This window comes from Lissotriton helveticus, chromosome 2_2, assembly GCF_964261635.1.
Source record: "Lissotriton helveticus chromosome 2_2, aLisHel1.1, whole genome shotgun sequence".
In the NCBI taxonomy this organism is placed as follows: Eukaryota; Metazoa; Chordata; class Amphibia; order Caudata; family Salamandridae; genus Lissotriton; species Lissotriton helveticus.
Window position 1 is genome coordinate 409315784 of NC_136060.1, and position 72089 is coordinate 409387872.

Below are 72089 nucleotides of genomic sequence, written 5' to 3' on the forward strand. Positions count from 1 at the left end.
AGGTCTCTTAGATGTCCTGAGATGTGGCTGCGTCAGGGGATGTCGAGGATCAGTCTGGCTGAGGCGTTCTGGATCCGCTGGAGTCTCTTCTGGAGCTTGGCGGTGGTTCCGGCGTAGAGGGCGTTGCCGTAGTCCAGTCGGCTGGTGACGAGGGCCTGGGTGACCGTCTTCCTGGTCTCGGTGGGGATCCACCGGAAAATCTTCCGTAGCATGCGCAGGATGTTAAAGCAGGATGCGGAGACGGCGTTGACTTGTCTGGTCATGGAGAGGGAGGAGTCCAGGATGAAGCCCAGGTTGCGTGCGTGGTCTGTCGGTTTGGGTGCGGTGCCCAGGGCGGGGGGCCACCAGGAGTCGTCCCAGGCGGAGGGCGGAGCCGAGGATGAGGACTTCCGTCTTGTCTGAGTTCAGTTTCAGGCGGCTGGTCGTCATCCACTCGGCTACTTCTTTCATCCCTTCGTGCAGGTTGGCTCTGGCGGCGGCGGGGTCGTTGGTCAGGGAGAGGATCAGCTGGGTGTCGTCGGCGTAGGAGATGATGTTGAGGTTGTGTTGGCGTGCGATGGCCGCGAGGGGGCTCATGTAGACGTTGAAGAGGGTGGGGCTCAGCGAGGATCCTTGAGGGACGCCGCAGATGACTTCGGTGGCCTCTGACTTGTACGGTGGTAGACGGACTCTCTGTGTTCTTCCGTCGAGGAAGGAGATGATCCATTCCAGTGCCTTCTCCTGGATTCCGACGTTGCTGAGGCGCTGCACTAGGGTGCGGTGGCAGACAGTGTCGAATGCCGCAGAGAGGTCTAGGAGGATGAGGGCCGCTGTTTCTCCGTTGTCCATCAGGGTTCGGATGTCATCGGTGGCGGCGATGAGGGCGGTCTCGGTGCTGTGGTTGGCACGGAAGCCAGACTGTGAGGGGTCGAGGGATCCATTCGTCTCGAGGAAGGCGGCCAGCTGTTTGTTGACGGTCTTCTCGATGACTTTGGCTGGAAACGGGAGGAGCGAGATGGGGCGGTAATTCTTGAGTTCGGTGGGGTCCGCTGTAGGTTTCTTGAGTAGGGCACTGAGTTCGGCGTGCTTCCAGCTCTCCGGGAAGGTGGCGGTGTCGAAGGATGTGTTGATGATGTCCCGCAGGTGGGGTGCGATGACAGCGTCGGCCTTGTTGAAGACGTGGTGAGGGCAGGGGTCGGATGGGGATCCGGAGTGGATGGAGTTCATCATGCGCACGGTGTCTTCGGTGCAGATCGGAGTCCAGGCGCGGAGGGTGGTGGTGGGGGGCGGTGGTTCGGTCGTGGCGTGCGTCGGTTGAGTGCTGAAGCTGTTGTGTATGTCCGCGATCTTGTTGTGGAAGTAGGAGGCGAGGGAGTTGCAGAGGTCTTGCGACGGGGTGATGTCGTTGTTTCCGGCGTTGGGGCTGGAGAGCTCTTTCACGATGTTGAAGAGTTCCTTGCAGTTGTGTGCGTTGATGTCCAGCTGGTCCTTGAATGCAGTTTTCTTGGTGGGGCGGATCAGTTGGTGGTGCTTCCGGGTGGCAAGCTTGAGGGTGGTCATGTTGTCCGGTGTTGGTCCCCTTCTCCAGGCTTTCTCGAGGGCTCTGCAGTTCTTCTTGGAGCTCTTGAGTTTGTCGGTGAACCATGGGGCCTTCTTGCTGCCGGGTCTGCTGGGCGGGGTCCTCAGTGGGGCGAGTTCGTCTGCGCAGTTGGTGATCCACTTCGTGAGGTTGTCGGCGGCCTGGCTGGGGTTCGCTGAGCTTGCGGGAGGGTGCTGGCTCAGGGAAGCGGCAAGCTGGTCGGCTGTGATCTTGTTCCAGGTTCTTCGCGCAACCTGTTGCTGGTGGTGGTGGATCGTCGTTCTTTTGAAGGTGAAGTTGGCGCAGCTGTGGTCCGTCCAGTGGAGTCCGGTGGCGTGGTTGAAGGTGATGTCTTTGCTGGATGAGAAGACTCCACTCTATGCCATTCTACTCCATGACACTCCATAACACACTATGACCCTACACTCTACAACCCTCCACTCCACTCCACTCCACAACTCTCCACTCAATGACACTTCCCTCTGCAACACTCCACTTTACTCCACAGCACAACACTCCACTCTACGCCACAACACTCAACTCTAGGCCACAACACTTTACTCTAAGCCACAAGACTCCACTTTATGCCACTCCACTCTACAACACTCTACTCCACTCTATACCACTCCATGCCACTCTACTCCAATCTATAACACTGAACTCTACGACACTCTACTCCATTCAATGCCCCTCCACTCTACGACACTCTATGCAACTCCCACTGTCTCTCCATACCAATTTACTCCACTCTATGTAACTGCACTCTACTCCACTGCACTTTACTCTATGACACACTAATCCACTCTACTCCACTATTCCACTCTACATCAGTCCACTCTATGCCACCCCAGTCTATGACACTGTACTCCATTCTATGCTGCTCCACTCTTATGCCCCATTTATTTATTTATTTATTTATTTATGACACTTCTAGAGCGCACTGTTACACGGAGGTGTCCTGTTGCTGGCTGATCGCTAGTGGGGGAGAGCAGGGGCATTAGCGAGAGAAAAGCCACGTTTTGAGAGCCTTCCTGAACTTGAGTAGATCGGGGATCTGTCTTAGATTGGCCGGCAGCGCGTTCCAGGCCTTGGCGGCGCCATCCACTCTACGCCCCTCCATTCTATGCCCCTGCCATCTACACCAATCTACACCACTCCACTCCACTCTACTCTACACCACTCCACTCTACACCACTCCACTCAACACTACTCCACTCTAAACCACTTTACTACATGACATTCCACTCTACTCCATTCTTCACAACACTACTCTTCTTCGCAACAGTCCAGTCTCCTCCACAACACTCCATTCTACAACACTGCTTTACACTTCTCTCTACTCTATGCCACTCAACAACGTTCCACTCCATTCTACGCCATTCCATGGCACTCTATGCCACTCCACTCTACGACACTCCACTCTATTACACTCTACTCCACTCTCTTCTACACCACTAACTGTTAGCCATGCTGAACAGCAGCCAGGCTAGTTTACAACATGTCTAAAACAAATTGGCAAAGCCAATAGCCCTTGCATAGGCAAAACCTATTGGCTTTGCCAATGCTTGTTTCTATTAAGCAGTGCTAAATGGTCTGATCCCGACTCCTGGCAAGGGGCTATTATCAAACCCGTTTATTAAAAAGAGATTGAAATAACCCCTCCAAATATGGGTTGATTTCATTGTTAGACATGATTGAAAAGATCCTTATTCAAATGCTTCAAAAGATGAGCTAATCCTGAAGGGATTATCCTAAGAGAGCAAAGAAGCTTTTGAGAAAAACGATTCCACCTTATATCACTGTATAGTACTTTGGGAAATAGCCAGTGATCAATTGAAGTAACTGGAAAACTGTGTAGTAGCATTGGGACTTTAAAGATTTATGTTAGCAAATGGGTTGAAGCAATGGTGCATTTTAGCTTCTATCTTATTTATTATGTTTCTATTTGAATTTCCTAAGTTTATTTCTGAGACTCATTCCTTTCCCCCAATAATAGGTGATTCCATGGACCATGCCCTATGTATGCGGATGATCTTCCAATCATGGATTATACTCCTATCGAATTATAACATAAAATCATTGCTCTTTGTGTCTACTTTGACCTTCCTGGTCAGTGTCACTTCCTCTCCCCTGTGCAGCTCCACCGTTAAGGCTCTGCCCTTGAGCCTGAGCTCCTTGAATACATGAATGAATGAAGAATTTATAGAGCGCTGGACTCATCCCCGAAGTGGTATCTCCACTCTATAAACGGAGGTAAGGAGGCTGGAACAGGCGATCAGTTGTTAAAGAGTTCTGTTTTTAGGAGTTTCCTGAACGTAAGGAAATTCAGGCACTTGTGTAAGTGAACGGGGAGCGAGTTCCAGTATCGAAGGTCAAGTTAGGAAAAGGATTTGCTACCAGATCAGAGTTTGTTAAACTGAGAGGCAGCAAGTAGAGCCTTCTCCCCAGAACACAGAGATCTGCTAGGTGGGTAGTGAATGAGTTTTTCCGCAAAGCATATAGGACCCCTATAATTGATTGTTTTGTGCACCAAGCAGCAGATTTTAAATGTAATTCTTTTACGAATGGGGTTGCGGCATCTCAGCAATGAGAGAGATGCAGTTCTAGGAGGCATATTAAGGGCCAGACACGCTGCCGTGTTATGAACCACTTGTAACCGGTTCAGCACGGTGTCATTTGCTGCTGCCAAAAGGGAATTACAGTAGTTGAGGCGACTGACTACTCTGGTTTGAATCAGGGTCTTGCGTACTGATAAAGGGAGGAGGTGGAACTCTCTCCGTAAGAGCATCAACATATAGAAGCAGGTGTCTGAGGTAGTTACTATCTGATCTTTCATAGATAGGGTGTGGACCAGATAGACACTCAAGTTTTTTGCCTTGTTTTTTAGGGGTAGGGGAGGGCTTCACGAGTCAGGAGAACACAGTGTGCTTTGCCGAACAGTAGTATTTCCATTTTTTCAGCATTAAGCTGGAGAAAGTTATTAGTCATCCAATCTGAAATAGCTCGCATACCTTCAGCAAAAAGATGTTTTGTCGCTCCCAATCTATTATCAAATGAAAGGAGGAGTTGGGTATCGTACGCATACAAAAAGGGAACAAATCCATGATCTCTGATAATTTTTGCAAGGGGGGTCATGTACACGTTAAACAGTGTGGGACTGAGACACAAGCCCTGTGGCACCCCCTTCGAGAGAGGTTTAGCACAAGAACGAAAACGCCCCAGATTAACGGTCTATGTGCACAGCCCTAGAAAACTTGAAAGCCATTGAAGGACGGGCCACTCAATACCAATTTCAATGAGTCTTTGAAGTAGCTTATGGTGGGCTGTAGTATCGAAGGCTGCGGACAAGTCTTGCAGCACTAACGATACTGCCTTATTATTGTCTAAGGAAAGTTTCATGAAGTCTGTGACACCTATGAGAGTGTTTTGGTCTAAAGCCAGACTGTGAGGGGTCAAGAGATGCTTGGGATTTTATATGTTCCATAAGCTTCGAGTTAAGATATCCTTCCAGAAGTTTGCTGAAGAGTGGAAGTAGTGAAATGGGACGATAGTTTGCTAGCTCTGCTGAAGGTGCATTGGCCTTTTTACAAATTGGAAGCACTTGAGCTGCTTTCCATACATGGGGCAATTTTCCCTCTCTAAAAGATAGGTTTAATAAAGTGCAGACTGAAGGAGCAAGATCCTTAGCTAATAAGGCCAACACTCTAGTTGGCATAACGTCGATGGGAGAACCTGACTTGGCTGTTTTTAGCATCTCCTCCACCTGGCAAAACTGCAAGGATAGAAAATTTGCTGAGACAGCTTCATTCATTCTGGGAGCTGAGAAGAGTGCAGTAGAAGTGTCTGGCATGCCGGAGTCCCTCGAAAATTTGTCGTATAATTATTAATTTTTTCTTCAAAGAAATTGGAAATATTGTCACATAAGACTTGCGAGACAGGGATTAAATTATTGCAGGCAATCGGGGACGTAAAAGAGTTATGAATATTATAAAGTTCCTTGGTAGGATTGCCCTCTTGGCTTAGTTGTAAACGGATATATTTTTCTGAGCTCTGTTAATGTTTTTATGGTAGGAGGTTACAACCATTTTAGACGTTTCTTTCTCTGTCCACTGACAATTTTTTTCCAATCTGCAATCCTTCTAGGTAAGTGTTCGAGGCCCTCCTCCACCAAAAGGGTCATGCCTGCACCTCATCCCTGGTGATCTAGTGGAAGAGCAACCTGCTCTTCTGCTACTCCACTCTGTGTCCTCTGCTCTCTTTTGCCTCTTTTCTCTTTTCTTTGCCTCTTGTGCTTTTAAATTTTTTCCTGCCTCTTTTCTATTTAATTTGCCTCGATTCACTCTTCCTTGTCTCTTGTGTTTTGCCCTTTTTTCTTGCCTTTCTCTTTAATTTGCCTTTTTTAACTTTTCTCAGCCCTTTTCGCTCTCTTTTGCCTCGCCCCCTCTTCCTGCGCTCCCCGCCACTGCTGCCCCCGCGTCCCCATCCCCCAAGCATGTAGCTTCTGCCTCCCAATTGAACGCTCTCCCTTGACCCCTACTTAATGGTGGCAGCTGGGCAGATGCGCAGTGGGTGCGCGCAGCTTGCACCCCAAAGGCAAGCCCATCTGCTCCCGTCCGTGACCCAATCATGACCAACGCCAGGGACCCTAATCCCCCAGACCCCCACCGTTACGATCCCTGCACCCTCCAAGCTCTCAACCCAGGATGCAGCAACAACTACCAGCTCTCAACGCTGAGCAACACCCAAGGCCCGTTCTCCTGCAGTCACTGCCACCGCATCTTCACCCACACTCAAACCACTGATTTGCATCCTTCTCAATGTATTCTCCCTGCACAGACACGCCGTAGAAATCTGCAACCTCCTCAACATTCGCATGCCCAACGTCACCTTCCCCACTAAGACCTGGACCAACGCCAGCTCCACTCCTGACATTGCAATCCCCATCCCAGATGAATACAAGATATTGTGAACAGACCGCCCAACCAGGCCTGGAGGAGGCCTTGCCATCGTCCACAAAACTTCCCTCTGATTGACAACCACCTACTCGGAGGATGCCTCGCCCCCCATGGAACACATCCACTTCCAGAGCCAGACCAACCCCAGGACAACGTTCCGTGGGACATTTGCCTACAGACAACCTGGCACCAACTCACTGTGCATCAACGTCATCGCCGACCTCATTGCACCCCATAAACTTGCCTCATACTACTCGGAGACCTGAACTTCCACCTGGACAACTACAATGACTCCAACACCACCACCTTCCTTGAAAACCTCAGCAACATAGGACTGAAGCAACTTGTCTCTACCCTCATGCACACAATAGGACTCACACTTGACCCCATCTTCGCAGGAGGAAGCAGCATCTTTTTCAGCCACAACACGGAACTGCTCTGGATAGACCACAACTGCATCCAGTTCTCCTAAACCTACCACACACAAGCACACGCATCGCCTCCCTGTCAGAATCTGGAATAAAGCTATAATGAGAGGGTGGATTCGCACTCCTACGTTTTAATGTGAAGAATCAAATAGTTCTGCAAATATAAATGTTTAGCGTGCTTTCTAGTTGTAAGGGAGCGTGTCCTGCTCCTTAGTCATGTGAACTAACTAAATATGAGCCCGGGAAGAACCTGAGCTACTAGACGCACAGCTTCTGGGCCATAAGCCTGTCAAATGTTCTGAAAAAGATTTCCTTTAATATTATATGTGGTAATATGTCAAGATTTTTATTCTCTTAGTTTTAAATGATTGAGAAACGAAACAATATACTGTGCATTCTATGCGCTGCAATATATCACACAAAATTTCTGTGTCATAGAAAAACATGTAGAAAAAACATATAAATCATTCAGTAAATCGAACAATGCTATTTAGTACTTTTGTTATATAGCCACAAGATTCACAAACAGTATCCCAGAGTCCCAATGCATTTCGGGTTCATCTTGAACCCTTCATCAGGGGATAAACTGAATTAACAACTGTGTCTTGTGTTAACGGCGTCCTGTGATGATGTCTTTTCAGGATCTACAAAACAGCAACAGAGATATCTGTACGTCACACAATCAATCATTACATGTTTAATGGCCAAAAAAAAGCAAAAGTTAACTGAGGAGTGCCGCTGAGAAAGAACATATATGTGAAAAAAAGAAGAACATGTGCAATGTGAGGACCGAAATAACGTGCTTCTAATCAGAAGTATAAAGTCAACAAGTCGTGTACAAATTATGCAAAGGTAACACGTGAAATAGCAGTAGATTAAAGTGAAGAAAAGTCAGAAAATGCAACCCTCGTACATAAAAGAAGTGCAGACCAGAGGAAAGACCCTATTGGAATCCAGTGACAAAAAGAAACTAAACAAGATGTCTGGTCATTAAAGTTGTCTTACCAGACAATCATCCGCTTAGGGTGTGTATTCATGGACCTCTGAGCTACCATATGACGCCCATGTTTCCTCAGATCAAAAAACCTTAAAAAAATCAAGAACATTAGGTCCACTAAACTCACTTCGTGTATCAAGAGCAGACCGAGCTCACCCACTGTGCAGCTTACCGATGAAACTGAACAAGATACAAGTATTCGAATCACTTGATTCCAGGTATCTAAAAAAGAATATAAACAGTCCTCACAAGCAAATTCTTGTTGATAACCCGAAGCTAAATCAAAGCTAACTCAAACATGGGGACAAAGCCTCCAAGGTTTACCTCTCTCTTCGTCGCCGCCATACCAACAGTATTGCCAAACGCGAGTCCACCCTGCAGGTCACGTGGTGCGGAACTCGCGGTATAAGAGGAAAAGGTAATAAAACTAAAAGACGGACTGCCCATAATCGAAAAACCTTACCGTGGAAAGAAGACGTTCCAGGTCTAATTGTTTAAGGCGAAGGTAACAAAACTAAAAAACGGACTACCCATAATCGGAAAACCTCACCATGAAAAAAGTACGCTCCAGATCTAATTGTTATAAGAACCTACTCATCATATATGTTATAAGAGTCAAAAGTGGTAGAAAGATAAAAATGCAAATTGTGTTGCCGTAACCGATAATGATGCGTATCTGAATAGAAATAATAATACTGCAATGCTAAATGTCGTGTTCCTACTAGAGTGTCTCTGACTCTATAATCCGATAGCTATACCTGTAATGTGAAATGCGCAGCTCAGCAAAAGAGTGTAAAACAGAGATGTGAAAATGGAATGATATAAAGGATGTGAAAATGAAAACACAAATAAAAACGATATTCAGAAGGCGAAATAACACTCAAGTCTAGAAAACCGAAAAGTGAAGAGAAAAATCTCAGCATACTCTGTACAGTCCATTAAATGGAATCAGTTATTTATAAAAAACAGAGGAATTCATAATGGTCATTAAGACCCCCTGGACTAACGGTACCTAAAGTCTTTATCCAGTACGTTTCCCTCCTAGCTAGGAGTGTGTTGAAATCTATTCCTGGTACATGTTTAATACATTCTAAAACCGTGTATCTAATTTGGGGAATAGTATGTTTAGCTTCTACCCAGTGTCTGGCCAATGGTGAGTTTGTGTTATGGTTTCTGATGCGACTTTTATGTTCCGCAATACGTGTTTTGATCTTTCTGCTTGTTCTGCCCACGTATACTAATCCACACGGACATTTAATGGCATACACTACTCCTTCGGTGGTACAATCCGCATTGTGTCTGAGTTTAATACTTTGACCTGTGTGTGGATGCATGAACTGGTTTCCCATGATAACATTGCTGCATTGGCCACAGTTATAGCATTTCATCATGCCCTTCTCCCTGATTTTGATCAAGGTCTTAGACGGTTTCAAAAATTCACATAGGTTCTTTGCCCTAGTGTGTGCAAATAATGGAGTCCCATGAAACACCTGTGCAAAATCAGGTTCGTTCTCTATCAGTTCCCATCGATTTCTAATGATCGCTTTGATATGTGGTGCTTGAGCTGAATTCTTGATAACACATACTTAGCGTTTCATTAGGGTTTTTACTTTGGGTGTCAGAAGTTCTTCACGAGCTTTATGAGATATTACTTGCTCCGCTTCCCGTAGTATATCTTCAGGATAGCCATGTTCCTTGTACTCATGGATTTGTGCACAAATCAATTCTTGACATTGATCTGCATTCGATGTAATTCTTTTAATGCGCATCATCTGAGATATAGGAAGATGTCTTTTCAACTGTGTGGGTGTGCGCTGGTAAACAAAAGAGCGTTGTTAACATCCGTAGGTTTCCTATACACTGATGTTTCTAAGCCCATGGCTGTTTTTCTGATCTCAATGTCAAGAAAAGGAATTTTTTCTCCATCAATAGCATGGGTGAATTTAATCCTGGGGTTGCAGGTGTTCAATTGAGTGATGCTCTCTTCCAGTGACTCTCTGGTACCTGTCCAAATAACCAGGATATCATCGATGTATCGAATAAATAATGCTGCATGTGTCTGCCAGTTCGGGTTAGGTATTACAAACTGCTCCTCAAAATGGGACATAAAGGTATTCGCATAAGACGGAGCCCCTGGAAACCCCATCGAGGTTCCAGTGCGCTGAATGTAAAACTTGTCCTGCCAGGAAAAATAGCTGTGGTACAGAGAGAAGTGCAACAATGCTAAAAGAAAAGTGCCATTTTGATGATCAATATCTGAATGTAGTAGACTCCATTCCACGGCTTCCAGTCCTTCCGCATGTGCAATAGAGGTACAATGCTACCACGTCTATGGTGCAAAGCCAGATGTCTTCCAAAAAGAGGTGACGTACGGTTTCCAATTTTTTCAAACAATCGGTCGTGTCTTTAACGTAACCCATGTCTGCACTAAAGGTTGTAGATGAAAGTCCAGGTAATACCCCAATGGTTCGTGGATAGATCCGCACCCTGCTACAATTGGACGAAATGGTGGCGAGGTTCTGTGCTTATGTACCTTCGGTAACATATATATCGTGGGGACCTTGGGTGTGGGATTCAACAGAAATTTCTTGGTGTTATCATCAATGACTCCTGCCTCTGATGCTCTGTTTAATAAATCGCTCAATACTTCTATAATTTCCTTCGTTGGATCATGTTCCGTAGATATATATGTGTCTTGATCTTGTACATGTTGGTTTACACTATGGGTGTAGAAGTCAGTGTCAAGCACTACAAGAGTCCCTCCTTTGTCAGCTGGGTGAAATGTAATGGAAGAATCCTGTCGTAATTTCTTCATTATACGTCGTTCCTTGGTGGTAAGATTGGGATGGTGTATAGGGCCGTATCGTATGTTTTCTAGATCCTTCTTGACCAACATCTCGAAAGTATCTAATGTTTTGTGTGAAATAGGTGCAAGGAACTTGCTCTTGGGTCTGAATTTACGTTGTTCTGGTGACAATTTTTCAGTGCTGGGATTAATAGAGAAGAACCACCTTAGTCTCAATTTTCTCATAAACTTGAAGAGGGTCACCTCTGTCTCCAGTGCATTAGATGTATAAGTGGGGACAAATGATATGCCTTTATTAAGAATTTATTCCTCTTCCTTGCTCAATGCTCTTCTGGAGATGTTAATAACTAAAGAGTTCATTTCTTCACTGTTCTGTGTGGTCTGCCTTGTTCTTTTGTGACTTGGTTTTTCCACGCCTGGTATTTCGTCTGGGTTTGCTATGTTCTTGTCTGGTGGAATTTTTGTCGTGGAACCTTCCACTAAAAAAGGCACATTGCTGGCTGAAGTAGTTGCAGTCTCTTCTGTAACTGCCCTCGAGATTTGCACAGAAGATGCACTGGGCCTCTGTAAAGTTAGATCCTGATCTGTCACAATGCTTTCTTCAGATGAAGTGGTTCCAGGTTTTTTAAAAACTCTCGGCTGGGCATATTTCTCAGCACACGTATAAACTTCGTCCAGCTTATAATCTATTGTGTCCCGACGAAATTTTCGGGTTTTTCTCTCATGCACTTCCTTTGCGTGGGTGTCCAAATTTTTATTGATTTTCTCTAGTACTTGGTTCCAGTCTTCCTGTTCTATACGTTGACTAATGTCATCCTTCAATTTGTTGATGTCAAATGTAAGTTCACTTAATAAAGTTGAAATTTCTTCAATGATTAACAAAATGAGGTCCAACAAACACTTATTTAAAATGGCATACCAACGTGCCATAAATGATTTGCTAAATTTGAAGAGCATTGGGCGAAGAGCGATCCTCAAGCCACGAGGTATTCGTTTTACTTTATGGTATTCAATTAATGTTGTGGCGTGTAGTCTTTGAATGATTTCTTTTCTCATGAGATACTCAAGTTGCCTAAGTTGCTGTGTCGTAGTGCCTGATGATGAGCCATATTCTCGTACTTCTTTCACTAATGCATAAATAGATTCCGCTTCCTCAGATGAATATGCTTTTGTATCTGCTTGTTTTGTTGTCAGATTTGAAATATCCTGCCAAGACATGATAGTTTGGTGGGTGCTGGTCCACTGTTGGGCACTCAAGGTGAGAAGCTATAATGAGAGGGTGGATTCGCACTCCTACGTTTTAATGTGAAGAATCAAATAGTTCTGCAAATATAAATGTTTAGCATACTTTCTAGTTGTAAGGGAGCGTGCCCTGCTCCTTAGTCGTGTGAACTAACTAAATATGAGCCCGGGAGGAACCTGAGCTACTAGACGCACAGCTTCTGGGCCATAAACCTGTCAAATGTTCTGAAAAAGATTTCCTCAATATTATGTGTGGTACTATTACAAGATTTTTATTCTCTTAGTTTTAAATGATTGAAAAACGAAACAATATACTGTGAATTCTATGCGCTGCAATATATCAGACAAAATTTCTGTGTCATAGAAAAACATGTAGAAAAAACATATAAATCATTCAGTAAATTGAACAATGCTATTTAGTACTTTTGTTATATAGCCACAAGATTCACAAACAGTATCCCAGAGTCCCAATGCATTTCGGGTTCATCTTGAACCCTTCATCAGGGGATAAACTGAATTAACAACTGTGTCTTGTGTTAACGGCGTCCTGTGATGATGTCTTTTCAGGATCTACAAAACAGCAAGAGAGATATCTGTACGTCACACAATCAATCATTACATGTTTAATGGCCAAAAAAAGCCAAAGTTAACTGAGGAGTGCCGCTGAGAAAGAACATATATGTGAAAAAAAGAAGAACATGTGCAATGTGAGGACCGATATAACGTGCTTCTAATCAGAAGTATAAAGTCAACAAGTCGTGTACAAATTATGCAAAGGTAACACGTGAAATACCAGTAGATTAAAGTGAAGAAAAGTCAGAAAATGCAACTCTCGTACATAAAAGAAGTGCAGACCAGAGGAAAGACCCTATTTGAATCCAGTGATAAAAAGAAGCTAAACAAGATGTCTGGTCATTAAAGTTGTCTTACCAGACAATCATCCGCTTAGGGTGTGTATTCATGGACCTCTGAGCTACCATATGACGACCATGTTTCCTCAGATCAAAAAACCTTAAAAAAATCAAGAACATTAGGTCCCCTAAACTCACTCCGTGTTTCAAGAGCAGACCGAGCTCACCCACTGTGCAGCTTACCGATGAAACTGAACAAGATACAAGTATTCGAATCACTCGATTCCAGGTATCTAAAAAAGAATATAAACAGTCCTCACAAACAAATTCTTGTTAATAACCCGAAGCTAAATCAAAGCTAACTCAAACATGGGGACAAAGCCTCCAAGGTTTACCTCTCTCTGACCATCCGGATCCGATCCGAAGCGGTCGCTCCCCCCACGCTCCCTCCCTGGCCATTGACTCGACCACGCTGATATCTGGTATCGTGTGCATTTCAGTTTGTTTAGCGCTATTCACCAGAATATAGCGCCGAGCATCGCGCTGCAGTCATCCTTAATAGCGCGACTTTGCTGTCTGTAATTGTTGCCTGTTGCTTTCTGTAATTGTTGCCTTTAGCTTTTTACATTGTGCGCTGGGTTCGCTGAATGCTTCATTTGTATGCTAACTGAATTACTTTTATAATATTTCCCTGCTGTTGCTCGGACCCTCAATCTTCCTGCCCCCCCGTTTTGACTCTCTATCCCGCCCTCCATTTCCCTGTTGTTCATTCCCCTGGCCCACCTACCCTCCCCGCTACCGCCTGCCAGCTGCCCCTCCCACCCACAAACAAAGAGATCACCTCCTCCTCTCTGCAGCTGTGACCATCCGGATCCGATCCGAAGCGGTCGCTCCCCCCACGCTCCCTCCCTGGCCATTGACTCGACCACGCTGGTATCTGGTATCGTGTGCATTTCAGTTTGTTTAGCGCTATTCACCAGATTATAGCGCCGAGCATCGCGCTGCAGTCATCCTTAATAGCGCGACTTTGCTGTCTGTAATTGTTGCCTGTTGCTTTCTGTAATTGTTGCCTTTAGCTTTTTACATTGTGCGCTGGGTTCGCTGAATGCTTCATTTGTATGCTAACTGAATTACTTTTATAATATTTCCCTGCTTTTGCTCGGACCCTCAATCTTCCTGCCCCCCCGTTCTGACTCTCTATCCCGCCCTCCATTTCCCTGTTGTTCATTCCCCTGGCCCACCTACCCACCTACCCTCCTCTCTCCATTTATGACCAATGACCCAACGCGCAGCGGCCACGCCGAAGGTGCGCCAAAGGTAAGCCCGTCTGCGCCCGTCCGCGCCAAGCCCGCGCCCAGCGCCAGACCCCCTGGCCCCCGTACCACCAACCCCACCCGCATTACTTACGACGCCTCCACCCTCTTAGCCCTTAACCCCGGCCGACTCCCCACCTACGCCCAAGCCGCTCCTGGACACACCCGTGGACCCTTCACATGCATCTCCTGCAAGTATGACGGCACCAAGACCAACTCCTCATCCACGAACACCAAACAGAGATCTGACCCCAACCACCTAAAATGCATCCTGCTCAACACCCGCTCGGTCCACAAACACGCCATCGACCTTTGGAATCTACTAGACACCATCTCTCCGGACGTAGCCTTCCTAACAGAAACATGAATGAACGCATCCTCAGCCCCAGACATCACCATTGCCATCCCGGAAGGCTACAAGATCATCCGTAAGGACCGCATCAAGCAAACAGGAGGAGGCATGGCAATCGTCCATAAGAATTCCATCCGCATCTCAACCAGCTCAGACGCCAACCTCGCTAGCGCCGAACACCTTCACTTCCAGATCCACACCGACCCCAAGACCACACTCCGAGGCACCCTCCTCTACAGGCCACCAGGACCCCATGCACAATTCAGTGAAGACATCACTGACTTTATCACCCCTCACGCCCTCCCCTCCGAGGACTACATACTACTGGGAGACCTCAATTTTCACCTGGAAAAGAGCAACGACAGCAACGCCACCACCCTTCTGGACAATCTGGCCAACCTCGGACTCAAACAACTTGTTAACACCCCCACTCACTACGCAGGCCACACACTCGACCCCATCTTCACCTCCAGCAAACATATCTCCTTCAGTCACACCACAGTTCTCCATTGGACGGACCACAGCTGTGTTCACTTTGTCTACAAAAAGATCACAACCCACAACCTTCCTCAACCCACTTTGCGAAGAAACTGGAACAAAATCACCATCGACCAGATCTCCTCATCGCTTCTTCAAAACCCCCGGCCCACTCTTCAAACGCCAACCAAGCAGCCACTAACCTCACTCAATGGCTAACCAATAGCGCCGACAACCTAGCACCATTGAAAAAACGTCAAATTAAACTAGGCAGCAAAAACGCTCCCTGGTTCAACGACGACCTTAAGACATCCAAGAAACTCTGTCGATCCCTTGTGAAGGCCTGGAAAAAAGACCCAAACACCAGCACCAAGGACGCCCTCAAAAAAGCCACCCGCACACACCACCAACTGATCCGGACTGCCAAGAAAGCTGCACTTAAAGACCGTCTAGACAACAACGCCCACAACAGCAAGGAATTATTCAACATCGTCAAAGAATTTACCAACCCCTCAGCCAACTCCAACGACATCACTCCCTCTCAAACCCTCTGCGACTCCCTAGCCTCGTTCTTCCACAACAAAATCGCAGACATCCATAACAGCTTCGACAACCAACACGGAGACCAACCCACCCAACCTTCTGCCGTACCCTCACCCCCCTTGAACATCCTTACTGATTGGAACCCAATCTCCACTGAGGACACCATCCGCCTGATGAACTCCATCCACTCAGGATCCCCCACAGACCCATGCCCTCACCATATCTTCAACAAAGCTGACTCCATCATAGCACCACACCTCCGAGACGTCATCAACTGCTCCCTCAACTCTGCCACCTTCCCGGAAAGCTGGAAACACGCCGAACTCAGCGCCCTTCTGAAAAAACCCACAGCTGACCCCACCGAACTCAAAAACTACCGCCCGATCTCGCTCCTACCATTCCCGGCCAAAGTCATCGAGAAAGCCGTCAACTGCCAGCTCGCCGCCTTCCTCGAAACCAACAAATCCCTCGACTCCTCACAGTCCGGCTTCCGAGCAAAACACAGCACTGAGACCGCACTCATCGCAGCAACAGACGACATTCGAACTCTATTAGACAATGGAGACACAGTCGCCCTCATCCTCCTTGACCTCTCCGCAGCCTTCGACACAGTCTGTCATAACACCCTTCTACAACGCCTCAGAAACATCGGAATCCAAGGAAAAGCACTGGATTGGATCACCTCGTTCCTTACCGGAAGAACTCAGAGAGTCCGCCTTCCACCATTCAAGTCAGAAGCCACTGAAGTCATCTGCGGCGTACCACAAGGATCTTCACTCAGCCCCACTCTCTTCAACGTATACATGAGCCCCCTCGCGACCATCGCACGCCAACACAACCTCAACATCATCTCCTACGCTGATGACACTCAACTGATCCTATCACTCACCAAAGACCCGAACACCGCCAAAACCAACCTACATGAAGGAATGAAAGAAGTAGCCGAGTGGATGAAACACAGCCGTCTGAAACTGAACTCAGACAAAACAGAAGTCCTTATCTTAGGCACCTCCCCTTCCGCCTGGGATGACTCTTGGTGGCCAGAGGCCCTTGGAAAAGCACCCATCCCGACGGACCACGCACGGAACCTGGGCATCATCCTGGACTCCTCACTCTCGATGAACAGACAAGTCAACGCCGTTTCATCATCGTGCTTCAACATTCTTCGCATGCTCAAAAAAACATTTCGCTGGATCCCCACCGAAACCAGAAAAACGGTTACCCACGCACTGGTCACGAGCCGCCTGGACTACGGTAACACCCTATACGCCGGCACCACCGTAAAACTTCAGAAAAAACTCCAACGCATCCAGAACGCTTCAGCCAGACTCATACTAGACATCCCGCGCAAAGACCACATTTCTAGTCACCTGAAAAACCTCCACTGGCTCCCCGTCAATAAGAGAATAACATTCCGCCTCTTAACCCACGCACACAAAGCACTTTACGAACTCGGACCCGAATGCCTCAACACACGACTTTCCTTCTACACCCCCTCCCGCCAGCTACGCTCCTCCAACCAAGCCCTTGCTGCCGTACCCCGCATCAACAAAACCACCATGGGAGGAAGATCCTTCTCCTACCTGGCTGCTAAAACCTGGAACTCACTCCCCATTCACCTTCGCCTCACTCAGAACCACCTAGCATTCAGAAAGCAACTTAAAACTTGGATATTCGACAAGTAATTCCCCACCCTTCCTCAAGCGCCTTGAGACCCTCTGGGTATGTAGCGCACTATATAAATTATTTGACTTGACTTGACTTGACTCTCTTCGTCGCCACCATACCAACAGTATTGCCAAACGCGAGTCCGCCCTGCAGGTCACGTGGTGCGGAACTCGCGGTATAAGAGGAAAAGGTAATAAAACTAAAAGACGGACTGCCCATAATCGAAAAACCTCACCGTGGAAAGAAGACGTTCCAGGTCTAATTGTTTAAGGCGAAGGTAACAAAACTAAAAAATGGAATACCCATAATCGGAAAACCTCACCATGAAAAAAGTACGCTCCAGATCTAATTGTTATAAGAACCTACTCATCATATATGTTATAAGAGTCAAAAGTGGTAGAAAGATAAAAATGCAAATTGTGTTGTCGTAACCGATAATGATGCGTATCTGAAGAGAAATAATAATACTGCAATTCTAAATGTCGTGTTCCTACTAGAGTGTCTCTGACTCTATAATCCGATAGCTATACCTGTAATGTGAAATGCGCAGCTCAGCAAAAGAGTGGAAAACAGAGATGTGAAAATGGAATGATATAAAGGATGTGAAAATGAAAACACAAATAAAAACGATATTCAGAAGGCGAAATAACACTCAAGTCTAGAAAACCGAAAAGTGAAGAGAAAAATCTCAGCGTACTCCCGTACAGTCTATTAAATGGAATCAGTCATTTATAAAAAACAGAGTAATTCATAATGGTCATTAAGACCCCCTGGACTAACGGTACCTAAAGTCTTTATCCAGTACGTTTCCCTCCTAGCTAGGAGTGTGCTGAAATCTAATCCTGGTACATGTTTAATACATTCCAAAACCGTGTATCTAATTTGGGGAATAGTATGTTTAGCTTCTACCCAGTGTCTGGCCAATGGTGAGTTAGTGTTATGGTTTCTGATGCAACTTTTATGTTCCACAATACGTGTTTTGATCTTTCTGCTTGTTCTGCCCACGTATACTAATCCACACGGATATTTAATGGCATACACTACTCCTTCGGTGGTACAATCCGCATTGTGTCTGAGTTTAATACTTTGACCTGTGTGTGGATGCATGAACTGGTTTCCCTTGATAACATTGCCGCATTGGCCACAGTTATAGCATTTAATCATGCCCTTCTCCCTGATTTTGATCAAGGTCTTAGACGGTTTCAAAAATTCACGTAGGTTCTTTGCCCTAGTGTGTGCAAATAATGGAGTCCCATGAAACACCTGTGCAAAATCGGGTTCGTTCTCTATCAGTTCCCATCGATTTCTAATGATCGCTTTGATATGTGGTGCTTGAGCTGAATTCTTGATAACACATACTTCGCGTTTCATTAGGGTTTTTACTTTGGGTGTCAGAAGTTCTTCACGAACTTTATGAGATATGACTTGCTCCGCTTCCCGTAGTTTATCTTCAGGATAGCCACGTTCCTTGTACTCATGGATTTGTTTACAAATCAATTCTTGACATTGATCTGCATTCGATGTAATTCTTTTAATGCGCATCATCTGAGATATAGGAAGATGTCTTTTCAAACTGTGTGGGTGTGCGCTGCTAAACAAAAGAGCTTTGTTAACATCCGTAGGTTTCCTATACACTGATTTTTCTAAGCCCATGGCTGTTTTTCTGATCTCAATGTCAGGAAAATAAATTTTTTCTCCATCAATGGCATGGGTGAATTTAATCCTGGGGTTGCATGTGTTCAATTGAGTGATGCTCTCTTCCAGTGACTCTCTGGTACCTGTCCAAATAACCAGGATATCATCAATGTATCGAATAAATAATGCTGCATGTGTCTGCCAGTTCGGGCTAGGTATTACAAACTGCTCCTCAAAATGGGACATAAAGGTATTCGCATAAGACGGAGCCCCTGGAAACCCCATCGAGGTTCCAGTGCGCTGAATGTAAAACTTGTCCTGCCAGGAAAAATAGCTGTGGTACAGAGAGCAGTGCAACAATTCTAAAAGAAAAGTGCCTTTTTGATGATCATTATCTGAATGTAGTAGACTCCATTCCACGGCTTCCAGTCCTTCCGCATGTGCAATAGAGGTATACAATGGTACCACGTCTATGGTGCAAAGCCAGATGTCTTTCAAAAAGAGGTGACGTACGGTTTCCAATTTTTTCAAACAATCGGTCGTGTCTTTAACATAGGTAACCCATGTCTGCACTAAAGGTTGTAGATGAAAGTCCAGGTAATACCCCAATGGTTCGTGGATAGATCCGCACCCTGCTACAATTGGAGGAAATGGTGGTGAGGTTCTGTGCTTATGTACCTTTGGTAACATATATATCGTGGGGACCTTGGGTGTGGGATTCACCAGAAATTTCTTGGTGTTATCATCAATGACTCCTGCCTCTGATGCTCTGTTTAATAAATCGCTCAATACTTCTATCATTTCCTTCGTTGGATCATGTTCCATAGATATATATGTGTCTTGATCTTGTACATGTTGGTTTACACTATGGGTGTAGAAGTCATTGTCAAGCACTACAAGAGCCCCTCCTTTGTCAGCTGGGTGAAATGTAATGGAAGAATCCTGTCGTAATTTGTTCATTATACGTCGTTCCTTGGTGGTAAGATTGGGATGGTGTGTAGGACCGTATCGTATGTTTTCTAGATCCTTCTTGACCAACATCTCGAAATTATCTAATGTTTTGTGTGAAATAGGTGCAAGGAACTTGCTCTTGTGTTATCAAGAATTCAGCTCAAGCACCACATATCAAAGCGATCATTAGAAATCGATGGGAAGTGATAGAGAACGAACCCGATTTTACACAGGTGTTTCATGGGACTCCATTATTTGCACACACTAGGGCAAAGAACCTACGTGAATTTTTGAAACCGTCTAAGACCTTGATCAAAATCAGGGAGAAGGGCATGATGAAATGCTATAACTGTGGCCAATCCGGCAATGTTATCATGGGAAACCAGTTCATGCATCCACACACAGGTCAAATTATTAAACTCAGACACAATGCGGATTGTACCACCGAAGGAGTAGTGTATGCCATTAAATGTCCGTGTGGATTAGTATACGTGGGCAGAACAAGCAGAAAGATCAAAACACGTATTGTGGAACATAAAAGTCGCATCAGAAACCATAAGACGAACTCACCATTGGCCAGACACTGGGTAGAAGCTAAACATACTATTCCCCAAATTAGATACACGGTTTTGGAATGTATTAATCATGTACCAGGAATAGATTTCAACACACTCCTAGCTAGGAGGGAAACGTACTGGATAAAGACTTTAGGTACCGTTAGTCCAGGGGGTCTTAATGACCATTGTGAACTACTCTGTTTTTTACAAATGACTGATTCCATTTAATAGACTGTACGGGAGTACGCTGAGATTTTTCTCTTCACTTTTCGGTTTTCTAGACTTGAGTGTTATTTCGCCTTCTGAATATCTTTTTTATTTGTGTTTTCATTTTCATTTTCACATCCTTTATATCATTCCATTTTCACATCTCTGTTTTCCACTCTTATGCTGAGCTGCGCATTTCACATTACAGGTATAGCTATCGGATTATAGAGTCAGAGACACTCTAGTAGGAACACGACATTTAGAATTGCAGTATTATTATTTCTCTTCAGATACGCATCATTATCGGTTACAACACAATTTGCATTTTTATCTTTCTACCACTTTTGACTCTTATAACATATATGATGAGTAGGTTCTTATAACAATTAGATCTGGGGAGTATTTTTTTCATGGTGAGGTTTTCCGATTATGGGTAGTCCGTTTTTTAGTTTTGTAACCTTCGCCTTAAACAAGTAGACCTGGAACGTCTTCTTTCCACGGTGAGGTTTTTCGATTATGGGCAGTCCGACTTTTAGTTTTATTACCTTTTCCTCTTATACAGCGAGTTCCACACCACGTGACCTGCAGGGCGGACTCGCGTTTGGCAATACTGTTGGTATGGCGGCGACGAAGAGCGAGGTAAACCGTAGAGACTTTGTCCCCATGTTTGAGTTAGCTTTGATTTAGCTTTGGGTTATCAACAAGAATTTGTTTGTGATTACTGTTTATAATCTTTTTAAGATACCTGGAATCAAGTGATTCGAATACTTGTATCTTGTTCAGTTTCATCGGTAAGCTGCACAGTGGGTGAGCTCGGTCTGCTCTTGAAACACAGAGTGAGTTTAGGGGACCTAATGTTCTTTATTTCATTTTTTTAAGGTTTTTTGATCTGAGGAAACATGGTCGTCATATGGTAGCTCAGAGGTCCATGAATACACACCCTAAGCGGATGATGGTCTGGTAAGACAACTTTAATGACCAGACATCTTGTTTAGTTTCTTTTTATCACTGGATTCCAATAGGGTCTTTCCTCTGGTCTGCACATCTTTTATGTACGAGGGTTGCATTTTCTGACTTTTCTTCATTTTAATCTACTGGTATTTCACGTGTTACCTTTGCATAATTTGTACACGACTTGTTGACTTTATACTTCTGATTAGAAGCACGTTATATCAGTCCTCACATTGCACATGTTCTTCTTTTTTTCACATATATGTTCTTTCTCAGCGGCACTCCTCAGTTAACTTTTGCTTTTTTTGGCCATTAAACATGTAATGATTGATTGTGTGACGTACAGATATCTCTGTTGCTGTTTTGTAGATCCTGAAAAGACATCATCACAGGACGCCGTTAACACAAGACACTGTTGTTAATTCATTTATCCCCTGATGAAGGGTTCAAGATGAACCCGAAATGCATTGGGACTCTGGGATACTGTTTGTGAATCTTGTGGCTATATAACAAAAGTACTAAATAGCATTGTTCGATTTACTGAATGATTTATATGTTTTTTCTACCTGTTTTTCTATGACACAGAAATTTTGTGTGATATATTGCAGCGCATAGAATTTACAGTATATTGTTTCGTTTTTCAATCATTTAAAACTAAGAGAATACAAATCTTGTAATATTACCACACATAATATTGAGGAAATCTTTTTCAGAACATTTGACAGGCTTATGGCCCAGAAGCTGTGCGTCTAGTAGCTCAGGTTCCTCCCAGGCTCATATTTAGTTAGTTCACACGACTAAGGAGCAGGGCACGCTCCCTTACAACTAGAAAGCACGCTAAACATTTATATTTGCAGAACTATTTGATTCTTCACATTAAAACGTAGGAGTGCGAATCCACCCTCTCATTATAGCTTCTCACCTTGAGTGCCCAACAGTGGACCAGCACCCACCAAACAATCATGCCTTGGCAGGATATTTCAAATCTGACAACAAAACAAGCAGATACAAAAGCATATTCATCTGAGGAAGCGGAATCTATTTATGCATTAGTCAAAGAAGTACGAGAATATGGCTCATCAGGCACTACGACACAGCAACTTAGGCAACTTGAGTATCTCATGAGAAAAGAAATCAATCAAAGACTACACGCCACAACATTAATTGAATACAATAAAGTAAAACGAATACCTCGTGGCTTGAGGATCGCTCTTCGCCCAATGCTCTTCAAATTTAACAAATCATTTATGGCACGTTGGTATGCCATTTTAAATAAGTGTTCGTTGGACCTCATTTTGTTAATCATTGAAGAAATTTCAACTTTATTAGGTGAACTTACATTTGACATCAACAAATTGAAGGATGACATTAGTCAACGTATGGAACAGGTAGACTGGAACCAAGTACTAGAGAAAATCAATAAAAATTTGGACACCCACACGAAAGAAGTGCATGAGAGAAAAACCGAAGATTTTGCCGGGACACAATAGATTATAAGCTGGACGAAGTTTATACGTGGGCTGAGAAATATGCCCAGCCGAGAGTTTTTAAAAAACCTGGAACCATTTCACCTGAAGAAAGCATTGTAACAGATCAGGATCTAACTTTACAGAGGCCCAGTGCATCTTCTGTGCAAATCTCGAGGGCAGTTACAGAAGAGACTGCAACTACTTCAGCCAGCAATGTGCCTTTTTTAGTGGAAGGTTCCACGACAAAAATTCCACCAGACAAGAACATAGCAAACCCAGACGAAATACCAGGCGTGGAAAAACCAAGTCACAAAAGAACAAGGCAGACCACACAGAACAGTGAAGAAATGAACTCTTTAGTTATTAACATCTCCAGAAGAGCATTGAGCAAGGAAGAGGAACAAATTCTTTATAATGGCATATCATTTGTCCCCACTTATACATCTATTGCACTGGAGACAGAGGTAACCCTCTTCAAGTTTATGAAGAAATTGAGACTAAGGTGGTTCTTCTCTATTAATCCCAGCACTGACGAATTGTCACCAGAACAACGTAAATTCAAACCCAAGAGCAAGTTCCTTGCACCTATTTCACACAAAACATTAGATACTTTCGAGATGTTGGTCAAGAAGGATCTAGAAAACATACGATACGGTCCTACACACCATCCCAATCTTACCACCAAGGAACGACGTATAATGAACAAATTACGACAGGATTCTTCCATTACATTTCACCCAGCTGACAAAGGAGGGGCTCTTGTAGTGCTTGACAATGACTTCTACACCCATAGTGTAAACCAACATGTACAAGATCAAGACACATATATATCTACGGAACATGATCCAACGAAGGAAATGATAGAAGTATTGAGCGATTTATTAAACAGAGCATCAGAGGCAGGAGTCATTGATGATAACACCAAGAAATTTCTGTTGAATCCCACACCCAAGGTCCCCACGATATATATGTTACCGAAGGTATATAAGCACGGAACCTCGCCACCTTTTCGTCCAATTGTAGCAGGGTGCGGATCAATCCACAAACCATTGGCGTATTACCTGGACTTTCATCTACAACCTTTAGTGCAGACATGGATTACCTATGTTAAAGACACGACCAATTGTTTGAAAAAATTGGAAACCATACGTCACCTCTTTTTGAAAGACATCTGGCTTTGCACCATAGACGTGGTAGCATTGTATACCTCTATTGCACATGCGGAAGGGCTGGAAGCCGTGGAATGGAGTCTACTACATTCAGATATTGACCATCAAAAAGGCACTTTTCTTTTAGAATTGTTGCACTACTCTCTGTACCACAGCTATTTTTCCTGGCAGGACAAGTTTTACATTCAGCGCACTGGAATCTCGATGGGGTTTCCAGGGGCTCCGTCTTATGCGAATACCTTTATGTCCCATTTTGAGGAGCAGTTTGTAATACCTAACCCGAACTGGCAGACACATGCAGCATTATTTATTCGATACACCCATGATATCCTGGTTATTTGGACAGGTACCAGAGAGTCACTGGAAGAGAGCATCACTCAATTGAACACCTGCAACCCCAGGATTAAATTCACCCATGCTATTGATGGAGAAAAAAATCATTTTCTTGACATTGAGATCAGAAAAACAGCCATGGGCTTGGAAAGATCAGTGCATAGGAAACCTATGGATGTTAACAACGCTCTTTTGTTTACCAGCGCACACCCACACAGTTTGAAAAGACATCTTCCTATATCTCAGATGATGCGCATTAAAAGAATTACATTGAATGCAGATCAATGTCAAGAATTGATTCGTAAACAAATCCATGAGTACAAGGAACGTGGCTATCCTGAAGATATACTATGGGAAGCGGAGCAAGTCATATCGCATAAAGCTCGTGAAGAACTTCTGACACCCAAAGTAAAGACCCTAATTAAACGCGAAGTATGTGTTATCAAGAATTCAGCTCAAGCACCACATATCAAAGCGATCATTAGAAATCGATGGGAACTGATAGAGAACGAACCCGATTTTGCACAGGTGTTTCATGGGACTCCATTATTTGCACACACTAGGGCAAAGAACCTACGTGAATTTTTGAAACCGTCTAAGACCTTGATCAAAATCAGGGAGAAGGGCATGATGAAATGCTATAACTGTGGCCAATGCGGCAATGTTATCATGGGAAACCAGTTCATGCATCCACACACAGGTCAAAGTATTAAACTCAGACACAATGCGGATTGTACCACCGATGGAGTAGTGTATGCCATTAAATGTCCATGTGGATTAGTATACGAGGGCAGAACAAGCAGAAAGATCAAAACACGTATTGTGGAACATAAAAGTTGCATCAGAAACCATAACACGAATTCACCATTGGCCAGACACCGGGTAGAAGCTAAACATACTATTCCCCAAATTAGATACACGGTTTTGGAATGTATTAAACATGTACCAGGAATAGATTTCAACACACTCCTAGCTAGGAGGGAAACGTACTGGATAAAGACTTTAGGTACCGTTAGTTCAGGGGGTCTTAATGACCATTATGAATTACTCTGTTTTTTATAAATGACTGATTCGATTTAATAGACTGTACGGGAGTACGCTGAGATTTTTCTCTTCACTTTTCGGTTTTCTAGACTTGAGTGTTATTTCGCCTTCTGATTATCGTTTTTATTTGTGTTTTCATTTTCACATCCTTTATATCATTCCATTTTCACATCTCTGTTTTCCACTCTTTTGCTGAGCTGCGCATTTCACATTACAGGTATAGCTATCGGATTATAGAGTCAAAGACACTCTAGTAGGACACTGCTGACGACCTACCTGGAGGGTCGCACTTGCCACGGTGATTGCTGCTGGGTTCCTGACGCTGTTTGTTTCCCTTGCCGCCGTTGCTCACCACTCTGCACGGCCGCCGAGGGGGGAAACTACAGCTCCCAGCGAGCTCGGCACACAGCACCGCCCACTTCCTGGTCAGTCGTGCCCGGAGGCGCTTAAACGGCGAGAGCTCCCACTGAGGAGCGGGGGACACTGCTGACGACCTACCTGGAGGGTCGCACTTGCCACGGTGATTGCTGCTGGGTTCCTGACGCTGTTTGTTTCCCTCGCCGCCGTTGCTCACCACTCTGCACGGCCGCCGAGGGGGGAAACTACAGCTCCCAGCGAGCTCGGCACACAGCACCACCCACTTCCTGGTCAGTCGCATCCGGAGGTGCTTAAACGGCGAGAGCTCCCACTGAGGAGCGGGGGATACTGCTGACGACCTACCTGGAAGGTCGCACTTGCCACGGTGATTGCTGCTGGGTTCCTGACGCTGTTTGTTTCCCTCGCCGCCGTTGCTCACCACTCTGCACGGCCGCCGAGGGGGGAAACTACAGCTCCCAGCGAGCTCGGCACACAGCACCGCCCACTTCCTGCTCAGTCGCGCCCAGAGGCGCTTAAACGGCGAGAGCTCCCACTGAGGAGCAGTGGACACTGCTGACGACCTACCTGGAGGGTCGAACTTGCCACGGTGATTGCTGCTGCGTTCCTGACGCTGTTTGTTTCCCTCGCCGCCGTTGCTCACCACTCTGCACGGCCGCCGAGGGGGGAAACTACAGCTCCCAGCGAGCTCGGGGCACAGCACCGCCCACTTCCTGGTCAGTCGCGCCCGGAGGCTCTTAAAAACGGCGAGAGCTCGCTCCGCGTCGCGGACGCGCGTGGGCGGTGCCGGGCAAAGCCCGGGCAAAGGGCGGGCCAGCTGTGGCCGTCCGGGGATGACCTGGGACGGGACGGACCACATCTCTAACACCTGCTACAAAAACCGGACCATCACTACCATTATTACAGCATAAACCGTAAGAAGATTTTTTTATTGTACCGTGACTGTTGTACCTCAGAGGCTATATATTGTATCCTCTGACAAACCGATCCCCCGTACACCCTAGTTAAATGGGGAAACGGAAATCGATGGAGGGGGGAACGGGGCAGGTAATGCACCAAAACTTCATAAGAGGAAAAGAGCATCTAAAAAAGCACCCCAAGCGGCTGACAGTGATGTTATGGACCGTATCGACACCCTTGTGAACGAATGTAGAGAAATCCTGGATGCCGAGCAAATAGAGAACTTCGACACCGACAATGCTGGGGTTACTATGAATCTATCAAATGCTCAAAATTATCACCCTAAAATACCATCTACGTTTAAGGTTAAAAGGAAATGCAAAGCCAAAATAAGCATGACAAACTCCATTGAGGATTGTATAAATGTATCAACTGACTCTGTTGGTGCAGCAGGTAGGATTACTCCCCCTGACTCTGAGAGGGAGACTGAGTCTTTAGTCTCAGCCCCGCAGGTTCTTACGGGAAATAGGTTTGCAGTCCTGGCTGAGGTTCATGAAGAGCCTCCCTCTCACTCTAGTCACTCTAGTGATGATAGTAGTAGCGATATGCCACTGCCCCTAGACGTTAGCACTCTGTCCAATTTAGTGATTTTACTAAGGGATGAAATAGAGGTCTTGAGGTTATTAATCGTAAATTTAACCTCCATGATCACTGACAAACACAAAGGTGTACCCAAAATAATAGGCAAAGTGGCAGCGCCAGTACAAAATTCATCCCAAATTCGAAGTGATGTCCCAAGCAAAGCTCTTGATGCTAAAACTCCGAAACAATCAAATAACCAGAGACAGGGGAAATTAGCAGGACCAAACTCCGAATCCCTAACCACAAAACCAAGGATGAGTGACCAGCCTTCCCGAGATCCTAAAGGAGGGGGGAGTAGCCAAACAAGAGGTCAAAATGCTAATGGGCAGCTGGTCCCCAGTTATACTCAGCCAAAGCCTCCAAGGGTCTACCAACCTTGGGGACAAATAACTACGGTCTCAAACCAAACAGCCTCCCTAATAAAGCATACTTTGCCAAAAACAAAATATATATGATCAATGTTCCAAAATTAACGAAGGGAAAGTTTGGTAACAGCGAGCAACCGGATTCTCTTACGAACAAAGCCATTCACTGGCTACGCCATGTTAGAGGATGCCGTTCGGTGATTAGGAAGGATATTGTAGAGGCGAAGAGATTGAGTTCTCCAAATCTTCTAGGTGACTCTATAGAGTTAACTTTGAAATCCCCAACCCTAGCAGAAAACCTCTTCGCACTGGAGTTTAGAAGTAGTGCCCCATCTTTTTCTCAGATACAGCTAAGGAAAACATGCCCCCATAACTCGGCGTTCACTGCTGCACCCTCAGAAAGACTAGGCGGCAGATTTAACTCCGGGTTAGACAATAACGACTGACAATCATTGGTCTCAGAGACAGAAAACAGTGCGGACTGGTTGGGAGCCAACGAAAGGGAGGGTATGCCCAGTCTGAGAGGAAATGACTCACCTAGACCTGAAGAGTGCTATATCACCACCATAGGAAGTCCTAATATTGAACTGGTCATTGGGAGTGGGGCTGATAATGTTCCTTTCCAACATCAAGGTCTGTCAAAGGAATCGGAACAAGATTCGCCTCTAGTGAACAATGAGAACACTTCATTGAAGTCCACAGTTGGTACCATGGATAATGTGGGCAAACTATTCTCATGGAACATTGCTGGGTTGGGCTCAAAACTGGACTCTGGTGACTGGCTTTTCTTTATCAACTCTTATGATTTATGTATATTTCAGGAGACATGGTTATGTGACCCATCCTTTGCACAGGGATACCTGAATTACTCTGTGCCTGCACTAAAGGGTTCGAAGGGGAAACCTATGGGTGGTTTAACCATCTGGGTCCGACAGTCTCTAAAAATAGCTGTCAAAGTAATAGATACCTACCACAGAGATATACAACTAATCAGAATGAGCTCTACTACTCTGGGGTCGCTTGACATTTATAATGTTTATGTGAGGACTAACAAGGGTGGGAGGTCAGAGGTTTTAGCGGCCTTGGGTTCTCTCCTTGACACTCATTCACAGGATCATAAAGTTGTCATTGCAGGTGATTTTAACAAAACATTTGAGCCCCTAGCTTTAATGATGATTTTCTTGGGGACGAAAAAGATATCCAATGGGGAGTGCCCAAACTAGAGTTGAACCCAGTTGTACGCTGGACCGAGGATGTCATTACTATGAATGCCTTATGCTATGAAAAAGGCTTAAGAGCGTTAAATGGGAGGACTGTGAGTGATAAAACTGGGTCTAGTACATTTGATAATGGGCGCCACAAAAGCAGAATCGACTATGTTTTATGTAGGCTGGAACTATGGCCGTTGGTCTGTGACATGGAGGTTGTGTGGAGGAGCGAGAGTGATCACAATCCTCTGTGCATAGAGCACAAATGGTGGACTTCCACCAATGGGCCCTCAGGCTCTATTCTCCATATCCCTCCCCTAACGGTCCCTACAAATGACATGCGTAGGTTAAGGTGGGTAAATGTAGCAACCAACCAGCAGGCCATAGCCAACATTAACTGTGAGGCAGATAAAGCAATATCAGCCCTTGAACACATCAACTCCTCTAGTACTGGGTTGAGTAATGTGGCTGAAATCCATGACAGTCTCTTTTGTGTAATTAAAAACCATTTTCTGAAGCCTACAAAAGCTATTAGTGCGAGAGCCCCCAAACAAGCAAAATGGTTTAATGTCCATTGCAGAGAAGCACGACTAGCTCTAGGAGCTGCCATAAAAGGTAGACAGCCTACTATTATTAAATCTGCTAGAAAGGAGTATAAGGCTAGTATAGCGAAGGCAAAGAAAGCCTGGGACGAGCAACATTGGTCTGAGCTGAAGGAAGCCTGCGATAGAAAGGACTCTAGGCAATTCTGGAGCATTGTTAGGTGGGGTAGCGAGGGGCAACCCGAGCCCCCAGGTAACAATGTTCTAGAAGAGGAGTGGGTAAAATACTTTAAAACGCAGTATGCGGAGCCCAGATGGGCCACTACAGTGGCGGGTATGGGCTTAATCCACTTCAAAGATAAATCCTTCAGCCCAAAAGAAATAATGGCAGCCTTGAGCTCTGTGTCCAGCGGGCGTGCTCCTGGACTAGACGGAGTTCCAGCGGATATTTTCATCAGCGATAAGGAGCGCTATTGTAAATACATCCACCTTCTTATCAACGCTATCGCCCAGGGCGCAGAGGTACCAACTTCCTGGCAGGGTGCGGTAATTATACCAGTGTTCAAAAAAGGTGATCGATCACAGCCTGGCAATTACAGGCCAATAAGCCTTATTGGTACCATCCAAAAGGTAATGGGCCGTGTGATTGTGAACAGGCTTCTTGATTGGGCAGAAGAGAACGATGCTCTGTCACCTTTTCAAGCCGGTTTCCGTAGGTCCACAAGCACGGTGGACCAGGTTTTCCGTTTTACCTTGCTGCAATGGAGGACCGTGGTACTGGGCGGAAGCAGTTTGTATGCTGCGTTTGTTGATTTGCGGGCTGCCTTCGACCTAGTGCCACGGTCTAAGCTGTGGACAGTCCTTAAGACTATGGGTCTTCCCCTAGACCTATTGTTACTAATAATAAGACTCCATGAAACAAATTTTGCCAGGATCCAGTGGGGGGGATATGGTAAGGTGACTGAGGATTTCCCTGTTGAGCGGGGCGTCCTGCAAGGTTGCTCGATGGCACCAACTCTCTTCACATTATTCATTAATGGTGTTGTAGCCCGCATGTTGTCTGCGAAGGTGGATGCTCCTTCACTATCCGGCACAAAAATGCCTATTTTAATGTTCGCAGACAATACGCTAATTTTATCTAAAACTCCGAGCGAACTCCAGAACGCTTTGTCCATTTTTGACTTATTTTGTGAGGAACATGGCCTGGAGGTCAACGCGACCAAAACAAAACTCATGGTTTTCAACCCCCATCGTAGTTTTAAATAAAAAATTACCATGAATGGCCGGCCCCTAGAGATTGTGAATGCTTTTACATATCTAGGGATCCATATATCGAGCAAGAACAGATGGAGACAGCACATAGATCTTGCCACTCTGAGACACAGGCAATTGTCAGGTGCTATTAGCTCAGAGCACAGAAAATCCTTGACCAAACCTGTAAATCCAGCTCTACAGTTATATGAATCAAGGGCTCTTGGCTTAGCACTTTATGGTGCAGAGCTATGGGGGTATGAGAAGGTAGCTGCACTTCAAACCTCGGAAAATAAGTTCTTTCGGGCAATAACTGGTGTACCTAAAAGCACTCCCTTGTTGCCTCTGAGGTACGATTTGGGCAGAAAAGCTGTCACAGACTTGGTCAGGCTTCGACCAATTCTGTATTGGCGAAGGCTCTGGACTACTCCAGAGCTTTCCCATTATGCCGAGGGGTTTCGAGATATTATCAAGGTGGATTTATTTCACAAGATTGAGTGGCTCAAATCACTCAGTGTAATTTTGACTGAACTTGGTTTGGGACCACTTTGGGAAGACCCAGCGGGAACTCCTTTTCCGACCAAAAGAGTCTTAAAAGAATTATACTGGGAGAAGGTAGCTTCTAGGGGATGGGGTAGCTCGAATATAGGGTCTATGACCGGAACATTCCTAGAAATGAAACTCTATCCCTGCCTAGAACCCTATTGGGATACCATAACAAGGCCCGGAGACAGAAAGCTCCTTTTCCAATTGAGAGCAGGTGCACTCCCCCTTAGATCTTTGACAGTAAAATGGGATGGTGGAGCTGTGACAGCTGTCCCGCTTGTGGTATTGCCAAAGAAACAACTGGTCATTTTTTATTTTCTTGCACAGCCTATTCTGATCCACGGCGTATTTGGTTAACACCGATGTGCAAGAATTTGGGAACCTCTAGCGGCACTGTTGCCTTGCGTATTATACGCACTAATAGCCTGACATGGATATTAATAGCTACTGCCAAATACCTTGGATGGGCATGGTCGATTAGACAGAGACTGCTAGTCATTTGACTATTCTCTGATCAATTAATGTATCTGTAATCTATGCACATGTTTCTATTCACATAAATGGTTTTAACTGGTAATTTTAACTTTTGTATTAATTTTAATAAATTGCTAATTTTGCACTGTTCTTGATTCCTAAATTTGGAACTGCATCCCAAGTCAAAAAATTGTAAAAGGTATGCTTTAGCCAATAACTGTAAAATGGAAGTTTCATTTTTTTAGAATTAATTGTAAATTTACTGTATTTTTAAAATGTTGAATGATCTGCTTTTATGAGTGAAACCTCGAATAAAGCATATTTTGACTTGACTTGACTTGATTTAGAATTGCAGTATTATTATTTCTCTTCAGATACGCATCATTATCGGTTACGACAACACAATTTGCATTTTTATCTTTCTACCACTTTTGACTCTTATAACATATATGATGAGTAGGTTCTTATAACAATTAGATCTGGAGCGTACTTTTTTCATGGTGAGGTTTTCCGATTATGGGTAGTCCGTTTTTTAGTTTTATTACCTTCGCCTTAAACAATTAGACCTGGAACGTCTTCTTTCCACGGTGAGGTTTTTCGATTAGTTTTATTACCTTTTCCTCTTATACCGCGAGTTCCGCACCACGTGACCTGCAGGGCGAACTTGCATTTGGCAATACTGTTGGCATGGCGGCGACGAAGAGAGAGGTAAACCTTGGAGGCTTTGTCCCCATGTTTGAGTTAGCTTTGATTTAGCTTCGGGTTATCAACAAGAATTTGTTTGTGAGGACTGTTTATATTCTTTTTTAGATACCTGGAATCGAGTGATTCGAATACTTGTATCTTGTTCAGTTTCATCGGTAAGCTGCACAGTGGGTGAGCTCGGTCTGCTCTTGAAACACGGAGTGAGTTTAGGGGACCTAATGTTCTTTAGTTTTTTTAAGGTTTTTTGATCTGAGGAAACATGGTCGTCATATGGTAGCGCAGAGGTCCATAAATACACACCCTAAGCGGATGATTGTCTGGTAAGACAACTTTAATATCCAGACATCTTATTTAGTTTCTTTTTATCACTGGATTCCAATAGGGTCTTTCCTCTGGTCCGCACTTCTTTTATGTACGAGGGTTGCATTTTCTGACTTTTCTTCACTTTAATCTACTGGTATTTCACGTATTACCTTTGCATAATTTGTACACAACTTGTTGACTTTATACTTCTGATTAGAAGCACGTTATATCGGTCCTCACATTGCATATGTTCTTCTTTTTTTGACATATATGTTCTTTCTCAGCGGCACTCCTCAGTTAACTTTTGCTTTTTTTTGGCCATTAAACATGTAATGATTGATTGTGTGACGTACAGATATCTCTGTTGCTGTTTTGAAGATCCTGAAAAGACATCATCACAGGACGCTGTTAACACAAGACACAGTTGTTAATTCAGTTTATCCCCTGATGAAAGGTTCAAGATGAACCCGAAATGCATTGGGACTCTGGGATACTGTTTGTGAATCTTATGGCTATATAACAAAAGTACTAAATAGCATTGTTCGATTTACTGAATGATTTATATGTTTTTTCTACATGTTTTTCTATGACACAGAAATTTTGTGTGATATATTGCAGCTTATAGAATGCACAGTATATTGTTTTGTTTTTCAATCATTTAAAACTAAGAGAATAAAAATCTTGTAATATTACCACACATAATATTGATGGAAATCTTTTTCAGAACATTTGACAGGCTTATGGCCCAGAAACTGTGCATCTAGTAGCTCAGGTTCCTCCCGGGCTCATATTTAGTTAGAATCTGGAACAAAGCCACCGAAGAACACCTCACCTCCACAGTCACCTGCACTCTACCCCCAACTACAACAGACACCAACACAGCAGCAAGCAACCTCCAGGAATGAATCGCCAATGGCGCTAACACACTCGCCCCCCTCTGGAACTCCACAAAACAACAAGAAAGCAAACTGATTCCTCATGGCAGTCCAAGAATCCATGCGCTCCTGCTGACGACTGGAAAAGATGTGGAGAAACTGCAAAACTCTGGAAGCACGATCCACCTACAAAACAGCCACAAAACAGCCACACGGCACACCACCATCTCATCAAATCCACCAAGAAGATTTTCCTCCTAGACAGAATTATCTCCAACGCCAACAACTCCAAGGAACTCTTCACCATCATACAGGAATTTGCCAAACACAACATCAAAACAACTGACGTCTCTCCCTCCCAAGACCTCTGCAACAGACTCAGCTCCTTCTTTTACCTCAAGATCAAGACACTCTACAACAACTTCGATGACCAAGACCTCTGCTAAGCCCTAACCTCCACCCCCAATGATGCCACCCAACAGACTCTACTTACCTGGACCCCACTCACAATGGGCATCGACTCTGGAGCACCTTCAGACCTCTGCCCACAGCACATCTTCCACAGGGCTGCCACAGCCATCTCCCCAGAGCTACGGCAATCCATCAACTGCTCCCACGAGACTACCACTTCTCCAGACAACTGGAAGTGCACCGAAATCAACCCCCTCAAAATAAACCTTCTGCAGACCAGACAGACCTCAAGATCTTCAGGCCCATCTCACTGCTTACTTTCAGAGCCAAGATCATCGAAAAAGCAGTCAACACCCAGCTAGCACACTTCATCAAGACCAAAAACATCTTAGACGCCTCTCAATCTGGATTCCACAGCAACCACAACATTTAGACCGCCCTCCTCGCCTCCACAGACTGCATCTGCGCCCACCTCGACCAAGGCCAAATGGCAGCCCTCATCCTCTTGGACCTATCATCAGCCTTTGCTTCTGTTGGTATATTCCATATAGGTTCAATAATATAGGCCTTGGTAAACTCGTTCCCTTCACCTATATTCTCTCGCTACCTTACACTTGTCATTTTTTACAGGGACTGACCTTTTGCCTAGATATTACACTGCATTCAGAACGCGGGTTTTCCCTAGTTCAAAATCTCATACGTTATGCATGAGGGTTCTTGGAAGCACAGCAGGACTGCCATATCCTGTATAAAATCTATGTATAGAGTTCATCCCGATGTCATCCTTAGGCTGACCCAGTAATACAACAAGATATGACCCCTGGGGAGACCTATGGGTAAATGTACATCACATCTTGCTAAGATAGCTAGAGGAGATTGGGGCTTCCCAGCCGACACACTGACCAGAGACGCTGAAGTTCCTGCATGCAGACCCTCCAGCTTGCAGTGGTCTAACATCCCTAGCGGGGTGTCCAACTCGAGACCAGGACGGGGTCCAGCCTTCTCACTTAAGGTAATGGGGTTGACTAGATCCTAGAGGAATTTTTGGCTTAACACCTACACCAATACAAGTACAGTTAGGTACTTCTAGATAGGGAAGCATTGTAGGAGTACGTGTCTTTCATCATGTTTTATATACTCGAATGTATTGATGATTTTAGTAAGATGGTAGAATGATACCATCCTTTTACTTTCATAGTACTATTAATCATTCATATTTTATACTGTTTAACGGTTGTTGTAGCACATCTATTCTACACCAGAATAACAACTGTTCAATAGATCATTATTGAAAACGCCCAGCTTGTTTCATTTGGTGTGTCTCTCTGAGACAAACTAAGTAAGCACGAGTGACTGAGCGAAAGGTAGTACATTGTTTCCACGATCCTGAGGGATCGGGGTTGTCATGTTCTGAGCTTGCCAGAAGCTATTCCCTCCTTGGTAAGAGGAGACTATAGTTGCACTGTGAGCTATCTGATACAGAAAGGCCAGCTTACCCGGTGGGGGTGATCAGAGTTTGTCAGACACCAATCCTACAGTGTATGTTGTGTAAACGCACAGATCCTGTATATTTTCTATAGGAACTACACAACACCATCTCCCACCACACACTAGCCACCAGACTTCACGACGCCGGCATCCGAGGAAAGGCCCAAGACTGGTTAGGTTCTGCTCATGTCTCACAGTCAGAACACAGAGAAGAAGACTCCCCCCCTCTAGCTCTCAGAACCGACAGAGATCAGATGCAGAGTACCCCAAGGATCCTCCCTTAGCCCCACCCTCTTCAGTGTGTACATGGCCTCCCTCGCAAACATCTTCAGAAATCATGGGCTCAACATCGTCTCTTACGCCAATGACACCCAGCTCATCCTCTCCCTCACCAAGGAACCCAACATCACTAGGCACAACTTTAAAGAAGGGATGAAAACTGTCACAACCTCGATGAAGAACAGCTGTCTGAAACTCAACTCAGAGAAAACAGAAGTACTCATCCTTGGCTCCACCCCCTCCACATGCGACGACACCTGGTAGCCCCCACCTTCAGAAACCCACCCAACATGACAGACCATGCCCGCAGCTTTGGCATCATCCTGGACTCATCGCTCACCATGAATCGTCAGATCAATGCAGTCTCCTCTGCATGCTTCAACACCCCCTGAATACTGTGTAAAACATTCAAGTGGATCCCCTCTGACTCCAGGAAAACGATCACTCATGCCCTCATCACCAGCAGACTGGACTACGGCAATGTCCTCTACACTGGAATAAAAAAAAAACTCTTCTGCAGATTCCAGACCATCCAGAATGCCAAAGCCAGACTAATCCTTGATATCCCACAGCACCACTACATCACCTAAAACCCCCACAACCTCCACTGGCTTCCTGTTGAAAGAAGAATTACTTTGAAGCTGCTCACGCACGCCTACAAGGCCCTCCATAACATCGGACCTCAATATCTCAACAACAGCCTCTCCTTCGACGCCCCCAAGAGAAACTTCCTATCAGCTGACCTCTGCCTAGCCACCGTCCCATGCTTCTACAGGACCAGACCGGGTGGAAGCTCCTTCTCCTACCTCTCAGCCAAGACCTGGAATGATCTCCCCCTTCACCAAAACCCGACACTGCACAAATTCAGGAAGGACCTCAAGACCGGGCTCTCTGAATAACCCCTAAGGAGCTGGCCACACCGTCTCTCCATCGCCTTGAGACCTTAATGGGTGAGTAGTGTGCTCTATAAAACCCTGATTGATTGATTGATTGACTTTAAAATCAATTAATTAGCAATAAATGTAGACAAACCTAAGTAATTGGTCTTTCATAAGAAGCATAACAAGTTTTCTTTGTATTTGGAAAAGACTCTCCTAGAACAAGCAATATCTGAAGCTCCAATTTACAAAAAAATGTTGCTGGAATATCAATCCCTCTGCACTCAAAACCAAACTTTTGTGTACTACTACAGAATTCTAATAAACTGTAAGTTGATTTGGCAAGCACTTTATCAGACAGAATTACTAGCCCTAGATAAAAAAAGATAAAAAGATAAATTGCTCATTTATGCAAAGCAGTTACATAAAAAGATGTTGTTGGTTCCTCCGAATACAGTGTTTCAGCTCTGAGATCTGAACTAGGCATAACATCTTGAGAGCTGATAGCAAAGTCCTGGAGGGTGTGCTTTATGTTCTTTTTAAAATGTAATAGAAAGAATAGCAAACTCCCGATAATAACCTGGAATGTACCAATAAATACTAGTCTTATGAGACTATAATGCAGTTGCAGAACTCTGCAAAGATGTTGAGGATGAAAAGACAGTATTGAATTTAAAACAGATAGAATTAAGTGCATCTATAGACAAGTAGTAGGCAATTACAAATTCCATAAACACGCTATGTCCTGGATTGGGGTGAAGGGATGTAGCATTATTTATCTGAGCTGCCAACAAATAACTCCATTGGAGTCAATCCAGCCTGGAGGATTAAAGGTTTGATGAGGAAAATTGAACAAACAAGTGGATGCTGTGTATGTTTATTAGGAATTAAATATTCAGTTAAACATTACCTTATATATTAGCTCCTCTTTTTGAGAAAAGGGAAAAAGATCTTGTGTCCAATATTGTAATATGGGACGAAATGTTTTCTCAAGGCTCTTTCTATTTAACTTCTAATATCAACTTTAGAAACTGCAATTGCATTAACACTTTAAGTCAAGGTGATTAAAAAAAGAATATTTACTGCTTAATTTCAATTGTGGTTAATAACGATCTTTTACTTCTTTTTAGAATATGATTTTGTACAGGCATTTTATATATCTATATATTTCTTAAATATGTTCCAAATGTTTTGAATATTTAATTGACTTTCCAGGCAAAAAAGGTGTTTATGAGATAGTAATAATATAATCGTAGTAATGTAGGGGATTCAAAGAAAACCATCAACGTTTTTTAAAGGACGACGGACGAAATTCATTCCATGTACCACTGGTAATACATTTTTCTACTATTAGACATCATGTATAGTTCTTGTAAAAAAACTGTTTTATAATGACATTTTTTTATATATTGTTTATATCAATGAATGCTTTCATGACTTTTTATCTTATGTATCAGATGTATTAAATTGTATCCTTTATGCTATTTTAGTGCCTTTTCATTTTTTACTTGAACCATGCCAGTTTATTCTGTTTTGCCTGGGTGAGATTATTTGTCATTTAAGGTAATTATTGTCATTATAAATAGTTTTTCTATTTGTATGGGAAAATGTTATGCAAATATAAATATATATATATATATATATATATATATATATATATATATATATATATATATATATATATATATATATATATATATATATATATATATATATATATATATATATATATTTACTGAATAAACTAAATGTTAAAGTAACATTACAGTTATTTGAAATGTTCAATAACACTGATGTTTTAAACTCTAAAAACCACAGAATATGATCAGTTATAGTTATCTCAAGTAAGTATAACTTGTGTTCTAAGGTAACTATAAATCACACCCCTGCAATGCACATCAATAATTTCATTGCAAATGTTGCAGTGATATTATCAATGATGTAGTCGAAGATGTCATAAGTGACGTAATATGTGGGGTAACTAGCAGGGCATGGCGAGGGCACAGAGACATATGGTACCACAGACCACCCCCAGATCTCCTCTAGGATATTATGTACTCTCAGGGTCACCCAAAAGCTGGAAAACATCTATCAGTGTCTTCCCCAACCACATAACTGGAGAACAGGTCTTTGGGAATCTGGATCTTCTTATCTCCTTCAGACACTGAGGAAATGCTGCACCATTGCTGGAATCTGTCTGCTTTGTCTTCAGTTTCAGTCTCCTTTCATGAGTCAACTTATTCTCCTCTAGAGCCAACTTCCTTTCCTCCATCCTAAGTTGAGCCATCTGTAGAGTAAACTCCCTATCTGCCTTCCTTTTCACCAACTCCTCTGCGGTTAGAGATCAGGCATCTTCATCGCTGTGCAGGGTTACTGGTTGAGGGGTGTGAAATGCTTCTCAGGTAGCAACCACAATTTTTCTCAGGGTGAAGTCACAAGCAATCCCTAAATTAACCTGTGCTCATCCTTCGGGTAGCTTGGCACAGAGCAGTCAGGCTTAACTCAGAGGCAATGTTTAAAGTATTTGTACAACACTTCAAACAGTCACACAGTGATAAAACACCACAAAACGACCCCATACCAGTTTAGAAAAATAGAGTATATTTGATTTTAAATATTTCCGTAAAAATAGCATCAAATGCGTAAAGTACGGACTGTAGCTATAGGTTCACGCCAGACCAGGACAAACTCACAAATTCAGGCCAAATGTTATGCAGCACGAACCGGCTACAGGGACCCAATTAGGCCCGCTAAATAGAGTACCTTAAATCCTGCTTTGCGGAGCGTTGGAGGATCCGTGTTGAAGATCCTGAGACCAGCGCAGTCGAAACAATGAGCCTGTTCCAAGATGTGGTGAGGCTGCAGTGCGAGGTGCTGTGGCATCATCCAGGATCCTGGGAACAAGGCTTTGTGATGCGAAGTTTGGCACTGTAGATTTGTTGTGCATTTGGGGTAATGCATTGGTTCTGATGAGCTGCAAAGCTGGGATGCGGAGTCTGTCGTTGCTGCTGAAACTGCTGTCGAAGAGGGATGTGATGGCCTGTATTGAGGATGCATTGCGCAGCAGCAGTTCTGATGCACTGACAGGCTGCAATGCGGGTCTTTGCTGTGGTTCTAATCCACGCAGTGCAGCGATGTGTTGATTCTGCTGAGGTTTTTGCCACGCAGCAGAGGAGATTCGTCAGTATCATTGGGGCAACAGAGACTAGCCGAGCACCTTTGGGCCCATGCAGAGTCCAGGCGCAGGAGCAAGGTTGCCGGAAGCCTGTTGTGTCCCAGAAGGCTTCAGACCAGGAGGCCGACAATTAGCCCTTGTAGTCACTTTGGAATTCTGGGTTTAAGAGATGCAGGTCCAGTCCTACTCACCCATGCAAGAGGGCAGCAGGTCAGCACAGGGAGGCAGGGGTCCAGTAGGGCTGCAGTCCAGCAGAGTGGCAGTCCTGGCTTCCTGGCAGAGTATCCATAGGTCCAGAAGTCTATGAAGTGGTGGTATGTGAGGTCCACTAGTTATACCCAGTAGTGCCTTTGACATGTGGGAGAAGCTTCTACAAGCTTCCTTTTGAAGTCCCCAGGCATCCTGTTTACCCTGTCATGGCTCCAGGTTAACTACATGGGGTATGCAGCCCTTTGTGTGTAGGTAGAACTCAGCCTACTTAAATGTAAGTGGGGCTGGGCCCAGCTCCTCTCTCCCATCCTGCCAGTGATGGCCCAAACAGGCACACCTAAATTCCCTATTGTGTGTGGCTGGAGATGATGTATACACAAAGCTCCACTGCCAGCTGCACCCAGTCATGTGACCCAGGAACAGGCTATAAGCACTATCTAACTGTGGCATTTTCAAAATTGCAATCTAATAACAGACTTCACCATAAGTTAGGATTTGTATTACAGTCCCAAAAACCCCAAACATGAACTGGTTACCTGGTCCCATTTGGAAATTACATCTTATTAAATGTAACTCCAATGTTAGGCTTAGGGCGAGGTAGGTCTTGCAATAGTCAAAACTAATTTAGAACTTTTTCACAACCACGCCATTTAGAACTTAAAAGTATTGGTCCTACTTCCAGGCTGTGGCTTCACTTAAACCCTGATGCATTGGTTGCGTTAATGGACCATGCCGGAGCTAAGTGACTATCAAGAGTCTCTGAAAGAAGTCCTAAAGAGCAGTGGTGCTAAATAGATCCCATGGCTACTTTATATAGCAACTTGGTGTAGATGTTTGGGATTGACTGGCCTTGTGGACTGTCCCGAAAGGAGGAGTAAAAAAAGATATAGTAAATGAAAAAGCTAAATGCTGGGCTCCTTTGGCTGATTGGTAGGCCACAAGTACGACTATAGGACGCTTAACCACTCAGGTCCTAAGTTTTAAGTCATACCTAATGTTTAAGCCTTTTTTTAGATCAGATTTTATCTTCACTAGCAAAAAGTCTGTACATGAGATTTCGTTTGGGCTGTCTACCATTAAGATCTATTAGTACATGGGTCCCCAAACAAGTCTCAGTTGTCTGTCCTGTATGGGGGACAGCACCGGAGACCGACTAACACATTTTGTTCTTTTGTACGGAATACCAGCTCCCTCGATGAAGGTGGATCTGGCCAATCTGTCAGAATCTGGCAACCAGACCTTATTGAATTGCTCTCAGGATTTTGAGGACTGATACATCCAATCGTATTGTTTTTGCTGCGAGCAGCTTTTTATTGAACATCTGGTTTATGCAACAGAAGTTCGTGACATAGATTGGGGAAGAGGTTTCTTTTTATTTAGTATCAGGGTTGTAATGTAGCCAAGGATTAACTGGATGTTTGCCCTATGAGACAACTCTCTACATGATTAATTATTCATATAACGCACAGAGCACTTTAATTATTTGTGAGAAGGATATTGTCTGAAAATCTCTGAAATTGTTCTTAGGTTTTATATTTATGCTGTATTTTATCTGTAACTTGTGAAAGCATATTTATTAATGTTTTTCAAAAAAGGAGGGCAGCAATATATCCTTGTGGTGTTACACACATCCCTCAATTTTTTGTAGCTGTAATCACTCTTAAATTCCTTAACCAAGTAACCTAGATGCCGCTACATGAGCCCGCAGCACACTTAGCAAGAAGTGAGAACAAAGAGAAATATTGATCAAGGTGGAAAAATAGCAATATAGGGAATGAAACCTCAGATATATGCCCTGATAAAGTACCTTTAAGGGATGAAACGTGTTGGCCGGGTCTGTTAAGAAATGATGTTTGGGATTGAACAAAGGGCTTGTATATGAACTTCAACGTTCTATGATTCATTATATACAATTGTTTACAGCTACACAACATTGAGGGATGTGTGTAACACCACGAGGATATATTGCTGCCCTCCTTTTTTTGAAAAACATTTGCTTGAGATTGAGCTTGGGGAGCAGTCGGAGCTCTAGGAGTGGACACAACACCTGGGGAAACAGTGGAACATTGGCCTGTGCACTCCGATAATCACTACTGCTATCCATATGAAAACCATATTTGTTAATATTTGATAGTTCTTTATTGTTCATATATACTTTGATGGTTTGTATAAAACCGAATTAAGTTATTATGATGATGGTCCTACTTTTTAAATACACTGCACCCTGCCCTCTGGCCTGTCCAGGGCCTACCCTACGGGTGACTCATATGTATTACAAATGAGATGGTTTGGGCTCGGCAAAAGGTTTATTTTACCAGGTTGAAATGGCAGTTAAAACCTGCACACAGATTTGCACTGGCAGAACTGAGATATGTTTTTCAAGGGTTATTTGAGTGAGTGGTGCAATCAGTGCTGCAGACCCACTAGTGGTACAAAAGGGGGTGGTGATGGACGGAGCATCTGAACCAATCAAACACTCACACCCAGTCAACAGATCTGGGTTTAATTCATCACCGTTCTTTAGCCCACTCTGCAACCCCAGTTCAGACATGGCCATATGCAAATCAGTCTGACCCTGTTCCTCATGGGAACAGTCCAGCCTGAACTGCCAAGCCATGCCTTCCCTGGACCGGAAACAAGCTTCCTAGGACCGGTTTTCTTGCATTTGAGCCGTCTTCAGCCAGGCTTGCTTGAATCCAGTGGCAAAGTGAGCAAGGGACTCACGTCTGAGCATACCCTGCAAACTTATGGCAAACAAAGCGGTACAAAAGGGTGTGGTGATGGACGGAGCATCTGAACCAATCAAACACTCACACCCAGTCAACAGATCTGGGTTTAATCCATCACCGTTCTTTAGCCCACTCTGCCACCCCAGTTCAGACATGGCCATATGCAAATCAGTCTGACCCTGTGCCTCATGGGAACAGTCCAGCCCGAACTGCCAAGCCATGAATTCCCTGGACCGGAAACAAGCTTCCTAGGACCGGTTTCTGGCATTTCAGCCATCTTCAGCCAGGCTTGCTTGAATCCAGTGGCAAAGTGAGCAAGGCACCCACTAGTAGCATCTAATTCACAGGCCCTAGGCACAGGTCGTGCCACTCTACTAGTGACTTAAAAGTAAATTTGATATGTTAAATGGGGACAAGCCAATGTTACCATGTTTAAAGGAGTGAGCACATGCACTTTACTACTGTTTAGCAGCGATAAAGTGCGTGGAGTCCTAAGGCCAGCAAAAACAGGATCAGAAAAAAAGGATCAGCAAAACATTTAGGAGAAAAACACCCTAAGGCTGACAGGGCTAACAAGGATGCTTACAATAACGCCTCTAAAATATGTGAGATTGAAGGCGCTCAGAGCAAGATGGGACATTTTTACCATTTTAATGTTGTCCTCAAAGCCTTCTCCTTCAACCCACAAATAATGGACACTACCTCCTCAATATTGAACATACTGCACTTTGAACGGCCTGTGTCTTTAAATAATGAACCTGTTGTTTTACTTTTGTAGTGACACAAAGGCAGTGACACGAAGCAACACAAAGACATGGAATTCATGACAAACATGAAAAAGGCCACATTTGGAAAATAAGCAATGTGCATTATTACCGCATCCCTTTCATACATTGCAAGTGAATGAACAATTAGTCGCGACATTTTGCAGCCTTTCCTGACAACATGCCTATACTCACTGTAATTCCTGCAGGCAGCAGCATAATGGAGAGTATCGTCAGCCTCTGTCATGTCTTGATCCGGGAGAAGGAGCTAGAAGCCTTTAATCAGAGAAATCAGAAAACATTTGTCTTTTTGTATTATTAAGTGGCCAGAGTTTGGTGCCCAATCCGATGTGTTGCTCCAATTACACATTGCTGTAGCACAACCCAGCATTTCAAAATGTTACCTGACCTCTAAATTTAATTTCCCACAGGTGAACTTACAAATGTTCTGGACGCGGCTCCAGCAAAGCCACTGAACGTGAGGCTTGAATGATGTCAGGACGGCTTGACAGGGCTCCCATTCACAGAAGAGAGTCCCACTCATTAAGCAGTGGGAGGACTGCCACACCGCACAATATTTTCCCCAGTTTCGTGTTTCTCCTGATGGGAGAACACCGGTTACATAGGTAAGAGGATCCATGAATACAATACTACTTGTGACAACATCCAGGGAGCTGCCAACTGCAGTGGTCCAGGGGTGAACAGTGGTAATGTATTCTTTGCGAAATTAAGTTCAGACAGCAAAATACAGGAGTCTGCAGGCATAATCCCCTCAGTTTCTCAGTGGCTGCTGTAAAACTTACATCACTCCAGAGTTATTTTAGGTTATTGAGTACAGATTTTAGAATAGGAGGAGGGGGCATAAAGGAATGTGGAACCTATTTTACCACCAGTGAAAGCAGCACGGTGAGCTATAGTTGTGAGCATCTCATTATCTTTCTGGGTACAATCCAGAAATTATTCTTCAAAATTACCCCTCAAAGAACAAGCCTTGGCAAAGCCAACAGGTCTTATGTTTCAGCTTTGCCAGTGCAGAACTATTGTCTTTGTCAGTGTTTTTTTCAAAAAGAAAAACATGGATACTACTGATTCAGTACAAACTAGCAATGCAAATGAGATTAACTATGCAGTGGGCTCACTGAAAGTCCAGTCTCTGGTATTGACTACAATAGATCTTTCTATATCAGACAACTACAGCTGTCTGTAGATGAAATGTATAGAATCCTTCTGGCTGAATTTCAATTAATCTGGTCCAGCCTTTCATCCCTTTAACGAATAAAAATAATCTTGTTCAATGATGTTAACACAAGCGTCCCTAACTGTGTGGGATTCTCTTCATGAAGAACTCGGTGTCAAGAAAACCATGTTTCAGTTCAGGAATAAAAAGAAATCTGTCCTTTTCAATCACTATCCTGCATTCAAATTTGTAAAGCGTACATCTTGCCCGAGAGGCTATTCTCATGCTTGAGTAGGGTGGTAGAGAGGTTGAGGTAAAGAGCCATGGGGCATATTACCAAGGCGGGTGATATATGATTATCGCCGCTTTAGCGGCCGTTGTCGGCCGCTATGCGGCGATAATTCTATCGCCCTATTAGCAAGCTGTCGCTAACAGCAGTTAGCGACAGCTTGTAGGCGATGGCGAGCGGTTTGGGGCCCGCTTTGCATGTCAGCGATATTTATCGCTAATGACATGCAAAGTGGGCGTACCCAACCTGTTAGCGACTGAAAGCAGTCGCTAACGTCGCTATCGCCTATTAGCAAGGCAGGCGTAGCAATGGAAATATTCGCGCTATGCCCGAATATCTCCAAAAACTAACGCCTGCTCAGACCAGTTCTTAGCCATTATATCCAATGGGAGTTGGATATTATGGCTAAGTCCTGAGAGAGCACAAATCTGAAAAATTTAGAAGTGCACCATATTTACAAGCACGTTGTATTAGTTTAGTATAGAATATACAAGAGTGTCAAACTTATAGAGTGAAAATATATACATGAGTGTTTAATTAGAATAGGGATACATATATCAGTGTGAAAAACTAATGTAGAGGTTTGTAGAAATGTTAGAATGATGTTGGAGTCTCACGTTAGGTGGCTAGGTGAAAAAGAAATGTAACTCTGCAAACCATGGAAATGTGTAGGCCACATGGCATTTCACAAGAAACGAAAGATGCTGCTACACTTTTAAGTAACTTGGATTCTAATGTCATTTTACTGCAAAGTATTATTAATCATAGAATTGAAATAATGTTTTGAATAGATGTGTTACATTATAGTAATGTGTGTTAGTTAGAATACTGTTTAAACAAAGAAATTAAATGTGCATATTGCAGAGGCCCGTTTCATGTAATTTTAGCAGGCCTGAATAGATAAAGTTGCTTCTTTGATCTGTATGTGCTCGTTAGAGAAAAGTCGTGCTAGACACTAACTATGAATCCTGTTACATGGTTTACGACTTCAAGATATGGTGGAGGCCGGAATTTGGGGCCTACAGAAAAAAAGTGTCTTTTGCAGGTGCGAGGGGGCTTAATCAGAAAATGATGAATAGACTTTTGTTCAAGAGAGCCAGGCACAGGCCTGTAGGAGTCTTCAGGAATTTCTAGGGGGTACCGTCTTGCCGGAGAGAAGCCTGGGAAGCAAGGTCAACTTTAACGAAGGGTCCCGAGGAGTACCAGCATGAAGGTTGCCGCCAGAATCTACACCACGTGAGAGGCGTCTCCAGGGGCGTTCCTATTGGAAATGTGATTTTGTATTAGGGACAGCACCCCGGGGGGGAGTTAGAGCAGATGATCTGAGGAACCTAAGAGAGCGGATGGGTAGGCAGATAGGGAACTGCAAGACTTCGACTTTGAGACAAGGACTAAGGGAAGTGTGTGATCTTCTTTGGAAGTCACCACGGCTGACACCTTTTTAGGTAAAAATCTTGCTAAGTAGGGATGTCACTTAGTCTAGTGTAGGGACAGCCTAACCTGTATTTTCCTTTCTGTAAATGACGCATAAGCTACAGTTTGTGTCCATATTGGCAACTTTAATGCTTTTTGAATTTGTTTTAGTGATATCCTTCTGCCGACTAAGAGCATTTAGAGAAGTCTTGTTTGTATTGATTCCTGTATATCTTATGAACCTCATTCTGAGATGTTTGTATCTCCAGATAACTTTGGCTTTATAATAAACTTTTAAACCTTTTCCAGTGATAAGTGGTTCTTTAGAGTGGCATAAGTTCTTTCTTGATTAACCTAATAGTGGATTGCCTTTTACTCAATGACAGGTACCAACGATTTAGTCGACCTGAGTTGGGATCTGGATTAACAACAATAGACCAGAAATCCTGCGTTAGCAGTTGGTAGCAGAGGATGGTTATCTTCTTGAGGAAGGTAATCTAGACTAGGTTAGTTTACCCCAAGGTCCCTAGAGTTCGAGAGGTGGCCTGCCGAAGAAGGCGCTGACGGAGAGAGAAAAGCAGCAGTATCGGACGAGAGTGAGTATAACAAGGGTCATGCGTGGACAGATTGCGGTGTTTTGTGTTGTATTTGTATTGTAACATGCGGAGTTGAATGCCTGTAGTGTGATTGTGAGAAGGTTGTGAGCGCGCGCAACCTGGTAAAATCTTAAGTTCGGGGTAGAGCTTAAGTGGTTCGGGTGTATCGAACATCCAGAGTAATTGTCGACCAGAGTAAGGAGGTCATGAGGTACCATTGACCCCGCAGAACCGTGATAGGGGGAGTGTAAGAGTGAGTGTGTGAGTAACGGACACTGGTCGAAAGTTACTGTGTGTAAGTAACCTATCAGAGAAGGCGATTGTCTGGACGTAAACGGAAAGACATTTCGTCAGTTAAGGTGACAATTACAGATAGACTGTGGGTGTACAGTCAAGAAAAGTGATCGCTTGGACGGAAGTAATCATTTTTCAGAGTATGAATGGGACGCATGCATGACCGCGGAGACGAGCTGAGAAAGGAGGGGAACTGCTGCAAAGGGGGACGAGTGACGTCAGCGAGAGCCGCGCTGAGATAGGCCGGTTAGTGAGGAGCCGTGCTGTGATAGGGCGGTTGGTGTGATGTCAGTGAAAAGCCGCGTTGTGATAGGGCAGTTAGCGAGAACCGTGCTGAGATTGGTGTATTGTCATTAGGAAGTAAACAAACGCGGAGAAAATAGAAATTCTGTAGGTTTTGAACATGAAGTGTTTTAAATGTTTGAGAGGGATTTTTAAGAGAAAAAGAAGGGACTCTTATTACGGGGAAGAGGCACCGCCAGAGGGTACACCAGCTTACTATATGGCAACGAATGTTGGCTTGCATACTATACTATGGATTAGTGAATGGAGCAAGATTTCGGAAGGGAATGAGGAACTGACGTTTCCTAAGTATGGAACGTTTAGGTTAGAGGCGTTACATCGGCTGAAAGCAATTATGCCCTCATTGAATTCTCCGCCTAGACCAACACAGTTTGAGGCCCTTAATGCGTGGCTTAGGGCGGCACACGACAGAAATCTGAACAGGCGCCAAGAAAGGTTGAAGCGATCAGTAAGGGCAGTGCGAGATGCCCAATGGGATGCGGACGCCAAGAGATGGAGGGTACAGGCTATTGAGGTGGACAAGTTGTACCCAGTGAGAGAGGTGGCAGGAGAAAAGAGGCTCATGGAAGAGGATGAGGAGAGCGAGTCGGAGGACAACTTGATAAATAGATTGCTAATAGATAGACCGCCTCCGAACGTTGGGGAGACAGAAAGTAACGAACTCCCAAGGGGAGCTGGGGCTGCCATAGAGGGGTATAGACCACTCCCTATATCGGAGTGGACACCTACCAAAGGTGAGGAGACACCTCAACCTAGTACAGTACAGAGTGTAGTCGGAAGGTTTGTGGTGCAGAAGGTACCAGAAACAGAGAGGGTTGAGTCTTACGGGTTGCCAGACGCTCTACAAGTACCCGTTACCATAGGTCCTATAGTATCGATTTACAACCCCGAGAGAGACAGAGAGGAAGAACAGATACGGTTAGACAGAGAGAGAGTTGAAATGGAAAGGAGAAATAACATGACAAATGCCTGGAGGCAATTGCCAGGACCAGTGACGTGGAGCACCCCATTTGATCCAGCAGTGGGTCCCGCAGCAGAACAGGGGGGTCAGAGAGGACCGATGGACCTGAGGGGACCACGGCCGAAATCCTTTAAGGAGCTGAGGGCCGACTTGAGAGAATGGGATGGGTCCACAGAAGCACCAGCCAACAGGTCAAGGACAGGGGCTGAGTGGGGAAGTCGAGGCAACGGAACATTGTCTCACTGCGGGGCTAGCGCAAGCAGTCAGGAGTGGGATGGTAACAGTCCAGAGAGTAGAGGAGTTATACGTCATACTGACGGTGGAAATGGGCAGGAGAGAAGTGAGAGAAGTACAGGATGTGGAGAGACGTCCCGTCTCATTACAAGTGAGGGAGACTGAAGGACACAAGAATACAGGGATAGGTTTAGATGTACTCACCATGCACCTAATGATAATGTACAGCACTGGAGTCGTGGGAGCATGGGGAACAGTGAAGGATCTTGCCATGGGTCGAGAGATCAGAGACCACCGGCAAATAAAGAAGAAAGGGGGAATAACGGAATGTCTTACCATGTATCTAGGGAAACCATGCAGGATGGGACTTGTGGGATTATGAGAAATGGGAAAGTGTTTCACCATACACCCAGAGAGGATGGAACTGCATGGGACCTGGAGAGATGGGAACATGGGAGGACTCCCCGTAACTCGCCTGAACCTAGACGTAGGACTCGGAGGTGGGATGGGAGAGATGTGAATGGACCCCCTAGAGCTAGCGTACTGAAAGCTGCAGTAAAAGCCAAAAGACTCGATGTCACTAGTTTAAAAATGATCTGGACCAGATAATAGATGGGACGTTAGCCTTAGAAAGGATTGACCTGTACGAACAAGATGAGTTACTGTTTATAGCAAAGGATATCACCCGAAAGGCAAGAGCAATTCATGAGAAACTGTCTGAACTGGCAGAGAAGTATATGGTAGACTTGTCCAGAACAAAGACATTACAGAGTAACCATAGGTTGCAGTATTCAGACCAAGACTTAGACGAGAAGAGAACTACAGGATTAAAGACTCACATAAGGGAGCTGATAACAGGAATAAGAGCGTGGAGAGATCTGGACAAGTGGGAAGAGAGGTGGTCCAAAAGGGGTACTGTCAGACGGAGCACAAGTGTGATGTCTCCGGAAGGAAGGGTAATGCAGATGCAGGCATTTCCTTTGAGAGAAAAATCGAATGGGAACTATGTACATGTGCCCTGGAGTAGAGGAGATTTGGCTGCATTCACCAACTCATTTCCGAAGTTAAGGGACAATCCCGTTGAGTGGTACAAGCAGGTAGAAAGGTTTGTGAAAATCTCAAAGGTATTGTGGATTGATTTGAACACCTTGTTTGACATTGTGGTGCCAGGAGATTTGTGGACAGCATGCAAGACTTGTGTCGAGTGGCCAACTGTAGAGCCAGAAAGGAATGCTGCTACAAATGGACCGTCTGAAACTGTAATGTTGAAATATGAAAGAGTAATAACTTGGCTGAAGGAAAAGGTCCCACCACAAGACATAGATTGGGTAAAAATAGACCGAACAAGACAGGAACCCAAGGAGACAGTTCATGAGTTTTATGAGAGATTGCTGAAAACATTCAAACAATACAGTGGACTCGATGTAATGGACCCCAAGGATATAGGACAGTTTGTGTCAAGGTTTGTTTTGGGGTTGAGACCTGATATTTGTTTGATGATTCAGCAACATTTAATTTGTTGGCAAAACAGACCATTAGATGAGATTTTGAGGTATGCAAGATACTGCAGTGACGAAATAGATTCCAAAGCAAAGAAGCTAAAAGAGAAGCTTATGGTGGTGCAGATGCAGTCAGCTGGAAAGAGCGGGCAGCAGCAGCAGGGGACAGGGACAATGGGACGGAAATCGAGCAATCAGAATAAGGACAGTGAGGAAAACTCGAGACCTAGATTTGACATTGCTACGTTGAAGAAAACGACAAAGTGCCACCAGTGTCATCAGGTGGGACATTGGAGACGCGAGTGTCCCTATAACCCTGAAAACGGAGAATTAGAGGTAGATGAGGAGGTTCCAGAGGTTCCAGTACAAGGGGTGCCAGTGCCGAGAATCAAGGTGGCCAAAGGGGGGACTTCGGCTCCACGAGCTCAGTTTCCGCAGCCACCAAAGATTTCGACAGGGGGAAAGGTCTTTAGACAAATGCCTCTTTTCGTAGATGAGGAAAAATGTTACTACATTGATCCATTGACGGGACAACGTGTAAGCAAAGAAGAGGACTGCACCCTCGGGGCAGTTCTGGAAGTGGATCAAAGAGGACCATTTGTTGAGGCTGAAGTGGCAGGGTGTCCCACAACATTCTTGGTGGATACCGGAGCTACTCGATCAACTTTGAGATCAGCAGTGGTTCCGGATCTACCAATGTCGGGGGAAACAATTCAGGTGGTAGGAGTCGCAAACAAGAGAATGACTAGCCCTTTGACGGAACCAGTGTCAGTGAAAATCGGAAACTACATGAATGAGCATCACTTTGTGGTGTGTGATTCTAGTCCTGTGTGTCTGTTAGGAAGGGACTTATTGTGCAAGCTGAACTGTACCATATACTGCACACCTCAGGGAGTAGAGGTAGAGACGACAGATGATGACGCTACCTTCAAAATTGTGAATTCAAGAACATGCATAGAACTGTATCCTACCCTGACTGTGGAGGACCTTCCTTGGGACTTACGCGAGGCAGTATCATCAGAAGTATGGGATTTTACAGGAGAAGAGATAGGATTGGTCAAAGGGGTAGAGCCAGTGAAGATCATAGTGAAACCAAATGTCGATTATCCAAGAACGCCACAATACAAGCTGTCCCACGAGACGATTGCAGGAATAAAACCTGTGATCGACTCTATGATTCAACAGGGAATACTGAAGGAAATCGTGGGAAGTCCATGCAACTCCCCGATTATGGGTTTGCAGAAACCTAGTGGGAAATTTAGAATAGTACAGGATCTTCGAAAAATTAATAACATTGTTGTTTCATGTTGTCCAGTGGTACCGAATCCATCAGTGATACTGTTTCAGATACCATTCCAAGCTGAGTGGTTCACAGTGATAGATCTTTGTCAAGCCTTCTTTTCAATCCCATTAGACGAAGAAAGCCAGTATCTTTTTGCGTTTAAAATGGAGGGTCGCGTCTTAACATGGTGTAGAATCCCACAAGGGTTCACAGATAGCCCTTCAATTTTCAACCAGCTGTTGAAAAAGAACCTTGAAAGTCTAGTACTGCCCCAGAACTCGGTTCTGGTCCAGTACATAGACGACCTACTTGTTGCGTCAGGAACAGAAGAAGCTTGCAAGGAAGACACCATCGCCTTGCTGAACCATTTAGCTGAAAATGGACACAAGGTATCCCCGAGCAAATTGCAGTACTGACTGACAGAAGTACAGTACTTGGGTCACCGGATAGAAAAAGGAAAGCGCAAGGTGTCACCAGATAGAATAGAGGCAATCATGAAGATGAACTCGCCTACAACACAGAGAGAAGTCAGGATGTTTCTAGGAATGGTTGGTTATTGCCGACAGTGGATAGCTAACTTCTCACTGAAAGCAAAACCCTTACAGAAACTGACGCACAAGGAGGTGAGTGATCCGGTACCATGGGACAATGAGTGCTTGATGGCGTTCCTACAGCTGAGAGATGACTTATGTCGTGCTCCGGCTCTGGGGATGCCGGACTATGAGAAGCCATGTTCCCTCTATTGCTGCGAAAGGGAGGGCTGTGCTTTGTCAGTTTTAGTGCAAGTCCATGGAAATGCCCGTAGACCAGTTGCATACTTTTCGGCTACCTTAGATCCAGTAGCCGCAGCGTTGCCCGGATGTCTCAAATCCGTTGCTGCAACAGGTGTCAGCATTGAGCGTTGTGAAAGCATTGTGATGGGACACCAGTTAGTGGTGTATGTACCTCATTCTGTGGAACTGTTAATGACCAGGACCAAGACCCAGCACTTGACTAACAGTAGGCTCACGCGCTATGAGCAAGTTATTCTTGCTGCAGAGAACGTGACCCTTAAGAGGTGCTCTGTCTTGAATCCTGCTACACTGATGCCACTTCCTAATGACATAGAAAGCGAAGAATGTGAAGATCACAATTGCCTTGATGTGACTGAACTATGCACGAAGCCCAGACCAGATATTGTGGATGAGCCACTGACTGATCCCGATGAAATTTTCTTTGTTGATGGCTCATGTTTAAGAGACGATACTGGTCGGTTGAGAGCAGCTTATGCTGTTTGCACCATTACTGGAGTTGTGGAAGCCGCTTGCCTGGAAGGAGTACACTCCGCTCAGGTAGCCGAAATCATTGCATTGACACGTGCCTGTACAGCAGGTAATAAAATTAGAGTCACCATATATACTGATAGCCAATATGGTTTCGGTGTAGTTCATGATTTCGGCAATTGTGGTCTCAGAGGGGTTACATGACCTCCTCTGGTTCGCCAATCAGGAACGGAGAATTTGTTCGACTGCTGTTAGAAGCATTACAGGGTCCAGCCGCAATTGCGGTTGTGAAATGTGTAGCTCACATGAAAAATACAGATTTTGTGTCACAAGGAAATAGATATGCAGACGAAGTTGCCCGATATTGTGCGGAGCATGGTTATTCTTTCACGGAGGTGCAAGTAGGTGGGGCACAGGAAAAGACAGAACTAAGCATGATGTTAGAAACTGTTGATACTTGGGAAGATTTGAAATAAATGCAAGACAATGCACCTGAATCTGAGAAGCAGGCATGGGAAACCGCAGGTTGTGTGAGAAGCGAAATGGACTTTTGGGTTTCAGCAGATGGAAGGGCAGTGTTACCTGAGGAGTTAGCGAGTCCAATGGCACGACAGATACATGGTCCAGTGCATTTGGGAAGAGATGCCATGCTGAGGGTGTTCAGGCAGACTTGGTATTGCCCAAAATTTAGGATTGCAGCAGAAGCAGTGTGTAAGCGATGCGTTACTTGTCAGCAGTTGAATATAGGGAAAAGAACACCAGTTACACTGAGTCACATTGGGAGGTCTGGGGGGCCCTTCAACAGAATGCAATTGGATTTTATTGAAATGCCAAAAGTCAACCGCCTTAGGTATGTTCTGGTGGTAGTATGCATATTTTCCAGATGGGTTGAAGCATACCCTACACGTAGGTGCGATACACTCACAGTAGCAAAGTTGTTGCTTAGAGAGTTGATACCGCGCTTCGGGGTGCTTGCCTCTCTGGAATCGGACAGAGGAACACATTTTAACAGCGAAGTTGTGAAGATGCTTTGCTCTGCATTGAACATTGATCAGAAATTGCATTGTAGCTATCGACCAGAGGCTTCAGGTATCGTGGAGCAGATAAATGGGACGCTGAAATGTCGAATTGCTAAAGTCTGTTCATCAACTTCCTTAAGTTGGCCTGATGCTCTTCCTTTGGTCCTTATGAGCATGCGTAGCACACCCGACAGGAGGACAGGTCTCTCTCCACACGAGGTGCTGATGGGAAGGGCAATGAGACTTCCAACTGTCCCAACAACCGCATTATTGAACATTACAGATGACCTGATCTTGGATTATTGCAAGGGGTTGTCTGACGCCATTCATTCTGTGTCTCTTCAGGTACAGGCCGCAGAAGTTCCATCTTCAAGAAATCAATGCCACGACCTGTGTCCAGGTGACTGGATAGTGGTGAAGAAGCACGTCCGGAAGAACTGCTTAGACGTGCGCTGGAAAGGACCTTACCAGATCATTTTAACGACGAACACTGCCGTGAAGTGCGGAGGACTGCCAAATTGGATCCACGCTTCCCATACTCGAAGAGTTACAGCACCCCTTGAAGAAACAGCTCCCCTCACAGACGAAAATCCAGTTGTGGAGGAAGAATCACAAGAGGGGATCAGTCAAGCTGTGGGGGTGTCTGAAGAAGTTGGGAGTGTCACAGATCCAGAAGAAGAAGAAAGACAGAACGGCAGTGAAACTGAAGTTGCCACTGAAGGAGAAAGCTGCTGTGAAAACAACTCAGAGACAGAACAAGTCCAGAGTGATCAAGAACCGAGTGGACGGACAAGAAATAGGAGAACAAGGCGTGGAGCAGCTACCTGGCCTGAAAGAAAAAGGAGGCCAAGCTTAAAGCCAGCTCGAGAGGAAACTCTTGCTCCTATATCCGAAGACTCAGATCCAGAAGAAAGTGCACAAGGACAAGAACAGGAAGGTCCGAGAAGATCAAGGAGGGTGCGGTTGCCTTGCAGAAGATAAGCTACTCCTGAGTGGACCTACCTCGCTACAGATGTCCGAAGGACGCAGAACTGGGAGGGTGAGGAAAGTGACCCTGACCAGAACTGACCCAATTATAACTGTGGAAGTAGAGTTGCTGATACCAGGAGTGGAGGTCGAAGGACTGCTGACACTCAACATCGTCTATCCTCCTCTCTTGAGCGGAATAAGAAAATTGATCCTAGAGACAGTTGAATTTCCGTGTTGCTGTTCAAGGTGTCCAATACTTGAGGGAATCCTTCTTCGTTTGGAAATATTCGAGCAAGTGGTGGGAGTTCTTGGAACACGCATTATTTCGGATTACTAAAGACTTTGCAAAGAACTTTGTAAATACAGATTGAGAGATAACCTAGCGTCAAGAAGAAGACGACGAAATTAGGGATTTCAAGTTAGAGGATGGAGAAGGGCTAAGGTTGTCTATTGCTACAGAACTCAGAGACTGTTTTGGCGGAGGGGATTTTCAGCTTCCAGGTGTGGTTCGAAAGATTGGAGAAGCAAAGAAAAGAGACTTTGTACTGTGAAAGAGAAACAGAACTACACTGTCTTGAGACCATGGAGGCTGGCAACCCGAACCGCAGGGCAAAATGCATAGTAGGCACACTTTTAGTGGTAGTGATTTCTCTTATAGTTTTAGTGGTTACTGTATCGTATGTAGTGGGACATGAAAATGATGTGAAAGCAGAAAAGGAAGCAAAGAGTGCATCAACACAGAAGCCTCCTACGGCTGGCAAACAGGGGGAAAACATAGCAAAAGAGAAAGCTTTGTTAGATGCTGAGATTAAGAGATTACATGCAGACGAATCACAGGGGAATTTTAAATCAAATGCTTATGCCAAATTGCTTTATGAATATATTGATGTCATGGAGGCGAAGAACTGCTATGTCTGCATGCAGTTGCCAGCCTCTGTAGATGAAGGCATCAGGTATCATCATCTTCCATTGACCTATGGAATCTCATGTAGTTTGTTGCTGAGCATATTTTATGAACGTGAGGGGTTTGAGTATTACTTCTCGAACTTTGACTCGGTATTGCCAGAGGTGCCAAATTATAAACACCTCAATAAATGGGATTATTACAAGAGTGAAGACAGGTTACAGAAATTTTTCCTTCCATGGAGAACATTAGATACTTCACATGCCCGAAGAAATAATTTGACTTGTAAAGTGTCCGAAATTGAGAAAAAGTTTATAGGGCAGGTGGATGATCGATATAGAAGACAAAAGATCCTAAAAGCTTCAGGACAATGGAAAACAGATTGGACCCAGGAAGAAAGGGAACACCAAAGGAAGGGTAGCAATGGTCCAATAGCTTTAGACCGAGAGAAAAGGGGAAAGCTGTGTATACACAGAAGTCAAACATATTATGAGAATGTGTTTGTGGGAGAAGTCAGTTGTGAACATGCTTTCCAATTGGAGTATTACTCCAAAGATTTCCTAAAGGAAATGCAGGTGATTCCGAATGTGTATTTTGTTTGTGGAAGAAATGCATACGTGAAACTACCAGATAATTGGTATGGATCATGTTACTTAGCAATTGTCTTCCCCAAAATATACCATGCTGAGGACTTAGAAACCAAAAAGAGAGGAAAACAAATTAGAAGAAGAAGGGATGTAAGGGCTGAGGAGGTAGTTGGAGATGTATTTGGTGCTATGTTTCCTATTTTAGGGATAGCACTAAATGATGTTAAGATAAGAAGATTGGCAACAGTTGTAGATAGATTATCCGCCAGTACTGCTAGATCTTTAATGCTGGTGGAGGGAGAGATGCAATCGATAAGGGCAATGGTTCTTCAGAACCGACTTGCTCTAGACGTTCTGTTGGCCAAAGAGGGAGGAGTCCAGATTACAAGTGGGGGGTTATCAGTCATTTGAGTGGGGTCCGACCACCACCCTTTGAAGGGTAAGGGTGAGGTCCTTCATCCCATCTGCCCAGGAACCCCATCAGAATGCAGATGGAAGCTAAATCACACCAATCCCTTTTCTTTGGCTATCTAGAAGGAATGCACAAAGTGAACTGTCCCCCAGGCCAGACGCGTATTAGAGAAAGGCTGTAAGGCACACAGAGCAGAATGAGCAGAGAAATGTCCACTTTCTAAAAGTGCTATTTATAAAATAGTAATGTTAAATCCGACCTTACCAGTAAATAGGATTTATCATTACCATTCTAAAGATAGGAAACATGAAAAAGCTACTTCTTTCTGATCAGAAATGACAGCTAAAAGGTATGTTATGTTATTACCAATTCTCGCTGATGTGTAGAGTAGGCCTCATAGCAATGAAAAACTAATTTAGCGGTTTGTCACTGCCAAGTACATGTCCTGCCTTTTACTTACATAGTTTCCTGCCCTTTGGGTAACCAAGGGCTTTCATTAGGGGTGACTTATACACAATAAAAGGACAGTTCAGGTTTGGCAAGTAGTTTTAAATGCCAAGTCAAAGTGGCAGGCCTGAGACATGGTTAAGGGGGTAAATATGTGGGTGACACAATCGTTACTGCAGGCCCACTAGTAGCACTTAATTTACAGGCCCTGGGCACATGTAGTGCCCTTTACGAGGGGCTTATGAGCAAATTAAATATAACAATTGGGTATGAGCCAATGTTACCATGTTTAGGGGAGAGAGCAGAAGCACTTTAGCACCGATAAGCAGTGGTAAGTTGCCCAGGGTCTTAAAGCCAGCAAAAACGAGTACAGAACAATAGAAGGAGGCAGGCAAAAAGTTGAGGGAAGACCACCCTAAGGCCGTCAGGTCTAACAGTTTTCGTATGCCAAAAGACAGAAAATATAAAATATATACAATTGTTTTTCATATATATATATATATTTTTTTTCATAAGCTGCTGTTCTGTTCTTATTCAATTCCTCACCTTTTGTAATGGTCTTTCATTCTTGGCTGTCTGTTATCTTAAGGAATGACAATGCTGTGAGCGAGAAATTGTATTTAAAAATACATGCCTCTATTTTTCTTATTGTACATTACCTCTATCCATATCTGTTCCAAATCTTAATGATGGCACCGAAAAAAGTCTGTTTTTAAAAGCAAACATCAATAGTGATCACAGCCTAGTATTCAGAAATATATTTGCGAATGCGCAGGATAAACAGTGTCAAGGAAAGAGCTTAAAAATGATTGGAAAGTTTTAAGTTCAAACGAATATATGCTTGTTGATCCTGTTAATCTCATGGAACTAATAGTAATCAGGGTTGTGGGGAGCACTCCAATATCTCCAACTGTTTTAAACTTATCAAATGGTGCTATGATTAATCAGGGAAGTCACTCCTGAGAACTGTAATCACTAGTAAGGCTTTGAAGGTCCAGGAATGTTGCACTTACATTCCAGACAATTCAAAACCTCTAGAAAAGTACATTCAAAACATTACTGAAATACACCATGAGATAGAGGATTTGACAAAGGTAACAGTGTGGGAAAAAGTAGGTCAAGGAATGGGGAAAGTTGGAGGTTGGTTTGCCAACCTGGGAAAGAATATCATTTGGTACATATTGAAACCTATCATCATAATAGTGATTTGTGTAATCGCTTTGTGGGGATTGGTGAGACTGTACAAATGGTATAGAGCAAACAGGTTGCAGAGATCCATGCGAGAGCAGGGGAGGAGATTAGCTGCGATGCAGGAGAATCAGTACAGGAGTCTGAGGGCTCTAGAGGAGATGAAACGAGGGAATCTTGCAACGACTTCAGTTTGATACTCTATACCTAGAGAGGGTGTTGTGATGATGATGACTACTGTAAGTCATGAAAGGGGGGATTGAGAGAGCACAAATCTGAAAAATATAGAAGTGCACCATATTTACAAGCACGTTGTATTAGTTTAGTATAGAATATACAAGAGTGTCAAACTTATAGACTGAAAATATATACATGAGTGTTTAATTAGAATAGGGATACATATATCAGTGTGAAAAACTAATGTAGAGGTTTGTAGAAATGTTATAATGATGTTGGAGTCTCACGTTATGTGGCTAGGTGAAAAAGAAATGTAACTCTGCAAACCATGGAAATGTGTAGGCCACATGGCATTTCACAAGAAACGAAAGATGCTGCTACACTTTTAAGTAACTTGGATTCTAATGTCATTTTACTGCAAAGTATTATTAATCATAGAATTGAAATAATGTTTTGAATAGATGTGTTACATTATAGTAATGTGTGTTAGTTAAAATACTGTTTAAACAAAGAAATTAAATGTGCATATTGCAGAGGCCCGTTTCATGTAATTTTAGCAGGCCTGAATAGATAAAGTTGCTTCTTTGATCTGTATGTGCTCGTTAGAGAAAAGTCGTGCTAGACACTAACTATGAATCCTGTTACATGGTTTACGACTTCAAGATATGGTGGAGGCCGGAATTTGGGGCCTACAGAAAAAAAGTGTCTTTTGCAGGTGCGAGGGGGCTTAATCAGAAAATGATGAATAGACTTTTGTTCAAGAGAGCCAGGCACAGGCCTGTAGGAGTCTTCAGGAATTTCTAGGGGGTACCGTCTTGCCGGAGAGAAGCCTGGGAAGCAAGGTCAACTTTAACGAAGGGTCCCGAGGAGTACCAGCATGAAGGTTGCCGCCAGAATCTACACCACGTGAGAGGCGTCTCCAGGGGCGTTCCTATTGGAAATGTGATTTTGTATTAGGGACAGCACCCTGGGGGGGAGTTAGAGCAGATGATCTGAGGAACCTAAGAGAGCGGATGGGTAGGCAGATAGGGAACTGCAAGACTTCGACTTTGAGACAAGGACTAAGGGAAGTGTGTGATCTTCTTTGGAAGTCACCACGGCTGACACCTTTTTAGGTAAAAATCTTGCTAAGTAGGGATGTCACTTAGTCTAGTGTAGGGACAGCCTAACCTGTATTTTCCTTTCTGTAAATGACGCATAAGCTACAGTTTGTGTCCATATTGGCAACTTTAATGCTTTTTGAATTTGTTTTAGTGATATCCTTCTGCCGACTAAGAGCATTTAGAGTATTCTTGTTTGTATTGATTCCTGTATATCTTTTGAACCTCATTCTGAGATGTTTGTATCTCCAGATAACTTTGGCTTTATAATAAACTTTTAAACCTTTTCCAGTGATAAGTGGTTCTTTAGAGTGGCATAAGTTCTTTCTTGATTAACCTAATAGTGGATTGCCTTTTACTCAATGACAGGTACCAACGATTTAGTCGACCTGAGTTGGGATCTGGATTAACAACAATAGACCAGAAATCCCGCGTTAGCAGTCCTCATTAGCGATAATGCGTGAATATTGCTGGATTACCAGCGATAATCACGCATTTTGCCGCTAACGCCGGATATTTTATCGCTTTAGAGCTAAGCGTTGCTAATAGCACGTTATCTCTGCGATAATATCCGGCGATGCTTGGTTTTAAAAAAATACTCGCTAAGCCCATTTAGCGATAAATATCGCTAGTTGTTGGTAATATACCCCCATGTCTTCAGTTTCTTGTGGAACTTAAGGACTGAGGAGTTGGCTCTGATGTGCAGGGAGGTTGTTCCAGGCTTTGGATGTGAGGTATGAAAAGGTTCACCAGCTGGCTCTGTGGATGTGGGGGTTGTGTGTGAGCAGGAGATCGGCAGAGTGGAGGTTTATGATAGGGGTGTGGAAGGGGATGCTGCTTTCGAGGTAGGATGTTCCTAGGTTGTGCAGGGTTTTGTATGTGTCTGTGAGGATCTTGAAAAGTGTGAGTTTCTGAATTTGGAGCCAGCGGTGGTCTTCAAGGCGCGAGTAGATGTCTGGGTGGGGCGGAAGCCTGAGTGTAAGTCTGTCAGCTGAGTATTGTATGGCCTGAAGTCTTTGGAACAGTTGGGAGGTGATGCCGACATAGAGGCTGTTGCTATAATCTAGTTTCCTGGTGATGAGGATCCCGGTGTCGGTTCTGCAGAAGTTGATTGAAAGCCACTTAGAGATTTTTTTGAGGAACCAGAGGGTGTGAAAACATGTGGAGGTGAGTACATTACTTGGCTGGTCATCGAGAGTTGGTTGTCCACCACTATTGCTAAGTTCTTGGCATGGGTGGCTGGGCCAGGTGTAGGTGTTAGATCTGCTAGTTCCATAGAGAAATGTTTTCTACTTCTGACTTGTCGGTACTGAACTTCAGATAGATGGCCTTCATCCAACTCGGGACTTCGGACATGCAGGAGGTGAAATGGGTCCTGGTGCTGGGTGTTTTTCCATAGGGAGAGAAAGGACAAGCCTACTATTCTCGGCATAGGAAATGGCATTGATTCCATGGGTTTGGAAGATGCTGTCAAGGAGAGTCATGTAGGCATTGAACAGAGTGGTGCTGAGAGTCGATCTTTGGGGCACTCTGCTGATGAGATTGACATTGGTCGAGGTGTAGGGAGCCAGGCTGTTTGACTGGGTGTGTCCAGTAAGTAAGGAGTGGATCCTTTTATTCCAGTTTTGTGGAGGTGTTAAATAAGGATGGAGTGGGAGACTATGTCGAACGCGGCAGATAGGTTGAGTAGGATTAGGGCTGAGGTGTCTTCATTGTCCGTGATCAGCTGGATGTTGTCTGTGGTGGCAGTGCAGGTGGTCTCAGTACTATGATTGAGCCTGAAATAAGATTGGGTAGGGTCGAGGATGTGTTGGTTGTTTAGATGGTCAGCTAGTTTTTTGTTGATGATTTTCTCAATGAATTTGGCAGTGTAGGTCAGCAAGGAGATTGTTCTGTATTTCCCTAGTGTCTGCTGAGAATTTCTTCAGAAGGAGGAGTATCATGGCGAGCTTCAAGGCATCTTGAAAGCTGGCTCTGTTGATAGAGTTGTTGAGTATCATGGTAAGAGCTATGCTCATGGGATCCATTCCTTTGGAGAAGATGTAGTGTGGGCAGGGGTCTGATGACGCTCCTTAGTGGATGGAATGCATGGTTGCAGCAGTTTCTGCCATGGTGCTAGTGGGCTAGGTGGTCATGGTGATTCTCTGGGAGCTTGTTTCAATGGGTAGGAAGGTTGCAAGGCTGGATGGATCTGGCTGGGGTCTAAGTTGTTGTAAATGATGCTTATCTTGGTGTTGAAGTAATGGGATAGCTGGGTGCAGAGTTCCTGAAAGGGTTGACAATTGTGGAGCTATCTTCATCATGCCCAAGATTTCGCTGGCGCTGTTTGTGCTGTTTTCAATGTGCTATAATCACAAAGAAGGGGCGAGGGTTAAGGACAATTTATACTCTGCCACCCCGAACCCCCCGAGAGAACACTAGTATACACACGAAAGGGGTGGGAAGAGTAAATAATAATACCATATGTACTAATGTGGTAAAAGATAGAGCCAGCCCCAATAGGGCAAATCACTCTATTTGGAAAAACTGCCCTCACTCACACACCGAGGTATGTGACATGCTTCATCATTGGGCCTGCTTACAATACGCCCTGGTGTACCCCACACAGGACGGAGCATAAGGGAGGGGGTAAAAATAATAAATTCCACTTAACACAACATATAGTCAAACAAACTAAACAGACACAACACTTAACACATCCACTGTGGTGAAAATAGTGCAAACACCATGTGTTTCAAACCGAAAAGTGCGACAAAGAAATTGTGCAGTATGAGGAGTAATTTAAGACTGATTAAAGGTGTCAACTAGAAAACCAACTTTATTAAACGTTATTTGGCACCTCTACCAGGATTAAAAAGATGAAAGAACAGAGGATGGGAAAATGCCTCAGGAGATAATTAGGAACCTCAAGGCTTCCCTCCTACCACTGCCAGAGTCAACATGTTTCGACCGCTCTTGATGCGCCTGTATGGTCACTCCGGTCTTCGTCAGGACCGTCGCATTCGGTTTCTATCGGGGTCCCCCCGTGATCTGGGGGAAAGTTATTACCCCTACAGGGAGGTAGGTCCAAGAAATCCTTACCAATCCTGTGTAATCTATGGAGAGTATCCCCCTAAGTGCGGGAAAACAATCGCTGTGGCAAAGAAAGAAGAACAGAGGGGGCGGATAAGGACCCTTATGTATATCCACCCATTCCAACTTTCAAAAATATACTTAGTTTGATTTTTAGCCACTAAGTGGTGTGTCTGATAAGTTTTATAAAGCCCCAGATGCATTGTCGTGCATGGGCTACTTTAATAACAACCTTAAGAGTCCCTATGTAGTCTGAGAATCTTAGGCATGCATCCCTTATAATAAACCATTTAACTGTCTTGATACAGACAGCAGTCCCAAGTACACTGTTTTCAATGTGTTCAGTCACTGCGGAACCCTTGGTAGATCTGTTTTCCCCCCACATGATTTTAAGTGCTTTTGTCAGTTTCATCCACCTAACCCTTAGTCTCATACCATCTGGCATTTCTGCAATTTGTTGGTAATCCTTGTGATCCAAATGAGAGTGAAATTATCTACAGTTTCACAACCCTTTCCCTCCACATAAACTTTTCCTACTTCCCCCGTATCTCTTCTCTATAATTTTTTTATCTGATTTTCATTACATTGAAAATAGAATTCTTTTTCTCTAGGGTTGTTAGTATCTAAAATGCGCTAGCACCCTCGTTTGGGAGGCTGAGCACTATATAAAAAATGTCTAATATGCTAACAAGACCCATAATCAGTGAATTAAATGTGTGCATTGTGCCATACACAGGTCCTTTTTTTATCTTTGAGCTGTTTTTATCGACCAAGTCATAACTTGCAAAACTGTGATCTTAAACAAACTCTCCCCAATATATTTTCCAAGAGGTATGTTTCTGAATGAAACCGTTGTTTTTAAGATAAACTGTAGCATGTTAACAGAAGTGAACTGTCGAAAAGGGAATATCTACCCTATGGTTGCCTGTTGCATCCTATCCGAACCCACGAGGAGGAGGTAATCGCTGCTGAACAGAGGTTTGTGGATCAGTACCTATAGCTATGATTGGAGGCGCTGTACAATCCTCCACTTGGAGTGTGATCTTCGCTCTGTTAAACTGCCATGCTATCCCGATAGGGGAAGGGAGCACTTAGTGCGGAAGTAGAGAAGAATATGTTGCCATTGTTCTCAGCAGTGGCTGCTACAGGGCTGTAGTGGTGGGAGATGGAGGGGGGTTTCACTTACCTGCCGACCGCTGCCTCTCCTCTCTCCCCTTCGGTTGACGCAGAAAGCACAGAGGCTCCCAGACTTCCTTAAGCCAATCACGACGCTGCTGTGATCAGCATGACAGCAGCGCTGTGATTGGTCTGAGCGACTTGGTTCGACGCTCAAACAGATAGTGGGAGCCTGTGCATGTTCTCCACCCGGCTGTACAATACAGAGGGGTGAGAACATCCAAGTGCGCATGTCTCTTTGGCCGGCCAAAATCGGTTGACTAAATCGTCATGCACACTTAGAAGGTGCCCATCACTCCTCACCCTGCTCTGTGGGCAGCCCCGCCCCGCCCAGCCCTGCCCCACCAAGCACCTAATGACCTAGTACTGAACAATTAAATTATAATAACATCATGTTATTATCAATTTATCTTTCCTGTGGGGCGACGCTCCTCCACCTTAGCGGAGGAGCTGCCGCTGGTTGTTCTGAAAAGTCTGGTTGGATGGTTTGTGATGCATGTTTATCCATTTATGTCTCTTGATAGAAAACTTTTAGATCTACTGGCACATTAGGCAAGTCCAGCAGGGAGAAAGTCTGCTTTCAAAACTGGTCCATAAATATTAGAACTAAGGAATCCTTGAGCCCTTTTCTAAATATTATGTGAGAGTAGACATGTTAGCACAGACATAAAGGGACACAAAAAAGTAACTAGATCTCAGAAGCTCAGTAGTCCCTGACCCACAAAGTGCCTGGGAAAATGTGTTTTTGAATACAACTGATGATTTTCGAGGGGCTCAATCCCAAATGCATTCACATACTAGTATTCTCTTTCCCTCACATGAAAATTAACTTTTTGAGGTCAACCAAAGTCACTCACACCTCAGCTCTTACATACTTCAACTAAAGTAAATTGCTGCATTCTTCTCATAACAGGGACCTTCACAGTAATATTTGTTTTCACCAAAGAAGAAGGCCTAATAAAAAGGAAAACCCTGAAAAGGCGGTCCTGAAACTGCCCTGAAACCTCATTCTGCTCTACCCTCGTCCCTCTCAAACACCCCTCCCTTCCAAGCCATGGTGTCACAAAGTTTCACATTATGACACCTTAATAAAACTGTTTATCCCTTTTAAAATACAGCTTGGCGTTAATTGTGTTACAAAAAGAGATTATATTGAGATGCGTGCCCCTCCTAGAATAGATCAACTTTTCTCTCATTGCAAAGGCAGTCTATTTTTAAACACAAAATGGTACAATCCATTTGCAAACTGCTATGATGCCATTTTTTTTAGTTTTACTATGGGATCCATCATTTGCATTAAAATTATTCTGGTTTAGAACAAGCTGCAGATTTATGAAGTGCTGCATTATCTCTGTCAGCCATGACAAGAGGTGGGGGATGACTTGACCAAGAGCAGTACTCTGGGGAGAGAAAGGGAGGGGGGGGGGCATTACGTATGACCATGCTGTATGTGTTAAATGAAGCCGCATGTTCTGTAGTATTGCTAAGGTTTCTGTGTGAGGGATAAACCTAAATCTCAATCTTGCCTCATCAGCGGCAGTTCTCGCTCACTAACAGATCCCGTCTGCGACAAATTACTATTTCCAGGTCATATGGTGTCCATAATCTTCATCCTGCAATAGGTGAACCAAGAATCTGCTGCTTGTTTTAGCATGGGTGCTCTGAGTGTTGATATATGGGTGCTCCTAGAGAGTATGTGCCTGCCCAGCTTGTTTCTGTAAGTGCTTTAGTTGGGATGCTCCTAGCGAGTATGGGTGTTTCTGTATGTGCCATTGTTGGGGTGCTTCTAGTGTGTGTGTGTGTGTGTGCCTGCCCTGCTTGTTTCTGTAATGGCTTTCGTTGTTGGTGCTCCTAGTGTGTGTTTGTGGGTGCCTGCCCTGCTTGTTTCTGTATGTGCTTTAGTTGTTGGTGCTCCTAGTGTGTGTGTGGGTGCCTGCCCGCTTGTTTCTGTATGTGCTTTTGTTGTTGGTGCTCCTAGTGTGTGTGCCTGCCCCTCTTGTTTCTGTATGTGCTTTTGTTGTTGGTGCTGCTAGTGTGTGTGTGGGTGCCTGTCCCGCTTGTTTCTCTATGTGCTTTTGTTGTTGGTGCTCCTAGTGTGTGTGTGGGTGCCTGCCCAACTTGTTTCTCTATGTGCTTTCATTGTTGGTGCTCCTAGTGTGTGTGTGGGTGCCTGCCCCGCTTGTTTCTGTATGTGCTTTTGTTGTTGGTGCTCCTAGTGTGTGTGTGGGTGCCTGCCCCGCTTGTTTCTGTATGTGCTTTTGTTGTTGGTGCTCGAAGTGTGTGTGTGTGTGCCTGCCCCGCTTGTTTCTGTATGTGCTTTCCTTGTGGTGGTTCCTAGTGTGTGTGTGCCTGCCTCGCTTGTTTCTGTATACAATTGTGTAGATCTGCAAATCAAAAGGTAGTCACCAAAAATCCTCCAAGGCTCTGCAAACTCCCATCCAGGTCTGCAAAATTTCAAAAACATTAAACAATGAATAAATAAAATAAATTGGACACCAGGGGTTGGGCATGCACAGCAGGATGGGCACAAGACCTAGCCATATGCCTATGGCCATATGACAGGCCCAGCAGCCAGTCCCCACTGTGCGCAACCAAAGCCATGTGAGGCCAGTTGGACGTGGCAGGGGTTGGCCAACTATGGTGGTTTGGGTGCCAGGCTCTGCAACCATCTATCCTATGTGGTAAATGACAAACAAAGCCAGAAATACACTGGAAAAAAGGTAGTTCAAGTAAAGTTATGGCGAGACGCCTCAAATTCGAAAGTTACAGTTAGTTTCTCAATCCACAGGTCGAACAACAACTGCGCAAACTAAAACTCACACACCAAATGCAATGCTCCGGACCTAGCCTTTCTACATTTCTTCAAAGTGAACAAGTGATTGTGAGAAAGTCATGCTTGTTGCCTCATCCCCCCCATTTTTTGGCTGACACTGGTGGTTACTCACTCTGAATGTGCCGGGGACTCTGCTGACCGCACCCAGGGCAAGTCAAACTTTTGTCAGGAGTAAGCTAGCACTATAATTCAAAATATTAGTTACAATAAATCCAACAACTTGCCAAGTTCTGATTTATTTTAATGACTTGTTTTAACTATTTCAGGAAAGTAGTTTAAGAACCATACCTAAAGCAGCCCTGTAGCAGCCTCCTCTGATTGGCCAGCTTTTGACAGCCTGAACCAAGCTGCTCCCTGATTAGATGTGTAGAGGCCTGGGGCTGAAACAATTCAACCATCTGGTGGGAGGAGATCTGGTTCCTTCAGATGCCAGGACAGGAAGTGAGTTCGGAAGCCAGCTGGGAGCCCCTCTAATTAGATTAGAAAAGTGCCTTGAAGGGGAGTGTAGGGTAATGTTAGCTACAACTGCGGGTTGGGTTACCCAGCCCTGAACTCCAATGAGAGATTTTATTTATTTTTAATTTTGTTGAGATGTGCATTCTAGGACAGAAATCTGCCATTCCCATGAAGTGGTCATAACAGAAGAGGGCAACTTGAGCCCCATTGGTTGCCAGCCCAGAATATGGAATAAATATGGGAGAGGTGCACTCCCCCTCAGATCCCTGCCTGGAAACATCTGGAGAAGAAGGACTGCCCTGCTGGACCCATGGACTGCACAAGAGAGGACTTCACTCATAAGGACAGCACCTGCTCCACTCTCAAGGCTTCGCAACAAAAGGACTTTGCCTATCTTAAAGGATAAGGATTAGACTCCCTGAGCAGCAACAGATACAAAAGTGCTGGAAGACGCTACCTGCAACATCAACAAGGAAAACTGCAGCTGACAAGCTTCACTTAAATTTTAATTGGACTGACCAGGTGCATTGTTGTAGTTGTAATCCCCTGTGTACAAGTCCAATTTCTTGCACCCACTGTAAAGCCTGTCTAAATTTTCCAAACACTGGTGTTAAGGAAAACCATGCCCTTACAGGACTGCAGACTTTCATGAGCGCTGCCCTTCTCAACATCCACTCCCTTCACAAAAACTCCACTGACATCTACACCTACATCTAGATGCGGACTACAATGTTTTTTTCATGTCAAAGACCTAGATAAAAGAAGACCCCCACTCCCTCCCCCCTCAGACATCGTACTAGTTTTTCCAGAAAATTACGCTTTTATTCACAAAGACAGGATTAGGAAAGTAGCAGGCAAGATAGCCATTACTTTCAAAATCCACATATGCTGCTCCACATTCTCCATATATGACATAAAGGGTGCTGGAGTACTAGGCTTCTGTCTATCCCTTGCTGCACAATCCTCCTTCTTGGCGTTCTTCTTTATTGCTCCCCAGGATATGCTGGTGAATTAATCAATTCACTAGACTTGGCAATTGCCCCTTTAGTCATAAAAGATTCAGATTTTACAATCATCGGATATCTGAATTTCCTTGTAGCCAATGCAGATGATAAAATGACCATAGGATTTCTAGACTCTGCATCAGACCTTAACCTTGCACTGATTCCCTCTGGCCCCACACATCAGGCAGGGCATACCATTGATTTATTACTTTACAACTTATTAATCTCGCTAAAGACACCAGCAGAGGTTACCTGGACTGACCACTTTCCCAGATCTAAATACGTCACAGACCCATCTCCTCAGGTCCCTGCACTAGGCCATGGAAAAAAGCCTAGATGTCTGAGCTAAAGAGAACCCTAAATCTCTCAATACCTACTCTATCGGGCGACGTCATTAGGGATGCGTCATTAGTCAGTCTGTGGCTCTCGGGCAATGCAGACGCAATTGCCCCCAAACATATCCCAAATTCCAGGAAGCAGAGAAGTGGGAAGCAGAAACCTACCCCCTCAGCACCATAGTTGTCTGCTGAATTAGGTGAAGAAAGAAATGTATGTAAAAAACTCGAGAAAGTCTAGAGGAGAGACTATCAGGACACAGATAAAACTGACTACATAAGGGCCCTCAGAAATTATCACAATAACATAAAAATAGCCCGCTCTAACTTTTATAAGGTAAAAATAGCAAAAGCCGAAAATAAGCCAAAAGACATTTTCAACATTGTTTCATGCTTTATGGACGCCAATGCACCCCCCCCCCCCTCAGTTACACTTACAATAAAAATAGGCCAGAAGTTAAGTGACTTCTTCAAAAATGTAATTATCAAAATAAAAACAAACTTTGAAATCCCCTCAATACCACTCACCTTTGCCCTTCCTTCTGTGCCCACTGACCCTCCTAACACATTTTACTGACATCCTTTTCGCCTCTTAATGAAGAACTACTAAAGGACCTCTCTTCATCATGCAAATCTGGCTCACCATTAGACCCTCTGCCCCCTCTTATAATGAGTCAAATGACAGAGATCATAGGCCCTCTCTGAACAAAGGTGTTTTCTGCCTTACTTCAAACAGGCACTGTCCCCCTGATGTGGAAACAAGCCAGCATCATCCAGCTATTGAAGAAGCCCTTAGCAGACAGACCCATTTCTAACTTCAGACCTTCCAGCAGCCGCAAACATTTTGGAATCTATAGTAAATAAACAACTCTCAGAATTTTTTTCTGGAATCCAGCCATCTTTTGCACCCAATCAGGCTTCTGCCCATGACACAGCACTGAAACTGCGCTGCTGGATGTCTCAGAGTCACTAAAAATGTCCTTAGATCACTGACTCAATGCCATACTCATTCAGTTAGATCTATCAGTGGCTTTTGATACTGTCCCTCATGACATCCTTCTACACTGCCTATTTAACTGTGGTGCCAGAGAAGTGTCCTTAGATTGGCTGATCTTTTTTTTCCGACTGAGAACAATCGGTCTAGAAAAAACCTAATTTTTTCAAAACCAAACCTCTAAAATGTGGGGTTCCACAGAGTTCCTCACTCATCCCAACTCTTTTTAATTTTAAAGGTCTCCGAAGACCACTCTGGTAGAGGAGTTCGGCATCACTATAGTTTCATATGCAGTTAGTCATTTCTTAAGAGCGCAACTCAGGTGCCTGTAAGGACTCCTTCTCGAATTGCATGAAAGCAGTCTTAGGATGGCTTAAAGAAAGCCAACTGCAATGCAACCCAGAAAAATAGAAATCTTATTGTAAGGATCTCCTTTTCTGTAGAAGCAATAGCAATGGAGCGCACACCGCTAGCCCCTCCTCTGGATCGCCCCTTGGGACTCTGGTACATGGAGTTCTTGAGTGGTTCACCCCAGTGGGTGCAAGTCGGTACTTGTAGAACTGATGATCTCTAGATCCGATACATGTCCCGGGTTTTTGGGTATCGCCCGAGACATAGCTCGGGTTTCGGGATAACTTCCCTCATCAGTAGAGAAAATAGTTAGGGGTGGAAGAGAAGGCCGCCAAACAACCGTCAAAGGCCTCGATGCCAGAACCGGCACGCAGGTGCGTCGTCCAGGAGCCCGTCGGCTCAAAGCTCAAGGGAGCCTATTTGTAGAAGCAATCGCAATGGAGCGCACACCGCTAGCCCCTCCTCCGGATTGCCCCTTGGGACTCTGGTACATGGAGTTCTTGAGTGGTTCACCCCAGTGGTTGCAAGTCGGTACTTGTAGAACTGATGATATCTAGACCCGATACATTTCCCGGGTTTTTGGGTATCGCCCGAGACATGGCTCGGGTTTCGGGATAACTTCCCTCATCAGTAGAGAAAATAGTTAGGGGTGGAAGAGAAGGCCGCCAAACAACCGTCAAAGGCCTCGATGCCAGAACCGGCACACAGGTGCGTCGTCCAGGAGCCCGTCGGCTCAAAGCTCAAGGGAGCCTATTTGTAGAAGCAATAGCAATGGAGTGCACACCGCTAGCCCCTCCTCCGGATCGCCCCTCGGGAATCTGGTACATGGAGTTCTTGTACAATTGCGATTGCTTCTACAAATAGGCTCCCTTGAGCTTTGAGCCGACGGGCTCCTGGACAACGCACCTGCATGCCGGTTCTGGCATCGAGGCCTTTGACGGTTGTTTGGCGGCCTTCTCTTCCGCCCCTAACTATTTTCTCTACTGATGAGGGAAGTTATCCCGAAACCCGAGCCATGTCTCGGGCGATACCCAAAAACCCGGGACATGTATCGGGTCTAGAGATCATCAGTTCTACAAGTACCGACTTGCACCCACTGGGGTGAACCACTCAAGAACTCCATGTACCAGAGTCCCATGGGGCGATCCGGAGGAGGGGCTAGCGGTGTGCACTCCAATGCGATTGCTTCTACAAATAGGCTCCCTTGAGCTTTGAGCCGACGGGCTCCTGGACGACGCACCTGCGTGCCGGTTCTGGCATCGAGGCCTTTGACGGTTGTTTGTCGGCCTTCTCTTCCACCCCTAACTATTTTCTCTACTGATGAGGGAAGTTATCCCGAAACCCGAGCCATGTCTCGGGCGATACCCAAAAACCCGGGACATGTATCGGGTCTAGAGATCATCAGTTCTACAAGTACCGACTTGCACCCACTGGGGTGAACCACTCAAGAACTCCATGTAGCAGATTCCCGTGGGGCGATCCGGAGGAGGGGCTAGCGGTGTGCGCTCGATTGCGAATGCTTATACAAATTGGCTCCCTTGAGCTTTGAGCCGACGGGCTCCTGGACGACGCACCTGCGTGCCGGTTCTGGCATCGAGGCCTTTGACGGTTGTTTGGCGGCCTTCTCTTCCACCCCTAACTATTTTCTCTACTGATGAGGGAAGTTATCCCGAAACCTGAGCCATGTCTCGGGCGATACCCAAAAACCCAGGACATGTATCGGGTCTAGAAATCATCAGTTCTACAAGTACCGACTTGCACCCACTCGGGTGAACCACTCAAGAACTCCATGTACCAGAGTCCCAAGGGGCGATCCGGAGGAGGGGCTAGCGGTGTGCGCTCCATTGCGATTGCTTCTACAAATAGGCTCCCTTGAGCTTTGAGCCGACGGGCTCCTGGACGACGCACCTGCGTGCCGGTTCTGGCATCGAGGCCTTTGACGGTTGTTTGGTGGCCTTCTCTTCAACCCCTAACTATTTTCTCTACTGATGAGGGAAGTTATCCCGAAACCCAAGCCATGTCTCGGGCGATATCCTAAAACCCGGGACATGTATCGGGTCTAGAGATCATCAGTTCTACAAGTACCTACTTGCACCCACTGGGGTGAACCACTCAAGAACTCCATGTAC